Source organism: Thamnophis elegans, chromosome 6 (assembly GCF_009769535.1).
Source record: "Thamnophis elegans isolate rThaEle1 chromosome 6, rThaEle1.pri, whole genome shotgun sequence".
Taxonomy (NCBI): domain Eukaryota; kingdom Metazoa; phylum Chordata; class Lepidosauria; order Squamata; family Colubridae; genus Thamnophis; species Thamnophis elegans.
This window is the reverse complement of record NC_045546.1, coordinates 70,301,956-70,357,798: the sequence shown is the minus strand read 5'-3', so window position 1 is coordinate 70,357,798 and position 55,843 is coordinate 70,301,956. Positions and strand designations below refer to the sequence as shown.

The 55,843-nt window shown below is 39.0% G+C and overlaps 1 protein-coding gene and 1 long non-coding RNA gene across 7 annotated transcripts; one reads left to right on the top strand and one right to left on the bottom strand.

Annotated features, from left to right (window-relative positions):
• Positions 1–31,738: 31,738 nt before the first annotated feature.
• Positions 31,739–32,519, bottom strand: LOC116510080. Its single transcript, XR_004255610.1, has 2 exons — positions 32,435–32,519; positions 31,739–32,017 (listed from the first exon to the last, which is right to left on the bottom strand). It is a non-coding gene; the product is annotated as an uncharacterized LOC116510080 (long non-coding RNA).
• A 172-nt stretch (positions 32,520–32,691) lies between these two features.
• On the top strand, positions 32,692–54,257 carry PURA (purine rich element binding protein A). 6 transcript variants are annotated; one of them, XR_004255606.1, is made up of 4 exons: positions 32,692–33,987; positions 49,647–49,712; positions 50,747–51,420; positions 53,180–54,257. XR_004255606.1 is itself a non-coding variant. In XM_032219463.1 (1 exon), exon 1 carries the CDS (start codon positions 32,716–32,718, stop codon positions 33,667–33,669), a length of 954 nt encoding a protein of 317 aa, XP_032075354.1. In that variant the 5' UTR covers positions 32,692–32,715; the 3' UTR covers positions 33,670–34,650. The 6 variants fall into 6 exon arrangements, 1 of the variants encoding a protein (XP_032075354.1); XR_004255607.1 differs by lacking the exon at positions 50,747–51,420; XR_004255608.1 differs by having other exon boundaries at positions 49,647–50,876.
• Positions 54,258–55,843: the final 1,586 nt, after the last annotated feature.

Here is a 55,843-nt window from a genome sequence, read left to right as displayed (position 1 = left end):
TGGAGAGTTCACTGCATGACATTTCGAAGCAATTTCTATCAGCTTGAGACCTACAGCACATTTTTGTTTGTGACATGAAAAAATTGTACAGGACTCTAAAAGTGAATGACACCTCCCCCCCCCCATCCACATCTGTCTCTTAACTTGGAGTTTTAAGAAGTGAAACAAGATTTAAGCCGCCCATTTTGTCCTTTAACCGCCCTCTAAACTCCAACAAATTAAAAAAGCAACCGGAGGGCTGAGATGGAGATCTGCTTTATACACATACTTTACAGGCTGTGCTAAAGTTTTGGAAGACGAATTTTATCCCAGTGCTTTAGGGACAGGACACATAACCTAGTATATGACATACAAATATATTTAGATACTGTAGGTTAAAGCTGACCACAAAAATAATTCATAGAAGGTAATGTGCAATTTTAAAAGTGCAATTTATTATTCAAGGTGTCTGTAGATTATGTTTTGGGGTTGCAATCAAATATACTAATATTTTAGTACAAATATAATACTAATATTAATATATTAACAAATATAGCAATAGCACTTAGACTTATATACAGTGCTTTATAGCCGTCTCTAAGCAGTTTACAGAGTCAGCATATTGCCCCCAACAATCTGGGTCATCATTTTATCCACCTCGGAAGGATGGAAGGCTGAGTCAACCTTGAGCCAATGAGAATTGAACTGCCAAACTGCTGGCAGCGGCAATCAGCAGAAATAGCCTGCAGTACTGCATTCTAACCACTTTGCCACCACGGTTCATATATTAATATTTATGCTTGCAGTCTAAACTTAATTTTGATTTTGGCTGAAGATTTTGGGAAAGTTGAGAAACACACACTGCAGCCTTTGGTAGTTACTATCTGTGTAGTTTTACTGATCTCATTTTCAAAGACACAAAGAAGATGCATTATAAAAATCAGGAAATTAAATGTAACTAATGCAAATTATAATTCATATATAAATTTGATAATTTACGTAAGTTAACTTTAATATCCTGAATTCTTAAAATGCACCTTTTTCTGTGGGAAACTACCCCATAATTGGCTGGGTGAAATTAGCTGGGATCAATAGGATAGGATAGAATATCTATCTGGATCAATATCTATCTGGATCAAAGGATCCCAGTGAACATTTGCCAAGAGCCATATGGAAAAAACAGTCCTGGGAAAGCTTTTAGATAAGGAAGCCGAATTCATTTCGAGTGTCTATGTGAATAGCAATACACAGATACACACAGAGATGAGAGGCCTCTATTATCTGAGATATAAACACACAGAATTAGCCTTGCATCCTTTTGCCGCCTCATGTAACAAGACTCCATATGCCTAGGCTGAAATGTAGCACTTTATGTGATTTACAATTCCATACCTCCTCATTTCCCCTTATCAAAGAGTACCTTTTGTCCCTCCTCCCTGCCTTTCTGCCAGAATGTGTAATCAAGAAGTGATTTGTAACATACTGTGAGATCCTTTGTTTGTATTAAACTGCTGACTAGCTTTCTTTGAACTTTCCTAATAAAAAGTGTTCTGGTTTAGCCAGAAACCACCATTTTCACCCAGTCTGCAGTGTGTGTGTGTCTCATTGCCAAAGCAGCCTAGGAATTAGAGATTCGTGAAGTGGTCCATCGGATTGTGAGAATGCTTGTATCCTCAATGCAAGCTCACTCTCACAAGTGGTGACCCCGACGTGATTCATTTCACAACGCCAGGAATCAGTTGAGGTGCGACGCAGGGAGGCCCGGACAGGTCGGACGGACTCATCGCGTGCCCAACACCCCCATCTCTTACCCAGGCCAATCCGTAAGTATGGGGACAGATTTATCTAAAGGACAGGTGGTTCGCCTTAAGGAAATTGGACATTTGTCTAAAGAGCAGATCGCTCACCTTAAGGAAATTAGACAAATAGTTGGAGCTCACAAAATTATATTAAAGAATAGAGGTAAACTTCCTACAAAAAAAGGGGTTCAGGAATTATTGAAATATATTTGGCAAAACTGTCCATTATATCCCCCATATGGATTATTGGATATTAAAACATGGACAGGTATAGGTTCTTATTTATATGAGGAGCCTAGAGCACCTCCATCCATATTGATAAATTGGAAGACTGTTTTCACTGCCCTTTGTTTGCATCATGGTGAAGAGGTAGCAACAGAGGTTATAGAAAAATTGCAAAAAGTAATAAATAGGGAAATTAGTAACGCATTAGCCAGAAAAGAACTAATGATATCAGTTGCCTATCAGACGCAACTGGTGGCTGATGCGCTAGTAATTAGCCAAAATAATCAAAAACCTAAAGGCCCTAGAAAGGGAAATTGTTTTAATTGTGGAAAAACTGGACATTTTAAAAATCAATGTAGAGCCCCGGGAGCAAAAACTCCTTGTCCAAAATGTGGGCAACTCCCTTAATCATGTATCCCCACAGGGATCTTATATCTCGTAAGATTTTGGCTTCACCCTTTTTTATTAGAAGACGCTTCTGCCTGCTTTCCAACCTGACTCATAGTCGGGGGGCATTTAGCCAGCCTCACACAAAAGACTGCTTCTTATCTTTCTTTTTATTTCAATCTCTTGGCAAGTGAATCTGCCTGGCTCTTCCTATTTCTTCCGGTGATTCCGGCTACCTCTATTTCATTTCTTGTCTCAAGGAGTTCTTGTTACTCCTTTCTTACTGACTCATCTAATTTTTCTTCTGATTGCTTTAAGCACATTCTTCTGCCTGAGCACCTGAAACTTTTTCACAGATGTTTCATTTCTCAGAAACCTGCACCTTTTGCAGCTCTAATTACAAAAGCCCGTGTCAGATCTGAATTGGAATGGAAAAAAAAATGTTTTTGTGAGTGCATGAATGTGTGCCTAAGTTTTTGTGCACCCTCAAGGTAATTGTAGATAAGATGTCTTCAATCCAAAAGACAGGGATTTTAAAGTGTTCACTTTTATAACAAATTTGCTGACTTTCTGGCCACCATCAGATGAAAATTGTTGCAGCTGTAATAGTTGTCTTTTAAAAGAAAAGTAAGAAATTTAGTAAGTAATGAGGTAAAGCCTGACTGAATGGGAAGACCTAGGTAATTGGACTTGATTACTTTGATGTAATGTCTGTTAAAAAAATTCTTAGGTGTCCATCCCAGGTTCTGTGATTAAGGCACGTATCCGACCGGTTGTTTTAAAATTGCATGTTAATTTGTGGGGGAGAGATTTGTTGTCTCAGTTTGGGGCAACCTTAACTTTGGAATAAGGAATAAGGTAAAGAAAGAGTGATAAAAGAGTGAGAGAGAGAGAGAAAGAAAAGAAAGTGAATAGAGGTAAAGAGAAAGAGGAGAATTGACTAAAACTGATGTTTGAAGTTTGTAAATGGGCTTTGGCTTGAAGCCGTGAGGGTGAGAAGAGTAGTTAGGATTTAAACTGCTCTCTGAAATTCCTCGCTGTTTGAAGAATGCATGACAAAGGATTTTGCATGTGAAGTTAATTTACACAAGCAGTTTGATTGCAGTGTTAATATATGTTAAATGGTAAAAGTTGGTATGCACGTACTTTGATTTCTTTCATATAAAGAAACAGTAAGTTGCAAAGTTGTTTAATGGTATGTGTGTATGCTTGCGTGTTATCATTTCCAAGCTTGTTTAGAGAAGGCAGAGTGAGAACAAAGGAGAGATTGTAAGAGGTTAACACCCAGCCATTCCCCCCCCTTCCTTTCCCCCTGAGTCTTTCCTTGGAAGGAAACAGGAGAAGGGGGGAGAGAAAGAAGTGTGTGTGTAACTGCTTTCAGACCTAGAGGGAGAGAGACAGTAAGAAAATAGAGCTCATTGGCTTACGTATAGCTTTTTGAACTGATGGTAATGAATGTTTTGTATTAAGAATAAATGAAATGGACCCTTTAATGAAGCTAATTCCAAAACTACCTGAAATGGATAAATGTAGTTTGGTGCAGTTACAACAATATTTGGGTTCAATTAACTGGGCACGTCCCTACATGGGATTAACTACGAGTCAATTACAACCCTTATTTGCATTGCTGGCAGGAGGAAAGGAGCCTGCTGCTATACTAACCATAGGGGACAAAGAAAAAGAGTGTATTCAGGTGATTGAAGCAGCCCTAGCAAAGACTTGGGTGGACAGGATGGTTTCACACGTTCCTATCTCAGCTGCTATTTTCAATACCAAAAACTTGCCCACAGGGTGTTTGCTGCAAACACAACAGAACAAAGTGTTAGTGATTGAATGGATACACTTAGCAAACAGCCCGGGGAGAACAGTTTCAACAAAACCTCTATTGTTATCCCAGATAATTATAAAGTTAAGAGAGAGAGCTCGAGCTATACTGGGAACGGATCCAGAAACTTTTTACGTTCCATATCCACTACCTTGGTGGGAAAAATATTTTCAAATATCAGATGCACTTCAATTGGCCTTAAGTGACTATTTAGGGACAATTAAATACCACTATCCCACAGATTATAGGTTTTTGTTACTGAATCTACAACATTTACAATTGACTTCCTTACAAAGTAAACTGCCAATTAAAAATGCAGTCACAGTTTTCGCTGACGGAACTAAGAACAGAGGTGCATGTGTGTATCAAATCTCAGGACAGCGGGTGACTTACCACACACACCCTCAGAGTTCAGCACAGCGTTCTGAGTTGGCTGCATCCATATTAGCATTTGAGAAATTAAAAGACCAAACATTTAATTTAATTGTGGATTCATTGTATGTTTACCAAGTGATTAATAACTTGTTTGATGCCTATCTTTCACCAGCCCTAGATAAGCAATTGTTAGATATGTTTTTACAGTTACAGCAATTAATTGTTGATAGAAAATTTCAATATTTTGTGGCTCATATTAGGAGTCACCAGTCACTTCCTGGTATGCTAACAGAGGGAAATGATTATGCAGACAAAGCCGCTAGGGAAAGTTTTATTGGATTTGCAACTCCATGGGAAAGCCATGAGTATTTTCATCAAAATGCAAAAGCCTTAGTGAAGATGTTTGGAATTTCAAAAACTGAGGCTGTAGCGATTATCCAGCAGTGCTCAACCTGTAGCAGGCAAGGTAACGCAATTCCTATGGGAGTTAACCCCCGAGGAATTAAGCGTTGTGAGATATGGCAAATGGATATCACACAATACCCTTCTTTCGCACCCTGGAAATATATTCATGTCACAGTGGATACCTTTTCAGGTTTTATTTTTGCAAGCCCACAGCGGGGGGAGACAACCAAACAAGTGATCAACCATTGTATGCGCTCTTTTTCAGTTTTAGGAAGCCCCCTGGAGATTAAAACAGATAATGGACCCGCATATAGTAGCGCTGCATTCGCTACCTTTTGTGATCAATGGAAAATTGTCCATAAATTTGGCATCCCATACAATTCCCAAGGACAAGGAATTGTAGAAAGAGCAAATTTAACACTAAAAATGATGCTTGATAAGCAGCAAGGCCCCTTTAAGATAGGGCTGCCTGAAATCCAAAACCGTTTGAGTAAAGCCTTATACACACAGAATTTTTTGAATCTTACAGGCTCACCCATAGCTTCCACAGCTAGGGAAAGACATTTTCAGCATAGCGTAGTTTCTCCCCGCCCTCTTGTTTATTACAGACAATTGCCAGACCCTCAGTGGAAGGGCCCAGTGGAGCTCGTTACCTGGGGACGTGGATACGCTGCCGTGCAACTCCCGGACAGAGTGTTGTGGGTTCCTGGAAGATGCATACGACCGTTTCATGAGAGACCAGTGAAGACAGATGATAAAAAGGATCCCGAAGCAAGCCTATCCCTTTTGTTTCAAACAACAGACGACTAGAATTGCTGCTGCTCCCACTGTTATTCCTGTGAGCTGTGCGTTGACTGCAGGATCCCGTGTGACATTGTGATAATTGAACAGTATCTTCAGAAATATTTTAACTACACCGATCCCTCCCGTATCACACTGAACTCCGTATCACACCAACAGTACAACAAACTATTGACAATCTTTTTTATAACCATTATCACGTAAAATCTCTTGACCCCTCTTTTGATATCTAGTACTCAAGATGAAAATCCGTCCGGAACAGGTCGTTGGCCGGTCATATGTTCCCAGAGTACGTCAGCCCCGATGCCCATTTTTCAGAGGACCTTCGCCTGGACAGGAAATGGGATTTTGGGATTTTTGGGCTCCTCCGATGTCTTGTAAGCATTTTCTGTTGCACCTTTTGCTAATGATGTTGGGGATGGGAATTATGCTTTTAATTGTATGGGGGGCATGTGAATATGAACGCAAAAATAAGAAGGGAATAGTGGAGGATATTCAAGAAATTCCTTTCACACACAACCGCTCAAAAAGAGCGATCATTCCATACTCCAATGGGGAAAACTGCAATTCTCAAGGGATATGCATCTACCCTCACAATACATACGGAGAAGCCAATACACAAGTTACCTTAACTTGTTATTTGAAAAATCCAGCTGCAGCGTGTTTAATTACATGGCAATTTTTGCCTGCAAAATTCAAAAAGGCATTCCAAAATGTGAGAGGTATTTCACACCCGAAAGAGAATGGCTGCTCTTCACATATTAGAATAAGAATCACAGAAAATTCTATAGGTTGGTATCAATGCATACAATACCAAAAAGGGTTACCTAATAAAATGACAAAAGCAGAAGTAACTTCAAGGGCAAGTATAAAGTTTCCCCCGGTTAGTGAGTGGTTTTTAACATTATTGAGTTATCAACAAGAGATGGGAGGAGACAGCTTTCGCCACCTTACAAAAAAGAGAGATAAAAGAGGACATTTGCACAGCCTGTTTACAAAAAAACAAACAAGGCACAAAAATTTCTATGACCTTAATATATTATACTATGAAACCTGAATGCAATGGAACTTTAATACCACCATGCACACATAACAATACACAATACAATCAATGCTATACACCAAATGGGATACAATGTTATGAACCAAAAGCGGTAGGACCTATAACAAGTAGCATCTATGTTTATGGCTATAAAGGAGGATCTAGTTTAAAACATCAATTTCTTACAGCACAAAGATTATCAGGGTACATAGCCCATAATGTTTCAAAGGGAATGGCACCCATTACTGTTTGTTTTGATACATGTTTAGCAATTGCTATAGGGCAAGGAACACAAATGTAACTACTATATGTCAGATTAAACTTCTACAATAACAACTCTCTAATTCTAAGGGACATAGAGACAAAATTGAAATATGTGAATGAGAAAATGATAGAAGCAGATATTAGTGGACAATACGAGTATACAGAAATCCCTTTTTATTATTTCAATTTGCATAAAGTGCAATATATTTACTGAGGAAAAATTGAGGAAAACCTTAAAAAATAAAATTTATCTGAATTTTTACAATCCCAGAGGCAAATTATGGGCATAACTGATAATAGAATGGAAGAGTTTGAAGGGACCTTGGAGGTCTTCTGGTCCAACTCCCTGCTCAAGCAGGAGACCCTATAACATTCCAGACAAATGATTGTCCAATTCCTTCTTAAAAGCCTCCAGTGATGGAGCATCAACAATTTCTAGGGCAAGCCATTCAACTAATTAATTGTTCTCACTGTCAGGAAATTTCTCCTTAGTTCTAGATTGGATCTATTCTTTATAAATTTCTATCCATTACTACTTGTCCTGCCTTTAGTAGCCTTATATAGGTTGACCTCCTCTTAAAATTAAAAAGTAAAACAACAGGGCTAGATGGTCTTGATTCTTTTTATGAATGTTTTGAAGAACAATTTTTACAACCAGAAAATGATGAATTATATTTTACAAGGAGATGTAATGCCAGAATCTTGGAAAGAAGCCAATATTTCTTTGTTACCAAAAGAAGATTTAATTTTTATTAAAAACTATAGGCCACTTTCTTTATTGAATAATAATTTTGAAGTGTTCTCAATTCCGGCAATCTTTCTTTTTTTGTAAAAAAAAAAAAAGTTTTTACAAAAGTTTATACTTGAAGTTCAATGTGGATTTTTACCTAAAATTCAATTAAAAGATCATGTAGCATAATGTGTTGAATGTAATAGAATATTTACAGCAATATAATGAAAAACAAACCACATTAATATTTTTAGATGCTGAGAAAGCTTTTGACAATTTGAACTGGTCCTTTAAGGTCCTGGAAAAGAGAGATGTTGGTGAGAATTTATTTCACAGAATCAAGTCAACATTTACATCCCCAAAGGCATAAATTATAGTTATTAGTGATTTGATTAAACCATGTAAAATCCAGAAGGGACAAGACAAGATTGTCCTCTATCCCCTTTGTTGTTCATTTTGGATTTTGAAGATTTGAATACAGACATTAGACAAAATGAGAAGATAATAGGTCTAAAAATTAAAAACAAGACCTTTAAATTGAGAGCTTTTCTTGACTATTTGGTTTTGATTTCCCCCCCCCCAAAGGAATTGAATCTTGAAAAAAATTGAAATAATTTGGAATGTTAGCAGGTTTTAAGATTAATAACCAAAAAAAACAAAGATGTTGGTTAAAAATATGACTAGGAAAGATCAAAGATGTTTTGATAATGAAGTCTGGTTTTCTAACATGTCCAACTCCTATTTTCATATAATAAGATTGACATAAAATGCTCTTACACATTATTCTTTTTATTTCCTCCAATACAGAATATATTTTAAGCAGCATCCCCTCTTTTGGATTGTGGCTGTAAGATTAGCTAGTAGCTCTAGACATATGTAGCTCTGGACATCACAAGGCCTTATTTGGGGGCCGCAGATGTTAAAGCTATCTCTCTCTCTGTAGCTGCAAATACAGAGTGTCATAAATGGGGTTCATCTAGTCCAGGGGTGTCAAACTGGATTTCATTGGGAGCTGCATGAGGGCTGTGTTTGATCTTGGAGGGTTAGGGGTGGTGGTTGGTGTGGCCAGCGGAGGACGTGGTCGTGGTGGGCGTGGCGAGGGTGGGCATCAGAGGTGGGTTCCGCCTGGTATGGTACGGTATGCCAGAAGAGGTAGTGAAAATCTGCCATACCGGACCGGTAGCCTGGTCAGGTACCGGTGAAAGAAAGAATATCCCGCCATCCAGGAACTGCACCACAGGTAAGGGAAGCAGATCTTGGGAGAGACCTTTCCTCCCCCTTCAGACAGCCCATGTGGGGAGAGAGGAGGAGGCCTGGTTTGAACACCCGCGTGCAGGCGGTTTAGTGGCCAGTGCCTCCTTCATTCGTTCAGGTGGGAAGAGGAAGGAGATGTGCGACAGCCGAGGGCAAAGGCACTCCTCTTCACCCTTGGGGATTGGGGGGGGGGGGCAGGGGACTGCTTTATCGCACGCCTCCTTCCCTCGCTCAGCTGCTATCGCCGGGATGCCACCAGGACAAGTGAAGTCTTGAGAGGAACCTTCCCTCCCCCTCCAGAGAGCCCATGCTGGGAGAGAGGAGGTGGGCTCTTTTGAATGCGGGTGGGTGGTTTAGTGGCCAGTGCCCCCTTCACTCGTTCGGGCAGGCGGAGAAAGAAAGGAGGTGTGCGATAGCCAAGGGAGAAGGCGCTCCCCTTTGCCCTTTATCGCGCGTCTCCTCTCTTTCTCCTCACGCCCCAACGAGGGAAAGGAGGCGCCGGCCCCAAACCGCCCGCCCACGTTCAAACCAGCCCACCTCCTCTCTCCCGGCATGGGCTCTTTGGAGGGGGGGGGAGATCCTTCCCAAGACCGGCTTCTTTCCTTCCCTCCTGCAGTGTCAATCCATAGGAGGAGGGCACGGACCATTCAGGGGCGGCAGGGAAATGGAGGCTTGTTTTCACACACATTTTCACAGCGGTGGCTGAAGCACAATCCCGGGCAGTCGGTTCTAACTCTCCCTTCGCCAAGCATGTCGCGTTGCTGCTGGTGTCGCTTTTGGTGAATCAGGCTCGGCAGCGATGGCAAGAAACGGCTGCCAGCGATGCTCTCAGCGATGGCAAGAGCCCCGCCGAGCCGGATTCACTAAAAGCGATGCCAGCAGCAACGGGACATGCTTGGGGAAGGGAGAGCTAGAACTAACTGCCTGGGATTGTGTTTCAGCCGCCACTGTGAAAATGTCTGTTTTGCCAGCTGGTAGGCTGTCCAAGAAGCCTCCATTTCTGCCGTTGCTGCTGCAGCCACCAGAGACTCCTTCCTCGCCGCTGCTTTGTTTCAGGCCAAGAAACGACACCTCCGAGGGGCTGTGCCCAGACGGCACCCGAGGCCGCTTCGCCTCCTTCTGCCCCGTGGGAAAAAAAGCAGCTCCACTCTCCCCTCTCACTTTTTTCAGCCTACGCGCTATTTGGGGGTGGGGGAAAGTGCCCCTCGGGTGCCCCTCCAGAAGGACCACCGTGCATCCTCCATGGGTGGGAGGTTGAAGGGGCGATGGCAGGTGAAGAGCGGTGAGAGGTTTTGGCAGCATGGGAAAAAGACTTCAAAGTCATTGGAGGTAGTGTGTGGCTGGTGTGCCTTGTTCCGACTTTCCCCAGGTGTAAAATGCTTTAAAAAATAATGTTTTAGTTTTTTTGGGAGGGGGGTTGTAAAGGGTTAGGGGTGCAAAGGTATTGTAAGTTGACAGCTTTAAGACTTGCACACTTCAAATGCCAGAGTTCCTGAGCCAACATTTTGGTTGCTGAGCAAGAGCATTGTTAAGTGAGTTTCACCACATTTCACGTTGGCCATGCCCATCAGGTCACATGACCACCAATCCACAAAATAGGCCACACTCACAGAATGGGTAGTAAAAAAATTTGAAACTCACCCCTGGTGGGCATGGTCATGGGGGGCATTTGGCACCGGCTCAAGATTCATTTTCCCCCTTGTGTTCTTTCCACAATTTTTTACTATAACCATTTTCCTCTCTCTTCTACCAGATATTACTGGCAAACATTTAGCTTATTTTTCGGAGTATAAGACACACTAAGGTTTTGAAGAGGCAAATTAAAAAAGGTAGGTAGGTAGATAGAGGGATAGAGAAGGAGAGAAAGAGAAATACTGTAGGGAGGGAGGGAGGGAGAGTAGGTAGGTAGGTAGGTAGGTAGATAAAGGAATAGAGGGGGAGAGAAATAGAGAGAGATAGAGAAATACAGTAGATAGGTAAGGATAGAGAGAGAAATACAGTAGATAGGTAGGGAGAGAGAAGGAATAGGTAGATAGTGGGAGGGAGGAAGGGAGAGAGAGAGAGAGAGATACGGTAGGTAGGTAGGTAGGTAGGTAGATGTTTCCAGGTGTATTTATCCATGTGCTGGAGAAGGAAATTGCTGATAATCTGCAGCACCTAGGACTTTGTTTCTGCTGGCACAGAACTTGATCAATGTAATTCTCATCAATCAGTTAAAGAGCTTTCCGAAATGAGGGGGGGGGGGAGTTTTTGCACTCTACAAACCTCCCGTTTTTGTGAAAATGGGCAAGTTTTTTTTAAAAGGCATAAATAATCTTGCGGGGGCTTGCAGAGTGCTCCTGGGCGGTGGGGGCCAAAAATGAGCAAAATGGCCCATTTTCCACGATTATGGGCCTGTTTTTGTCAAAAAAAATTGCATGCATAGCCTTATGGAGGCTTATAGAGTACTCCTGGGGGCTGGGGGGGGGGGGAATTGAGCAAAAAATGGCCCGTTTTTTGCTCATTTCTGCCCTCCCCAGCACCCAGGAGCTCTCTGAAAGCCTCCATAAGGCTATGCACTGCCATTTTTGTGAAGGGGGCAGGGCTTCAGGAGGCCAAAAATGCTGTATTCAGTGCATAAGACGCACCCAGATTTTCAGCCTCTTTTTTGAGGAAAAAAAGGTGTGTCTTATACTCTGAAAAATACGGTATTACTTATTCTTCATACTTCACTAAACTTTTTATTTCTTTTCCAGGAAGAAAAGCTATTTATACTATAGTACTTTTATTATCCAACTAATAATAAAAATACAATAGCATAAAAAACATAATAATAAAAGATATAACAGCAGAGATAAATTTCCAGGATAGTAAATAGAAATGGCTGTCAATTATAGATTGTTGATTGTAGATTAAATGAACCTACAGTATGTAAAATCTGACATTTAACTGTAGTATTAACATACGATGTTGTTTGTTTTGTATCCATATCAGGCACTTACTTGAAGTCACATAATTGTAATCCAGTCCAATCCAGTCCTCCTGTAGCCCTCTGCCTACCGCGTGGAGTATAGTAGTAGTTTTTAGCCAGCAGAGTGCTGCAGGAGGATGTGGAGGCCGAAAATGGGCTGCAGGGGGCTGCATGTGGCCCCCAGGGCCCGTTTTGGCCAGCAGAAACACCACGGGCCAGCCAATCCTTTGATACTTCCAGGCCGGCCCCACGGGCCAGATTTAAGCACCCCACAGGCCGGATCCAGTCCAGGGGCCTTGAGTTTGAAACCCCTGATCTAGTCTAAATAGTCATCTTTCAGACTAGGTCCAACCTTACCTGCCACCTCTCACTCTTCTAGCATTGGTAATTTGTGGTATTGCAGCATCTTCTCTTTCATAGTGGAATTAACTTTTCCAAAGAGGTCATCTGTGATGCTGGGTTCATAGTAGGAGGCTTTGAGAGGATCTTCAACCACAGTAGGGTTAGGAACTGATTCCATTTCTCCCAAGAGTTGGCAAGGGGAATGGCTTTTGTGCTGCAGGTCCTTCCAAATTGTCCTCCTTGTCATTCAGCCTGTTCTTTTTTTAATTGATTTTTTTTTAAAAAAAAAACAAGCTTTTACAAATATTTGCTTCCCTCCCCCCACCCTCCCCCCCAACCCCCCCCCCAGACTTCCCAGAACCAATACAAGGTATAAATCTTTAACAAAAACATGCCTAAATAAGGTTAAAAAGAAAAAAAAGTTAATAACATCTTTCACTTGAGCTTTAACTCCTCCTTGGTAGGCTAACTCTAAACAATTTATATCATTCCTAATTTCTTTAATCATAAGCTATCTGAAATTTCTTAGTCCCGTATTTATTTTGAATATAATCAATCCATCTTTTCCAATCCAATTTATATCTCTCGTTTGAGTGATCCTTAAGATATGCAGATATTTTAGCCATCTCAGCTAGTTTTGTTACTTTCAATGTCCATTCTTGAATCGTAGGCAAATCTTCCTTCTTCCAGTATTGCGCCACCAAGAGTCTAGCTGCAGTTATTAAGTCCAAAATCAAGTTAATCTCTACAACTGTACAATCAGTAATTATGCCTAACAAAAATAACTGTGGGGTAAACTTTATCCTTTTTTTTGAGGACATTTTGCATAATCCACCATATTTTTATCCAAAATGCTTTAACCTTTTTGCAAGTCCACCATATGTGAAAGTAAGTCAACTGTTCTTTTGCTGCTGCTGCTGCTACTGCTAGATCAGGATTCCAATGGCCATCACGGACAAGGCTACGATGGTACCTAAGAGGTCTCCAATGATGGCTATGCCAGCCGTATTGGGCTTCTCCCAGACAAGAACAAATTACTGCATCAAAACCTGCCCCGTGCAATTGGTGTTGGCAGCTAAAGGCTTTTCTCATTGGTTATTGACCTTGGACTTCCGTTGACTTTGGGAGCAATCCACTAGATGTGGTCCAGGAGAAATCTAACAGGGTGGGATTTCCCCTCAAGCTGAAGATGAATGTGGCCTCATTGAGGGTCAAATACCAGTTTTTATTGTAGCCCTCTATGGCAACCTCAGGAACTTTCAACATGGAAAGCCAGGGAGAGACTCATGCTGTGGCAGTTCAACAAGGCAGGTGATCTGTTGCTTGTTGGCTTCCTTGATGCGAAGCATGCTGTAGTGGCTGATGACAGGGACAGTGCCATCGGTGTTGTTTGTCTGCTTGGCACTGAAATTATCGCTCAACTCCAACTGCCAGGTGATGCAAGCCAGCAGTTTCTCATTTGTGGATGTGTACACAGCCATAAGCTGCTTTGTGTTGCTAGCCTTCACTTCCTCAGCTCAGAGCTGCCTATGGGCTTAGCAATAGCAATCGCAGTTAGACTTATATACCGCTTCATAGGGCTTTCAGCCCTCTCTAAGCCGTTTACAGAGTCAGCATATTGCCCCCAACAACAATCCGGGTCCTCATTTTACCCACCTCGGAAGGATGGAAGGCTGAGTCAACCCTGGGCCGGTGAGATTTGAACAGCCGAATTGCAGAACTGCAGTCAGCTGAAGTAGCCTGCAGTGCTGCATTAACCACTGCGCCACCTCGGCTTGACCAGGATAAACAGGTTGTTGGTGTCTATTTCATTGCCATTGAGATATGTGGCAAGCTTGCATATGTAGGTGACTTCATCCATCACGAAGAGGTGTTCAATTGCCAGTATGGCATCTGTCAAGCAGTGTGAGAAAACAGATCCACGTCTGCTATTCTTCTCCACTGGATAACTTTCTCCATTGTAGACAACCACATTCTGTCTCTGACCTCCAACTTCCTTAACCCAGGTCAATTGGCTGGCCTTCATTTCAATCTGCATTGCAATTTTGGAAGGCAGCACTGCCTTATAGCAATATCAGTTAGACTTATATACCGCTTCATAGCCCTTTCAGCCTTCTCTAAGCGGTTTACAGAGTCAGTATATTGCCCTCAACAACAATCCGGGTCCTCATTTTACCCACCTTGGAAGGATGGAAGGCTGAGCCAACCCTGAGCCGGTGAGATTTGAACAGCCGAACTGCAGAACTGCAGTCAGCTGAAGTAGCCTGCAGTGCTGCATTTAACCACTGCGCCACCTCGGCTCTTCTTCCCCAAGTAACTGGTGACCCTATTGTGGACTGTCACTTGCTGGACAAATACAACAGAGAGGAGGAGGTTTGCCCAAGCGCAAGGCGATGGAGAGGGCAAGCCGTGGTAGTGGGTCCTCCACTGGCAATGGTGCTCAACGCTTGGCTGCGCCACAAATCTACCTTAGAGCTTCCAGAGTGGCTGCTGCCACCACTACTTCCCTGCTGTGTTGCTGCTCCTGCTCCTGCCTCAGTCCCAATGTGAGCCAACATTAATTCCTTGCAATGCCATATATTACCTATAACGTTTCTAAATATATTTGCACGTCCTTAAATTTGCCCCATGCCCAGAGTTGCTATTTGTGGCTGCACTCAATATGAAGCTAGGTTTATACCTGCAGCCATGGTCCCCCAGGGAGCTCTGTCCTGAATTACATTACTTATTTTGTTCAGGCATTGCAAATGACATGGCAAACAACATTCAGGTGCAGCTCAAGATGCTGGTAGTTTGCAGGACTGCCTCTCCCTGAGGCATCTGCCTGTCCCATCAGGTCAGAGACAGTGGAGGGGCTCAAGTACCTTCACTCAAATACTGCCATCTAGTGGGAACTGGGAAGCATGCCTTCTTCACCTTAGTTATTCCTTCAAAGCCTTCAAAGAACGAGGAGGTCCTCTCTGGAAGATTTTAAAAAGTTTCCTCACCCTGTTGGGTGGGGCTGAGCCTGGAGGCCAGCCAATGGGAGCACTGGGGTGCTGGACAGCATAGCCCTGGGTGCCTGGTTTTTTTTTTAAGCGTACCAGGTTTGTAATTCATAACAGGGATGGCTAAATAAATTATTTATTTATAAAAATTTAGAAAAGGTTGTAAAATTTTTTTTAAAAAACAGTGATAGTTTTTTCACAGATGAAAACTGCCATTTTGGACAAAACTATTAAATAGATGTTAAAATGTTTTTTCTTTAAATATGGTTTAAGTGTGCTGGTTCATTTTTTTTAAAGTCTTGCCTTTTTTGTAGTATTTTGTCTTTTCAAAATGTTTTAGACCTTGGGTGAGAAAAGCCTCTTCATGCAGATGTCTAAAACACTTGGGTTTTCTCCCTGGATTTCTTGTGAACCTGAAAATGCTGCTAAAGCTAAAGTTCATGATAATTGATTGTTATACACTGTCACTGTCAACTCTTAATGATCACATAGATAGATTTTCTGTCGGAAGGTCTCTGCCCAGCCTACTCCTTCAGATTTTATTTTATTTATTTAAAACATTTATAGAGCTGCCCATCTTTCAATAAATCTGGGCAGCTCTGAATAAAAGATCTCCTAAAGGATTGGATTATTGCAACACACTGCATGAGGCTACCCTTGGAAAAATATCTGGAAGCTTCAGCTGATGTAGAATGCAGCCATGCGAGTCATACTAGGTGCCCAAGAAGGGCACATATAACACCTCTGCTCCATGAACTGCCCTTGGTGCCAATTTGCTTCTGGGTCCAATTCAAGGTGTTGGTTATTACCACTAAGGGATCAAGTCCTACATGGCATAGGACCAAACTGCCTATAGAATTGCCTTCGCCCGATCACATCAGCCCATCCCACTTGTTCAGGCAGGGAAGGCATGCTACAGACCCCATCCAGTCAAGGAATTTCCACTGTTGAGAAGAGGTCCTTTTCTGCCGCTGTCCCTGCATTGTGGAAAGTTTTGCCCCCAGGGGTGGGGAAAGCCCCGAATCTTTTGGCCTTCCACTAAGGGATCAAAATTGGGTTGCGTATCCTTCTGTGGGGGACACAAGGCTTATTCAACCATGCGACTGGTTGGCCCCATGAGAACACACTGCCTGTATTAACAACTTATAACTCCACTTCTTAGAATTCTTCATCTTCCAAAATTTTTATATTGTTGTTTATCTAATTTTAAAACTTTTAACCCTAAATTATTCTAATTTTATTGATGATATTGTATACCCTCCAGAGCCCCTTTCCATGGGAGATGGGCAATTAAGAAATTGGATGGATGGATGGATGGATGGATGGATGGATGGATGGATGGATGGATGGGAGGGCGGGAGGGCAGGCAGGCAGGCAGGCAGGCAGGCAGGCAGACGGACAGACAGACAGACAAAATAAAGGTGCATTTACCATCACTGTAGTTGAGTCTTTCCATCTTGCAATTGGTTATCCCCTTCTCTTCCCTTTTACCTTTCTTAACATTAGAGCTTTCTCCAGAGAATTGGGTCTTCAGATAATGTGTCCAGAGTAGATAAGGTTAGCATGCTCATTTGTGCCTCAAGTAAAAACACTCTTTTTATTCAGCCTCTTCAAAATTGATCTCTTATTTTTCCAAAGCACCAGAAGGCAAAACAAGAAGCAATGGTTAGAAACGAACCAAGGACAGAAGAAACCTAGAAAAAAGGAGACATTTCCTAACAGTGAAAGCAATCAACCAATGGAATAGCTTGCCTTCAGAAGTTGTGGATGCTCTGTCACTGGAGGATTTTAAGAAAAGACTGGACAGCTGAAATGGTGTGGACTCTCCTGTTTGAGCAGGGGGTTGGACTAGAAGACCTCCAGGGTCCCTTCCAGCTGTGTTGGAAAAATTGAGAAATACGTAGAGAGCTGTGGTGATTAGAATGCAGTACAGCTAGACCTCGACTTACGACCACAATTGAGCCCAACATTTCTGAGACAACTGTTAAATGAATTTTGCTCCATTTTATTACCTTTCTTGCCACAGTTGTTGAGTGAATCACTGCAGTTGTTGAATTAGACACACGGTTATTGAGTCTGGCTTTCCCCATTGGTTCTATTTGTCAGGTCCCAAAAGGTGATCATGTGATCCTGAGAAACTGCAACCATCATAAATGTGAGTCAGTGTCAAGCATCTGACTTTTAATCACATGAGAATGTGGATGCTGCAACAGTCATAAGTGTGAAAAACATCCATAAGTCACTTTTTCAATGCCATTGTAACTTTAAACGGTCACTAAATAAATGTTTGCAAGTAATGTTCTACCTGTATTGCAGGCTAATTCTGCCAACTGCTAGAAGTTCAATTCTCACTGCCTCAAGGTTGACTTGTTGCAGCAGATTGAGGTTTGTAATCTACTTACGAAAGACCAGGACTCGATACCACGAAGGTGAGAGAAACAGGTTTATTTGATGCATCGAGTTCAGCGTGTTCACACACCAAAATCTGAACAGCCTGGACTCTGCCCAGGATGCTACTTTTATGCCGTGTTCCACACTGTGCATTCTCAAGGCGTTTCCATACACGAGACAAGCATGACATTTCGAAAAGGAGAAGTTCATATAATGTCTTAAAGCTGTCAGCAGTTTTTACCTCTGTTCTATCTCTCACCCACGCCTGGCTTCCTGTGCCCCTCCTTTACAGAGTCTTGCCACACTGTTCAGCCCTATTTTTAATACTTCTGAGGAAGTTGGAGAGAAAGTTCACTCCAGCTAAAAGTCAACTTTGGAACTCCAGGGCACTAGAACGAAAAGCCAAGCTAATATGAATTTATAAGGTCCATTCTAGTAAGACCACCTAACCTGGCCAGCACTGGTGGGTTTACCTGTGCACCCCCTCCTGCATCAGACTCAGTCTTCTATCCTTCCGAGGTTGGTAAAATGGGGAGCCAGATTGTTGGGGGGGGCAATGTGCTGACTCTGTAAACCACTTAGAGAGGGGTGTAAAGCACTATGGAGCGGAATATAAATCTAAGCACTACTGCTATCTAGTAAACCTGCTTCTACTGAAGTACACAACCTCATCTACTGGTTTGGCTGGTTTTGATCAAATAAATGATGCTGTGCAGTTGGTTAGTTTGGATGATGCTAGTTTTTTTCCAGTTATATATAATAAGTTGCAAATGTTCATTTAAAGTTCCCTGTTATACTCATCTTTCTTCAATGTAGTCATTGTCAGTTCCATGTTTTTTATTGCATCACACACTTTGTGCATCATTCATTGCTAAACATTCATGTACTCTCAGCCACTGCACAGCATCACCTACATAACAAAAAACCACATATTCATGTTCACAAAGTCACCACTAGAGTTCATTATACATTTATTGATAAACACATTCAGTAAACATGGGGACATTACACAACTTTGTCTTACATCTGCTCAACGTCGAATCATTCACTAAATGTTTGATGAATTTGTTATTTGCATCATTTTATACAATTGTAAAAAGTAGAAGAAACATGAATGCATATAACAAAGACAAATAAATAATAAAAAACAAATAACGCAAATAAATTTTAAAAAACCTAACTACAGTATAATAGAACAATTACAGGTATGTGAAAATTACTAAGATTCAGTTTTTAAACATCCAATTTAACCTTCAGCAAATGAAATCTGATTGTCCAGTTTTTCCTTCATGCTGATAAAAGGCCAGTTCAAAGTATAAAAGTTAACACATTTTATCAACCACACTTTGTTATCTGTTGCATAAACATAATAAATCTAATGTTTCTTTATTGATAGGTAAATTTAAAATAGTTCGGTAAAAAAATAACATCTTTAAATTGATGGTTCACCATGGTAAGAAGATTTAGCCAACACCAAGCAATCAAAGGGCATGGCCAAAACACCCTTTCTGAATATCTGTTAGGGTTGTAAAGAATCCAGTAAAGTTGAAAAGTTTTTTGATGAATTAATCTTCTTAAGATAATATGTAATTAACATTTTAAAAAACTGAGACTATTAATTTTATAAAATCAGGGATTCCAATTCCCTCTTCTTCTAAATTGTTTGTTTTAGTAGGCAATTTCAATTTTCTCATGAATGACTATTTTAATAAAGTTTTTAAATTGTCAGTACAACTGAATGGTTGGTTAGGCTCCTCAGAACACCTTATATACTATACTAGCTGAATACCCATGCTCCGCTACGACACTATGTGATTGGGCTTGATAAATCAACACTTACAGCTTGAAAATTAATGAGTAGTTACCATCAACCTCTCCTCTCCCCTTCTCTCCCTCAGGCTTGCCCCACAAAAACCTCCATTATCTTATCCCCTTCTGTCCCTCAGGATTACCCCACAGAAAGCTCCCCTATCCTATCCACTTATCTCCCTCAGGTTTGCCTCACATAAGCCCCACCTATCATCACCTTCCCTCCCTCAGGTTTGCCCCACAGAAGCCCCACCTATCCTACCCCTTCTCTCCCTCAGGCTCCTCTCCAAACTCCCAGCCAGCAGGCCGGATGAGTCACGCACTGGCCATGCCCACATCCAATTTTCAGGTTGGGAGGGGAAGTAGAACTTCTAATTCCTTAGCATCAGAGCATGTTAATAATAATACACAAAACACTAATGCTCTGATGGTCATTTTGAAAAATTCTTGGTTACTGAGCACTTAGAAGCCAAGGAGAACATATATGCCAAATTTCAAGTTTGTAGGCTTTACAGTTCTGGCGATTTCATGATTCCTGCTTGAGTGTTTTCATGTTTATATAGACAGTATATATAGATTCAGAACTGCAGAGGTCTTCAGAAACTTCCACAGTACAAAGAACGATGATACAGGTTATGAACATATCAGAATGCATCACCATTCAGCTCTTTTTGGCAAATTCTGTGTGTAACACATTAAAGTTTTAAAAGTGTAATTAATTGTTGATCAACAGTTACAGAGATGATTCAAATCTGAACTTCCATGATGAGTCACACTTTTGTATTGTATCATATACTTTCTCTATATCAATAAAAGTACAATACTTTTTCTCAGACTTATAAATTTCTCAATGATCTGTGAAATAACAAAATATTATCTATACATTGCCCTGCCCTGAGCCCACTGCTTCCACTTCCAGCCCTATTTCTTGGGAAGCTATAAAAATGTGAGATAGATAGTACCATCACCAGATGGGTCTGTAACTGGCTGACAAATTGTATTCAACATGTAGACCTCAATGGAACTATATCTACATGGAGGAAGGTAACTAGTATGTCAAGGTTCTGTTTTGGGCCCAGTACTCTTCAGTATCTTCATAAACAACCCAGATGGGGGAACAGAAGGGCAACTCATCAAATTTGAGTTGCTGGCAGGAATAGCCAACACCCCAGAAGACAAGCTCAAGATCCAGAAAGATCTTAACAGACTTGAACACTGGGCCCTGTCAAACAAAATGAAAATCAAGAGAGATTAAAGTAAGGTTCTACACTTAAGCAAGAAAAGCCAACTATATAGAGGTGAAACTCAAAAAATTAGAATATCATGCAAAAGTTCATTTATTTCAATAATGCAACTTAAAAGGTGAAACTAATATATGAGATAGACTCATTACATGCAAAGCAAGATAGTTCAAGCCGTGATGTGTCATAATTGTGATGATTATGGCTTACAGCTCATGAAAAACCCCAATCCACAATCTCAGAAAATTAGAATATTGTGCAATATTCTAGGCTCAAAGTGTCCCACTCTAATCAGCTAATTAAGCCATAACACCTGCAAAGGGTTCCTGAGCCTTTAAATGGTCTCTCAGTCTGGTTCAGTAGGAATCACAATCATGGGAAAGACTGCCGACCTGACAGTTGTACAGAAAACCACCATTGACACCCTCCATAAGGAGGGAAAGCCTCAGAAGGTAATTGCAAAAGAAGTTGGATGTTCCCAAAGTGCTGTATCAAAGCACATAAATAGAAAGTTATGTGGAAGGGAAAAGTGTGGAAGAAAAAGGTGCACAAGCAGCAGGGATGACCGCAGCCTGGAGAGGATTGTCAGGAAAAGGCCATTCAAAAGTGTTGGGGACTTTCATAAGGAGTGGACTGAGGCTGGAGTCAGTGCATCAAGAGCCACCACACACAGACGGATCCTGGACATGGGCTTCAAATGTCGTATTCCTCTTGTCAAGCCACTCCTGAACAACAAACGTCAGAAGCGTCTTACCTGGGCTAAAGAAAAACAGACCTGGTCTGTTGTTCAGTGGTTCAAAGTTCTCTTTTCTGATGAAAGCAACTTTTGCATCATATTTGGAAACCAAGGACCCAGAGTATGGAGGAAGAATGGAGAGGCACACACTGCAAGATGCTTGAAGTCCAGTGTGAAGTTTCCACAGTCAATGTTGATTTGGGGAGCCATGCCATCTGCTGGTGTTGGTGCACTGTGCTTCATTAAGTCCAGGGTAAACACAGACGTCTACCAGGACATTTTGGAGCACTTCATGCTTCCTTCCACAGATGAGCTTTATGGGGATGCTGACTTCATTTTCCAGCAGGACGTGGCACCTGCCCACATTGCCAAAAGCACCAAAACCTGGTTCAATGACCATGGGATTACTGTGCTTGATTGGCCAGCAAACTCGCCTGACCTGAACCCCATAGAGAATCTATGGGGCATTGTCAAGAAAAAGATAAGAGACATGAGACTGAAAAATGCAGAAGAGCTGAAGGCCGCTATTGAAGCATCCTGGTCTTCCATAACACTTCAGCAGTGCCACAGGCTGATAGCTTCCATGCCATGCTGCATTGAGGCAGTAATTGCTGCAAAAGGGGCCCAAACCAAGTACTGAGTACATATGCATGCTTATACTTTTCAGAGATCTGATATTGTTCTATCTGAAATGGCATAGGGTTTCCTGCTCAATCTGGGGCTTGGACTAGAAGACCTCCAAAGCCCCTTCCAATTCTGTTATTCTATGTCCGTGATGGTGAACCTATGGTAGGTGTGCCAGAGGTGGCATGCAGAACTCTCTCTATGGGCAAATGCGCCGTCACCAGCTCCTTTTCTGGTTTCCAGCGCATCATGTGCGCTGGAGCACCAGAAATCCGAAGACCAGTTGGCAAGTGAACATGCGCGTGCTGGCCACCTTCTCTTCGGGTTTCCAGCACTCCAGTGTGTGCAACCAGCTGGCTAGCGTACATGTGTGTGCTGAAAACCCAAAGACCAGGTGGCCAGTGCTTGCATGCGTACTGGCCAGCTGGTCTTTGGGTTTCCAGTGCTCCAGCATGCACACATGCATTCCAGTTTAGGCATTTGGTGCCAAAAAGGTTTGCCATCACTGTTCTATGTTATTCTGTAAGGTAGGAGGTACAAGACTGGTTACCTGGATGTCAGCAGTGTGGCTGACCCTTGCAGCAAGCATGCCAGGAAGCAGCAGCAGCAGCAGCAGCAGGCTCCTTCTCTTGGCCAGGACATTTGCAGAGACTACTCAGGCATATTACACCTGCTCCAGAGCTTGACAGATGGAGCACACGCCTTGGTAATGGGCTGCTGGAACTCCATGCTCTGGCTCACTTTGTCTGAAGGACTGCTAACTTGAAAAGATTGAAACCTAAAGCAAGACAAAGCCTGCTACAATTCACTTGACCCTCTTGAGTTATCCTGCATTGAATTGTCCCATGGGGAGTTGGCCAGGGCAAGCTGTCCTGTGGTGTTGGCCAGGGTGAGACAGCAAAGTCAGTTGGGGCAAGTTGGTCATGGTGAGTTGTCCTCGACCCTGTTCACATCTATCAGAATAAGCTTGACCCTGTCTTTCTGGTCTATTAGCAATCCTTCCCAGATTTGGGTGTGCAAAGTTTGATGACCATCATTTTCTCTCTTTGTCTAACATATTTAGGAAAATGTTGAAGAACAATGGTCCTACAACAGAACACTATGGCACTCTTTCATATTATTTCCTTCCATGTAAACATAGATCCATTATGAACCACATGTTGACTATGTTTTTCAAACCAATTGTAAATTTATCAGACAGTGGAACTATCCATTGCATAGTTCCATTTTATCAGGAAGAAGGCCTTACTGAATCCATTACATTCATCACATACTCTTCCTCTACCAATTTATCAAATAAACTACAAACAGAAGCATCAGGATTTAAACTATATTTAATATATTCATTCTTTTTTTTTAGTAATCAGTGTGTTCCCTTCTAAGTGTTTGGAAACCCTAAATGCTTGATGATCTTTTCTAGGATTTTCCCAGGCACCGATCTCAAGCTAGTAATGTGCCAGTAATGTCATTTAAAGATAACTATAGAGCTAAAGATAGAATATAAAGAACATGAAGATGATGGAGATAGATAAACGTGATATAACAGCAAAACAAGAAAAAAGTGTTTGCTACCATGTAGTTTGTTTATCATTGCTGGCCTTTATCATTGCATTTTTAATTTTAAATATCTCCTTTTTAGGGACTGTAATTGTAATACCTACTCAAGTACAGTATATATGTACTCATGTTTAAGTTTATATTATAGATGTGATGCCAGATTGCTCCAAAATACATTAGCTTGTGAGATATAGACTTTTTTTTTCAATAAGTGAATATTATTCCCTTTTGTTTGCATGTATTTTTAATTAATTTAACAGGTAAACAAAGCATTTTTTCCATGCAGTATCATCTATATATAGTTCAAATAAAATCTAACAAGCCCTGGAGAATAGAAAGGATGGATCCAGAAAAGGAAGAATGAACAATTGATATCTCTACCCTCTGAACCCTCACAGGTCAATTATGCAAACATACAAATAGCCATCAAATTGTATATATTAATATATTACATGTTAACTGACCCAAAATATTATCAATGATGTTGCATGATCTGGGTTTTTGTATCACAGTATTGGAATGACCTTGATCCCTTTTTTCTGCTTTCCAAGGGAATTTTCATCAGAATTGCTGAGGAAAACTGAGGAAATGTTAACATTATTCTAGCACTGATGGGGAACATAACATCAAACATAGGCAATCTGTGCTTGTGGCTACTTGCAGCATCAGAAATTTAGCAAAAAAAAACCTGTTGCAAAACAGTGACAAGATTCAGCTTTCTTCTTTGCAAGGTAAACGTTCATCTCCTTGTCCCAATAAAATATTATGCCTCATCTGTCCCCACCATAGGCAAGAATAAAGTGCCAAAAATGCAGTTCCCACTTGCTAATAAATTGTCCACTGCTGCATTACATGGTCAAAGTCTCCAAGATACAAAGGAGAGGAAGAATATATTTTTGACAGAAATTTCATGCAGAAAGCTAAGAAGAATTGAAAAGAATAATGATCACTGAATCATTAAAGCCAAACAGATTGTATTTTAGGTTATTATCACTGAATTATGTAGAAAGCAAAAGGAAATGCTGACAAGATAGAATGACTTCAAAATGTGTCTTTGGTCTTGTCTCAAATCACATCAAGTCAAATTGGTTGTGGTTTATTTTACTTGACCTAACAGTCATGCCAATTGTAGTTTATCAGTCTGTCAATGTTACACAAACCACAAATATCAAATATTTTCTTTCAAATATCATTTTTTAAAAGTTAGATGCTGCAAATGTTAATGTGCTAAGAGTTTATATGTAAATATTTCCTGCTAATAATCATTATCACCTGCTAACAAGAGTACAATAAATTTCTCTGCATCTTCCATGAGTCTGCAATACTCCCCCCCCCTCCCTTGAAATTATCAGACTGAAACCTAATAGAATAGCCTTGCATTTGGGCAAGTTGTTGTATCTTCTCAAAGAAAGGATACACATCCCAAATGTGTCCTTTATATCAAAAAGGATTCATAAAAGTACCAGAACATAAACCCATTTTCCTACTATGAACTTAATGTAAAGTAATAATAATTAGGCCAAGTATCACTTCAAGAATGATTGGTATTAAGTACTCAGTTATCATCCATGGCCATGTTCTCCCCCCCCCCCTTGTCACAGTTAAGCAAACCCTACTGTCATTAAGCATGTCATGTGACATTTGCAACCTCCTGCCGGTTTCCACATTGACTTTGCTTGTCAAAAGCCAGCTATACCAGTGAAAGTCACAATGGCCAATATAGGATGCTGCTAACTCCAATCTGGTTGCCAAAAATCTGGGAATTGCGACCATATGAGCACGGATCTGCCGCCACTGTCCTAAGTATGAGAATTGATCATAAATAGCACTCATTCAGCCCTGTTCTTCTGGGTGCTGAATGAGTGGTTGTTATACTTGGATTACCTGTAGTGTAATCTCCCGGAATGTTGTACAATAAAGGGCCACTAAAACAGATAGAGCTTGGGCCCTCCAGAAACTGATTACCTAAAACCTCCATTATCCTACTATTCTGGTTAAGGTTCAGGAGAGTTGCAACCCAACCAGGGCTTGAAAGCTACACATTCCTAGTTCCTTTTGTAGACATTAAATACTGTAAATGCTTAAGCAGAGTGAGGGTGTTATATGCAGCTTCCTTCTCTGCAATCTAAAGACGCCTGCAATACTAAAATAACTCCATTTTTTTTTTGCTCCAAAACCGAAGTTCTCTTCAAAGCTGCGTTTCCACGATTGTTGAGGCTTCCTCTCACCAGAACTGTACAGAACAAGCCCGAATGTAGACTCTGCGTCTACATTCGGTTCTTGTCGCAAGAAAATCCACCAATGTCTCGAGTTCTCTTATCGATTTCGTGCGGCGCGGCGGGCGCATGTATTGCACGAAAAGAGCCGCAAGGGCGAAGCTTCGCCTTTGTTTCCCTACACCGAACGCAGCAACCCTTATACTGCACACAGCTACCGATCTCCTTTACCGCTAAGCGTAGAGAGGCCCTAGACACGCTCCTCGGCTCAGCCCAAGCGACCCTTCTCCTATACAGGCCCGCTTCGCTCAGCTGAGACGGGAGCGGAACGGAAGGAGGCGCTCTGACAACAATGTCTAATACGAGGCGCCGGTTACGTGCCCAATGACGCTACTCGCCTGCCACGACTCGTTCTGAAGGCCGAGAGGAGAAGCGAGCCCAGCGGGCTGGAAAACCAGGGCTACCGAGGCCTGCTCTCCTCCGGCTCCTCCTACAGTCGCCACCACAGCAGGGCAGGTGGTAAGCGCTGCACGACTCCCTCGGAGAGCTGACAAGCGGACCTAGAGCGGGAGGGGCCGGGATCTGCGGAGGAGCCTCCCTTCCCCCTCCTCTCCTTCGGAAGGATCGCGTCCGCCGCTGCTTCAGCTTGACGTTTTCCGCGCGGCATTAGCCGGGCTTGGCTTGGGGCGGATGGATCGCTGTCTCGCATTCTAAAAGGAAAACTTCACTCCGGAATTAATTTTCCTGATATTATATGCGACTGGCATATTCAACGCCTGCCTTAAATGCAGTAATTAAATACGTTACAAAACTGATCTGTAGTTTTAACATTTTGTACAGTTTTTCTAGGACTAAACCTATAGCATGTCAAGCAATTTACTTCCGAGTAAATATGTAGCGGAGCGGTCTGAAAGCTGACAGGTAGAGTCATCTTCTTGGCAAGATCGAATATTATTGGTGAAATCCACTGATAATTCATAAGGCATTAATAACTACCACACAAGCAGAAATAATTGCAAAAATTTAGTACCCATCCCAATTTTCACATATTAATATGAAGTTGATTGGATCTGGACAGGTGTGTATTGTATGTGTATGTGCCCTCTTCATTTAACAAGTCAGATAATATGGCTGGAAAGTATATTTTCAGGGTGATCTTTTAGATATATGTTTAGAAATGAGACACATTGTGTCAACAAGATTTAGCTCAGGGACTTTATCTTAAACGATTGAAAGGAAGACATGTACAGATTTTTTTAAAGTCAAGAGAGTATTGAGAAGCAAATTTCAATTATTTTAATATATCTCTTTCTAGAGGTGCATAGTATAAATAAAATAAAAGTTTTAGATGTTGTATACGTATTTTATCACTTTGGAAACAGGTCTTTAGCAGCTTTCTGAATGAACCATTTAAAATAAACATTGGAGACATGCAAAATATGCATATGCAAAATATCACTTAGCAGGGGCAAAATTAATATTTTTCCAATTATTGAAGTATTTTTTCTAAGTGATAATATGATTGGGTTATTTTCTCTATAATTAAATTTTACTTGTGATAAATGGTGCCAGCTAAATGAATTAAAAATTTCAAATTACTGGCATTTTAAAGGTTAGGGAAATGCATTCTTGCCAATTTGTGATATTTTGGGGTAGCTTCTATTCATATATAAAATAATACAATCATATCTCTAAAATACTATTTTATAAGTAATTGAACTTTTTCAGAAGCAGCATGATAAAAAGGGAAATCACCAGGGGTAAAAATACCATTTCATAAATGGCATATCCCAAACTTGATTATTGGTTTCTGCCCATTAAGTGCAGGAAAACCTTTTGCTTTTTCTAAACTTGTTCTGAATATTATATGTTCCTATTAAAAATATAGGTGCAAAGGAGAGGGTTTTTTTAATTTTCATTTCACTATAAACATGCTTCTCTTTGTTGCAAATATTTTAGTCAATAATAAATGAGCAATATGATCAGATGTATTACCTCCATTAATAACTATATCAAAAGATTAATAGAAATGTTAATAGCCAACAAGAAACATATTGAGGGTTTGACAAAAATACACCTTTAAAATTGTTTTTACAAAGAAATTAAAAAAGAGTTTAATTTGAAAAAAATAAAATGCTTTATATTATAATAATTCAGAAATTTTAATCCTCTCCAATGGCTTCAAATTTCTATTTTTATTAACTCTTTTAACTTATGGGGTTGGAAATATCCATTTAAAAATCTTTAGAATCTAACTACATTGGAAATAATTATACACTTCATATTTTTACAATATATGGTATTAATTCCAGGGCTTTCTAAAATTTTAAAAGCCATGCATATTACATACATACATTTTAAGGCTTTAGCAATTTAATGTGCAACTTTCTACAGCATTTTAGGAAAGGTTAAATATAGTCTTCCTGTTTTTAAAACAACACTTTGATTGTTAGTTTATTAGTGGTAAAAGTTATCTATAGAACTAACTTATAATTATATATTAAAGTTGATTTTCATTTTCACTTTGGGTATGGGTTTTTTATGAATGCTTTATTTTGATTTTTGCAGAGCCACATGACTTAGAGCAAACTTCCTTTAAGAAATTTCAATTTTATTGAAGCTTCAAAAATGTCTGTAAAATCATGTTCTAAGATAGTAAGCAATCTCCAAATAATTGAGTTAGGTTATTATAAACTTATGCCTTTATAGTAATGCTTTGTTTATATTAATTTAAAAATGGTCTTGTAATTAAAGTCTTACTTAGATACCAATGGTGACAAAATATTGTGATTAAGATTATAATGAAGTTATATTCCCCTACATTTTGTTTTATTTGTTAAATATATCACATCCCTTGTATATATGTGACTTATTATTTACATTCTCTTTTTAAAGAATAAAGCTAGAACTTTTGCAATTAAATTAATAATTATTTTTAATGCTTATTTAACAAACAAAAAAAAGAAACTTCCTGTGGTTGAAATGTTTTTCATTAATTTTCACAGAAGAGATAGGAGTTAGGAAATGTATATCAGAATAAATAGTTGTTTCTGGTCATATTAAATTCTTATTGGTTTTTTAAAATAAATCATTATAGCAAATTATAGGATAATAACTGTCAGTTTTGTTCTCAAATACAGAGGTTAGGATTAGACAAGATTGAACATCATAATAAAACAGTAATTTTGGCATTTTGTTGAACAAATTGAAGAAGCTAAACAATTTATACAATCAAATACTTTTTAAACAAATATGTTTGTATTGTATTTTAAAAGTATTTGAAGTAGCTTTAACTATTTTATTTTATGAAGCACATACAGATCTTAAATCTGAAAAGTCTTTATGCTTTTAGTAATGGAAATAATTGAAGTAGTTCTGTGTTCAGTTTATTTATAAAAGTATCGGTTCTCATGTTCATAATCTGGGATTCAATCTCTTATGAAAAATAAACTTTTTTAGCAAGGCTGTTAAAATGGAATTCCATTTCTGGAAAAAAATAAAACTTAATCTAAGCTGGTATTTATTAGAATCAAAATACCTATCAAAGTGCCATTATATATATTGGGTATCCATTGAAATATATATTTTAGAAGAGGTGTAATATGAAGCATAAAGAAACTAAATTTCATCCATCCTAGATGGTTAGTTATATTTGCCAAATTGGCAGAATCTTTCTTAATTTTTTATTGTATAATTATTGGGAACTTTAATACTGTAGATTTTAAAAATGAGCTGCATGCATGTCTTCTTAGTTCAGCAATGATTCTCTCCCAGCCCAGTGGGATTTTACAGTATGTTGACTCCTTGGTTATCAAAGGGGAGAAATTTGGTGCTTATACAGGTAATCTCAGTGGTTACAATCTAGTATCTTAATATATCTAATCTTAACCGGACCTGTTTTTAAATGCCTTTCCACATTGCCTTACAGAAAATGGCAGTGCAACTTGGTTCGCTAGTTAACCGATTATTATAATTGGGGAATATATCCTGATATCTAAAAAATAAAAGAAGCGCTAGGTATCCAGCATATTTTAGCAGATAAAGTTTCGGTGATAAAGAGAGCCAGTCAAACCTTCCCAACCCTTAGCTGACGTGGCTGGAGGTACTAAGATGACGTTCCGGGTTTTCCTTGCGGGGAATGTGTAGCAATATAGGAGGAAGCGGCGGCCACTCTTAAAGTTCTAAGCGGACTCCGGAGTGGATCTCAACTTCTCCCCGGCTTGCTGGTAAGACAGGTCTCCACCCTCAGCATAATTCTCTCGGATAAGGAAAAAGCCCTTCCGCTCAGGCGGGGTCCCGGTTACGCCGCCCAGCGCCAAGAGGGAACGGGCGAGTAGACCGCTGCCCGCGACTTTCACTGGGTTCCTGGATGTCAGTTTGTAGCGAAAGCTCCAGAAATCATTCTGAACTCGGGAGCGAACGGCAGGGAGGGAAAACATTGTGCATCGTCGGAGCTCCAAGGACAGCCTGAGTCCGAACTATTGAGGCACTAAAGAGTTAGCGCTTTCCTCTAGCTTTGGACCTAGCAGATGCGGCCTTCCAACCGCTGAATGCCCTAAGTAGCCCGTTGGTTACTGTTACTTAAAACCCTCGGCCATTCGTTTGCTTTGTTTTCAAGTAGTGCAGGTTCCAAATATTTAAGAGTTGTCCTTGATGGAAATGGGTGCTCTCCAGCATGGACGGTTTAGAATATGCAGTTTGTAGATACTAAACCAAAGATTGACTTGGCTGAGGTTGCCTCTCAAATTTTCTCATAGCAGAGAAAGAACCTGGAAGAAGGAAAGCAAGGCCTGGAAAGCTGCTGTGTGGTTCCAATGACACTGCTTTTGTTTCAATGAATCGGTCAGGTGTCTAGTCAGAGGAAAAGGAACTTGTCTTTTGAAATGCATTCAGAACTGTGGATATGAGCACAGAACTATTATGTGGCATACATTCTCAATATATTCTATTGTAAAATGCAAAGTAGCAAAGATTGTGGCCTCTTTCTGCCTCAAGTTAATAGGAATTGTAATTTCCCCTGATAAAGATCCTTTGATGCATATAATACATTCCACTTTTAGGGCAGACATTCTGGTTTCAGGTCTTTAATGTTTCTTTATTCCTTCACCTTGTTTTATAAAGAGGCTGTGTTTACTTTAGCCCTGAACTTGGGTAAAATTCCCTATTTAAAAAAAAGCTAAATAAGTTCCAGGATTTAGCTTGAAGAGAAGAAAATTTAATTTAGAAATTGTAACATTATTGGGTGTTTTCACGGCAGTAAACATCTTAAGAAAAAATTAGGCTGGACTCAACTGTCATCTAACTCTAGGCCCTTTACTGTTCAAATTTGACAAGGAGAGCACTGCAGACCACATTGGGAAACAGTAGCAGGAGAGAATGGATCTTTGATTTAATCCGGAAAAGCTATTCTGTTTTGGACCCTCTGCTGGGAGGATAGCATGATTTGCACACAAAATGACCTTCCTCATAAAGAGGAATGGACATAGTTTGGCAGAAACATTGTATAAATCTCAAGACAGCCTCTTTCCGCATTTTGCAAAATAAGGTACCTTAGAATTTGACGGGTCTATCAAAACACTTAGGAGGGGGATGTTTTCTAAATTCTTTGTATAACAATGTAATCCTGAAAGTAAATGTTGCTCTATTATGAAGCCCTGGAAAGCATCTTAGGAGCGGGCAAGTAAAAGCCCTTGAAGTCATGCAGAGTTTTCAATTAGGGAGCTTTAGACAGGCGGGAAATGGTGCGAATTTCAAAACGAACGTGCTATCATATCCTAGCAATGACCCCGACACGTCGGAGGAGGGTGGCATTGGTTTATGCTTTCAAAGGATTAAGTTGGCGTCGAAGAAGCGGTAGTGGTATCGCAGGTTGCCTCTTGAGGGGTGCGGACTCCTGCCGGCTCTCTCTTCGCTCGAACACTTCGTCTCCCGCAGACGGACGGCAATTCCTCTTTGGGGACGGCGGGCGACGGAAGGGTCTGCTTAATGGGCCAAGAAGCGGGATGAGGAGGGCGCAGTGGGAGCTTCCTTCTCCGTCCGGTTTATGTCCGCAGACAGACCTGAGACATACGGCGGCTTCTGAAAGGGGGGGAGAGGAAAGAGAGTTACTCTGACGATGCGGCCGCGTATTCGCGTTTGATCGCCCCCATCGGATCCATCTCCCCCGAGGGAGAGGCGGCGGCGGCGGAGGCGGCGGCCTCAGTCCGGGGTGCGCGTGAGGAGGGAGGGGGGATGGAAGCGCGCGCGAGCTGGGGCCGGGCGGAGTCTGTGTCCCTGGCGAGGCTGGCCTGGCGCAGCGCGAAGGCGGGTGCGGGGCCTGGCCGACTGCTAACGGGCGGCGGCGGCGGTGGCAGCGGCAGCGGAGCCCGAAGAGAAGAAGGCGCGATAGCCGGGCGGAGGACGGGTGGGTGGGGCCTGAGTGCCAAGAAGCGAGCGCCTCCCTGCCCTCGCCCAGTCTAACCCGGCGAGGCGCTGCCGTTCCCGATCCCCGGGCACCTCTCCTGGTCCTCGCGCTCTCGCGCTCTCCTCCTCTCCCCGTTCCTCTGCCCAGTCGCGCGCTTCCCCCTCTGCCATGTTAGCCGCTCTCTCTCTTTCTGTCTCCTCCACAGATCTCGCGAGAGCGGCCGGCTGCTGCTGGTGGCTGCGGAGGGGGTTGGAGCGGCGGCGGCGGCAGGAGCAGTAGCGGCGACGGGCGGCGGCGGAGGAGGAGGAGGAGGAGGCGGCGGCGGCCGGGGGGCGCAGGCAGGCAGGCGGGCGTCGGGTAGCCCGAAGGCATCATGGCGGATAGAGACAGCGGCAGCGAGCAGGGCGGCAGCGGCGGCGGGGCGCCGGGCTCGGGCCCTGGCGGCGGCGGGCCCGGCAGTAGTGGCGGCGGCGGGGTGGGCCTCCAGCACGAGACGCAGGAGCTGGCCTCCAAGCGGGTGGACATCCAGAACAAGCGCTTCTACTTGGACGTCAAGCAGAACGCCAAGGGCCGCTTCCTGAAGATCGCGGAGGTGGGTGCGGGAGGCAGCAAGAGCCGGCTGACGCTCTCAATGTCAGTGGCGGTGGAGTTCCGCGATTATCTGGGCGATTTCATCGAGCACTACGCGCAGCTGGGGCCCAGCCAACCGCCGGAGCTGGCGCAGGCCGCGGACGAGCCCCGGCGGGCCCTGAAAAGCGAATTCCTGGTGCGCGAGAACCGCAAGTATTACATGGATTTGAAGGAAAACCAGCGCGGGCGGTTCCTGCGCATCCGCCAGACAGTCAACCGCGGCCCAGGCCTCGGCTCCACACAGGGCCAGACCATCGCCTTGCCAGCGCAAGGGTTGATCGAGTTCCGCGACGCCTTGGCCAAGCTCATCGACGACTACGGCGTGGAGGAGGAGCCGGCCGAGCTGCCCGAGGGCACCTCCTTGACGGTGGATAACAAGCGGTTCTTTTTCGACGTGGGCTCCAACAAGTACGGCGTTTTCATGCGGGTGAGCGAGGTGAAGCCCACCTACCGCAACTCCATCACCGTCCCTTACAAGGTGTGGGCCAAATTCGGACACACTTTCTGCAAGTACTCGGACGAGATGAAGAAGATTCAGGAGAAGCAGAGAGACAAGCGGGCCGCCGCCGCCGCATCCTCCTCCTCCTCCGGCGGAACAGAGCAGCAACCAGAGACCGAAATCAGCAGCAGCAGCACCGCTATCCCCACTGGCCCGCCCGGAGCCTTGCTGCAGGCGGAGGAGCCAGAGGAGGATTGATCTCCATCTATCTTTCCTCCCTCCTCTCCACATCCCTCCTCCCTGTTTGGCTGCCTCCTCCCTGCCCTGCGACACAGAGACACTGGTAATAATGACAACAACACACAGAGAAAGACATTATACTGTAAGGGAGAGAAAGAGAGAGAAAACCAACATCCACAAGCCGAAAATAATGCATACCGTTAAATATACCTGTTATAACTCCAAGGGGAGCACCATCTACCTATCCACCACCAAAACTGACAGCCGAGCAAGCAACTTCTTTCTCTCACCCCATCGCTGGATTGTTCCTTCCACTCTTGCTCATCGTATAAAACAGTAAGCAGCTGCTAAAAACAAACAAACAAAAAAAAATTACAAAAAAAGTAATAACATTATATAAGATGAACTGTGTTTCCTACTTGATTAAAAAAATATAAAGAACTGAGTGTTTATTTCCCTAATTAACCAAGAACTTTTGTACACGTTTAAGCTATTATTAAAAAAAAGTGTTTGCAAAAATGGTCAAGATTAAAATATTGCTGAATTATATTAAAAAAGAGAAAATGTCCTTTTCATGTTGAGCTAACATTTGACTTTAGCACAAAAAAGAGATATTTTAGAACACGTAAAATAATATTTTTAGTTTTTCTTCTCATTTTGTTACCAAATTTCAAAACCTTTCATGGAGGTTATTATAGTATATTTGACACCCTATATACCTGTGATTAGAGATGTGTATATATATACGAGGGCTAGGCATGCTGTGTGTCTGAGCTTTGTCTAAATGTTATGCAGAAGTCTGTAGAGTTTAAAGGTACGTAGGTTTAATTCATGCAAGGTAAACAATAAGTGCTCTCTTTTATACAATATGCATTGCATCTGGACCTTAAGCATATAAAATGGTCAGTGAAACTTCTGTGAACATAAAGAAAAATATTAAAAAGGCATTTAAATGAAATTTGCTAACTTGTGATTTTTATGGTTTGAACCAAAGTTATTCAAATAGTAAAAAGAGAGAGAGAAGTGATCTCCCATATTTTTCTGCACCTGTTTGGTTTACAACTAAGTAGGTATCTTGTCATTGTTGTGTATATGAGATGTAATTGTATTGTTCATAATATATATATTTTTATGAAGTGTACTTAAAGTACTTTAACAAGCAGCGATTTTCAGTATGCCTTTTTTTTTTCAACAACAGGTGGTAAGGATTTTTGTGTGGCCACTAGCACTATTCTTTTAATTTGTTCAGAGTCTCAGTCAAAACTTCAGCTTATGCTAGTGCTAACTAACCTGTGTAGGCCTGTGGTAGACATCAGTTCAACATGATTATGGTATAATTCTACTGAGCCATGGATTTGAATTTCCTTTAAAAGTAAAAGCCAAGTTGGTGTGTTGTAAAGAAATTTTCATGTAGCTGTGGTGCTAGTTGTTACTGGCTACATACTTTATTCATGTAGTAGTGACTCCTCCCCAAGTGTGCAAACCTTCAGTTATAATTATGTACTTTGTGTGATATATATTAAAGCTGTAAAGTATAAAAACAGTCTGTGAGAATACTAACCTTTCTGGAAGTGTTCTCCAATTTGCAATTATTTGTAGTAATATACTTTTACAGATTTTTATTTAAAATGTTTGTGCTTTTAATTGACTAACTACTTGCTGCTGTATAGTAAAATATTAATATATTTTTATCATTAAACTGCTGCATGACTATCATCATTGCAAGTGAAAAACAATAAATGATGCCTTAAAACATAGAAAAAAATAGTTGGAATTCTGTAGGAAGAATGGACAAAACAAGAATCTTATTGATTCTTGAGTTTCTGAGTGTATTCATTTTCTAAGCTACTTTGACAAATTTATCAGTGTGGATTTAACTATACTGTATGTAGGAGATTCTACCTGTGGGAACAGAACTGTGTTTTGGTTCTCATTGATTGTAAGAGATTGGGTCTAGGTACGACAATGATCGTCAAAAGAAATGTATTTTTGGTTAAAAATAACCCCCTTCTTTACAGATGTATTATAAGTTATTAAGGCAAGTCTGTTTCAGTTGTATCCTTTATTTTTAGTTAAATATATTTGCTAATGGTGTCTATATAGCACCAAATGTGCAATAATATTATAGTGGTTAGGAGTTTTTTTTTAGAATCACTGGAATTTATTACAATTGTTTTCTAAGATGCACTTTTCCATAAGGAAAAAGTAAACTTCCATGGTGCACAATGTTTTCGGCCGCATGTAAAACATTGAGTGTCAGATTTGCTTTGTTTTAATTGGAGCATTTGTAGGCGGTTTCATACTGTATTTGAACTTTGATGTAGAAAGGACTGCATTTTCCATGCTGTAGGTAGTTGAAAAGCTTAAATGTTTTAATTTTTGCTATTTTGTTTGTAAGTTCCACTATTCCCTACAGTGTCTAAAGTTTTAATTCTAGAGATTGGCAGAAGCGTTGTTTTTAGCAATAACTTATTTTGTATGGGGAGAGGGACAGTCTTGTTCCATTTGAATTAAATCAAACTTGTGTAACAGCAAAATACTCAACTTGGTTTTAGAGTGGACATAGACTGTAGACCTGTAAAGAGAATTTAAGTGAGTACTTTGCTTCTCAGGGTGTGATCGTACATTATACTTGTCCCATTGTTGCCTGTGACCAGATTTGTATAACATAAATGTATGTTTATCAAAGGCAAAACTAGAATGAAGGTACATAGTGTAGGCAGTTAGTCCTTACCTACCTTTGACCTTCTAAATCTGTTGTCTGATCCCAAGCAATGTTGAAGCTATTTTAGTCAACAAATACACACACATACACACACACACGCACACCTTTACGACTTGTGGACTTCAACTCCCAAAATTCCTCAGCCAGCACATGCACTGGCTGAGGAATTCTGGGAGTCCACAAGTCGTAAAGCTGCCAAGGTTGGAGAGCCCTGCCTTATATGATGGAACAAGATGACATGTGAATTTTATAATTCTCCTTTTATTATTAGTCCAATTCCAGCAGAATTTGGTGTCCCAAGTTGAAGAATCTCCCCCCTCACCTCCGTAGGCACACTAGATACTTTAGGACCTGTTCAATATGCTGTTATTTGAACCATAAATTAGCTTGATTTGAATTCATGTTTTTCCAGTTGAGGTGCTCAGTACTTGATAAAGGTACAATAACTCACAATTAAAATAAGCAATAGTGAGAAAATCTTGTTTAAAGGCCAGATGAATAAAAGTAATGGTATATTTGATCATATTTGGTATTTTTTTAAAAAGTATGTTCAAATGTGCCAAGCATCCAGCTTTTGGAAAACATGCCTTATTTTTCCTGAATATGTTTTCAGTGTCTTGTAGGAAAGATCCACAGTTATGATATTTTATATGAAATGCAAGAAAACTTGAAATCCACTGCAATATAAACATAAGTCTGTTTTTGTTTTATTTTTAAATGAAAGGGGCACTGTCAAGTAACTTTTAAAATATGATCTCCCTTTCAGACTATCACAGCATGGCAATTGTGTTCATTTTAATTCCACTTGTTTTTTTTAAGTTGCTCTGTCTGAGAAATTAAATAAATGAGTTAAAATTAGCCACTGTTGATTCATGCCTCTTTATTATTGTATGCTGTAAAATGCCATTTTCAGCCAGAGGGGGAGCTAAAGTAATTAAGAAAAAATATTTACTGTAGAGCAGAAATTATCTGAGTGCTAGAAAAAATTAGCAGAGAAGGGCAAAAATGGGGAATGCAACATTTATTAATCTATCAAGAATAAAAGGTGTAAGCAACTTTTGCATGCAGATAATGGAAAACTTATAAAAATGTAAACATAAAAATACTTGACAGTGTCACTTTTTAAAGTATCATTTCAGGGACTGCATCTGATTCTATGTAGCTTTCTTTGAGAAGTACTACTGGTATGAAACAGAAACACCCAATCAGTATTTTGTAAAATGTTGTAGATCTGTCTATTGAAGAAGCAGAAGAAGGATAGTAGGCCAGAAATAACATTTCAAAAGAACAACATTTTTTACTTTTAAAACATTGTAACACTGCTTTTAATAGCCAAAGCTGTGCAAATTATTGTATATATTGTAGTTACCTAATTAGATGGGATTTTTGCACTAATAAGTACATACAAGTTACCGGTGTATGACTTCATGCTGACCAATAGTAACAAATCAACTTTGAATTGTAAATAACACTTTTGGAAAAAAAATAATCTTCCTGCAAAGGATTAGGATGCTTGAGTCGGATAGTTATGTTAGCAAGATTAAGGATAAAGATTAACTTCATAAATTAGATATTTTTATATGTCCAGTTTACTTTCACTAATAGGAATGTGTTTCGGTCATCTAAATATGGCTTTAAGAATTTTGAAATTACAACATGTGTCTCATCCTCATCCCTGACAAACCTGTTTTTTCATCTCGTTCAGGATTTCATTTAACCAACAGTTCCTATATGTTTGGAATGAGTGATGGTTATGTTTTAGTGCCATATTATGTCTCAGAAATCAAAATTAAATTGATTTGGTGTCTTGGTCAGCTATCTATCAGTAAACTAAAAATGGAGTAGTAGTAATATTATATAAGAATAACTGATGATCCCATAATGCACTGTTAATTGTCAAAAAGTTAGTTACAGTGAATTAGAATAATTGTATTGACATTTTAAATGTCTATGGAGATTCTAAATCATCCAGGTCATGGTTGTTCCAAAAGTGCTTTTTCAAAAAGCAACTGGACTTTTTTTTTGGGGGGGTGGTGGTTCATTGAAAATACTGATGCAGATAAACCCCCAAGTTGCTTTACCAACTTTCAGAGAACTAACAACAGACCCTCAGAATGTTAACAACCAGATGACTGCAGAGTACAAATCCTTCCATTCCCCACTAGTCAGTTAGAACTGAAGAATCTTCTTGGATGAGAAGTGAAACACCAAGGAAAAAAAAAATCAAGAAAATCTACTTGCCCTTGGGACATTCACATTTCATGTTTAAAATAAAATCTCAGGTATGTTTGATTTCTGACGTATTTTTTTGTTTTATAAATTTACAATAGAATCCTACTTCTCCTGCCCATCTTCCTTCTGGGCATTGTACTTTCTAGTACCAGTGCTTATACTCTGTATAATAACCTTCTCCAATTTGATACCCTCTAGGCACAAATATACGTTAGATGTATAGATTTATAAAATCAAGAATTCCCAGAAATTGTAGCTGCAACACATCTGGAGACCGTTAAGTTTAAGAAAGCTGCACATATATTGATAACATGTATACTTACATGTCGACTTACAAGAGTTCATTTAGTGACCAAAGTTACAACATCACTGAAAAAAATGACATGACCATTTTTCATACAACTGTTGCAGCATCCCCATGATCAGAGTTCAGACAGTTGGCAACTGACTCATGATGGTTGCAGTGTCCCAAGGTCATGTGTTCACTGTTTTTGACCTTCTGACAAGCAAAGTCAATGGAAAACTCAGATTCATTTAATAACTCTTACTAACTTAACTGCAGTGATCACTTAACAACTGTGTCAAGAAAGATCGTAAAATGGGGTAAAACTCACTTAAAAAATGTCTTGCTTAGCAATATAAATTTTGGGCTCAGTTGTGATCATAAGCCGAGGGCTACCTGTATAACATAAGCTTTCTATAAAGATGAATCTTCTAGCTACAGTTCCCTCATGCTTTCCTGGCAATAAGAATCAGGCTTTTCCTTAATCGAGTGGGCAACTCTAAACTAATCAGAAGCATAATTTCTTAATACTGGGAGATGGAAATTTCAAAAAGAAAAGTAAAGTGAAGGTTAATATAGGCTTCAAAGAAAATTAATACCCATGAAAGGCGAATCAAGAAATGCCAAAATATTTGGCCCTGTCCACAAGTTTAATAGTTGCTTTGTTCTGTCCTCTGCCGTTCTTGGCCCCCCTTTCCAAGTATGGTAAGTATGATCCCAAGTAATAAAAAGGCTGCTCAGCATATTCTAGGTTAATATGCATAATACTGCAATGTTTTGTGAAGTTCTTGGTGCTCTCTGAAGTTGGTTGTTTGCTTGCAGACATCATGTTACCTAGTTGGGTCATCACACATCTGCAAGCAAGCAAACAACCTCAGAAAGCACCAAAAACTCCATAATTCTACCCTGAGCTTCATATATTCTATTTCATTATTCATCTATTAAAACATAGAAAATTTTACAATTTTGGGGGTAGATAAATATAGCTAATTGTTTGTGATCTTAGGAAGGACTATATTTACTAAATATTTCTTCCTCTGTTACTTAGTATTGTATATTTAACAGTAAAAAATGTTTGATTTATTAAGTCATTGAACAGTATATTTTTGCACAATATTTTATTATGGGCATTCTTAATTGAAATAATAGTGTTTGAGTTGTTTCTGGTTAGAGACTGCTAATCTTACCAGATCTTCCACCTTGTTCTCATGTCTCTGTTTTACAAATGCGCATCTTCAATATATTGTTATCAGATATATAATTGCTTAGCATGATATAAGAATTAGATCATAGTCTGAATTGTTTAAGAAAAATGAACATGGAAATTCTGGCACTCATGCACTTAAATGCTAGCATAATCTCTTTTTTTAAGTTCATGCACTCTTACATCTCAAAAAAATCTTCTCGAAATTAAAAAAAAAGATACGTTCAATTAGATCACTACCTTTTCCTTCCTTTCAGTGCTAGCCTCTGAATTAAATGCCAAATTAAGTTTATTTATGAAACTTTATTCAGTTTGAAAAGAAGCATACTATGCAGGATAGAAAGCTCCTGTTTGAGCAGTGAAAGACTTGTGCTCTTAATGGTCATGAAAATCTGAGTCCACACAACTTGTTAAAAGTGCAGATTGTTTTTAATCATGATGCATTGAGGATAGCATAAGGATGGAAGTCCAATACAATAAGCAGAAATCAAATAAATCACACTGTAACATAGCATGCATGAATCATGTACTTGGATCCACGTATTTCCATATTACAAGATTTTTTAAAAGTGCTGCAACAACATATTTTTTGCCTCTAAAACAACTTTTCCTATTTTAAAAAAAGGTAGAGAAGTTTTTCAAATAAAAGCTAGAGAAGTATCATATTTTTTGGAGTATAAGATGTTACAGAGTATAAGACGCACCTTAGTTTTTGGGGAAGAAAAAAAGAAAAAAAAATCTGTCTCTGCCTACCAGCATCCATGGTATTCAGGTGACACATGGTAACAAGATCAGCCAATGAATAAGCATAGCAATTAAGTCAGCCAATGAGGGTTATTTGGACTCTGAAATTTGCTGTGTGAGCAAGGAGGAGACAGGAAAGAGCCTGGCTTAGCCGAGAACTGAAAGTGAAACTACTTGTGTTTTGCTTGTGTTTGCTGCTACCTTGGAAAACCTGCTTTTGGTAATGTATTGTATATTATTATTATTTTGAATCCTGCTGAATCAGTTACTGTGTTTTCTGAATGTGATTGCTGCTGCAAACTCTGACCAGCCAGGTCAGCTTCAACACATTGCAGCCTGATTCAGCACAGCTGATTGGCAGGTGGCGCAGACTGCCAGAATACCCCTAATCAGCTGTTCCAGCTTGCAGGGATTGCCACTGACCATCGCTGCCTCCATGCCTTGTGTTTTTGGCCTTGGGTGGGGGTGGGTGGGGCTACATTCAATGTATAAGATACACCTAAATTTTCACCCTCTTTTGTGGGGGGGGGGGGGAAAGGTGCATATTATACTCCCAAAAATACAGTATTTCAAAATCTGTAAAGACTGGGAATTTTCCTGTCATATCTGTTCATGTATTTTAAATTATAAATAAGCTTAATCCTCTGCATATATTTTGAGAAATTGAATGAAACTCGCCTAATTGTACATAGTCTTGGAGGAAGAATTAAAATCATGTTACCTCTAATTATCTACAGTAAATAGTGAAAAGGCAAAACAAAATTGACACCTATTTTTTCCCAAGGAAGAAAGAATATTGGCAATGCAGGTGATAGCATGAAGCCCCTCGAGGGATTTTAAAAAATTAAATTCTAAGCTTTTAAAACTTAGAAAAAGTACCCTTCTAGAACTTTCGTTATATAAGGCATTTATTTTACCTTGTGTGGTAAAAAATTCAGGGCACATTTCTGGAATTCCTATCTTAAAATTCTACTTTGTTCTGATAAAAACCATGAATTTACTGAGTATATTTTATTTTTTATATGGCCTTATAAAAATGAGGTAATGGGATTGAGTTCTGAGTATAGCTACATTTTCCTTTTTCTGGCATCTTAACCGGGGTGAACTGCTACAGGTTCGCTCAGGTTCAGGAGAACCCATAGCTAACATTATGGCTGCTTTGGAAAAACCTTCAAATCCCACCCCTTGCTGACCCCGCCCATTCCTCCCCTCCTAGGAGTCTCCACACAGCCCATTTTGAATGTGAGGTAAGTGCAGGGCCCGTGTGGAGGCTTGGGGAGGGGAAAAACGGACCTCCTGAAAGTTCTGAAAGGTTGGAAACGGGCATGTTTCTGGTCTCCAGAGGGCCTGTTTCCGGCTTCCGGAGGGCCACCAGAGCCTGGGGGAGGAAGTTTTCGCCCTCCCAGAGGCTTGAGGAAAGCCTCCAGAGCCTGGGGAAGGTAAAAATATGCCCCCTGCCGCCGCCATGGTGCAGGAGACTGACTAGGCCTCGCTCACCATGGCCATGCCCACCCAGCAACTTGCCAGAGAACCCGTTGCTGAAATTTTTGAAGACCACCCCTGATCACAACCCTGATTTTTGCAGAAGATTTCTATCTAACACTGCTAGTTTCTATTTGATTGGTCATTTTATACAGTCATTTGACTACTCTAGTAGTTTACTAGAGTGATCATTTGACATCTCTAGTGGTTTTACCATTGACCATAACTCATATATGAAATCTGCCCTTAGATTGAATGGAAGCTGCATGCTGTATTAAAAATGATTTTAAGGTCTTATTGAATGTTTGGAAAATGAATGCATGTTATTCCCATTCTGAAACAAGTGAATCCTCTGAGATTATTTTAGTTCCATGCTCCACTAAAAATTATACTGCTTATATTTTAAAGTCATGGTTTTTTTTCTAATCCCATGCTTAATAGAAGGATTAATGGGTTTAATGTTCTCCAGTTATCTTTTGATCAGTAGGATCACTGGCCATTTTAACTGACAGTTATAGAATTTTTGTCCAATATAAACCAAATTGTCTACTGCCTGTCAAAAAGAACTTTGTAAATGTCTATATAATTTCATTAAATAAAGCTTGTTTCTATGAAATTAACTTTTTAAGTTAAAGGTACCGTATTGGCTGTCAAAAGTAGAATATTTTGCTTCAAAGTGTTCTTTATTTTCTGGAGAAATTGGTGCTTTGTTAATTTGTTGCTTAGGAAAGGAAATTCTGGCTCAGTGGTTTTATTTGGTAGACTCAAAACAACAATTATATAAAATCAGATTATATATGCAATATTTAGTAGTAATGAATGAAGAAAGATGATAAAAAGCCTCACAGGTATCTGAATATTAGGAATGATGTGATTGAAACTTTTATTAAATATCACATGTCCTGTTCCATTTTTGTGGTTCCCAGAACAATCAATATTATTTTGGTATGTGGCATGCAATTTTTTATAATCTTCTCTTTCTTGTTTTTACAATAAAAACGCAACACATCCATTTATCCCTAAAATTGGCACATTCAATAACAAGGTGTAGGATTGTATAACCATATTATGCAGAATAACAAAGGTTGTTTCTTACCACTTAAAGGTCTATCTCACAAATATCTCACATTTCTTTCAAAACGTCTAACTTGAATTTGCATAATTTTCTAATTTGACACTTTTTTCTCTCACCCTGTTTTGAAGCCATTGTTTTTTTTTAATCCAGTCTGCCATGTTTTTAGCGATCAAGGACTGGTGCACTGTACTTTAATGTGGTTGCTATTTTATATTGTTTGTCATTCCTTCATTCCTATTGATTTATCTGCTATAGTAAAGAAAGACAGGACACATCTCAGTACTATCCATTGTGAGATATCAAAAAGTCATGGCAACATGATCAAAGCCCCAGCTGTTTTATATAGTACTTTCATAACATCATCTTCACTTTTTAACCTGCTTCCCATAGGTGCCAATGGTAGTTCCCTATGACTTCTCAACAACTATGATATTTCTATATAGCATTAATATCTTTGTCTTAGATTTTTGCCTGCATGTTTTTATAGGAAAATGATATATAATAGTTTGTATTCTTAACCAGCGCCCCCTGGTATTATAATGGGAAGGATTGTTGTTTTGAGAGACTACTTACCTACAGTGTAACCATCAAATATATTTCTAAGTATATAAAAATCACAGTTTGGTATAAAAGGGTACACAAAAGAGTTACGGTACTATTCTTGGGAAGTAGATAAGAACAAAAGTTTATAAATGTTTATTAATTTGCAGATACTATTTTATCTATGACATTGTAATTTATTGAATTTTCACTGCATTAAGTAAGAATTTTTAGACATGATTTTTTTTTTGAACAAGCTGTGGTGATCTGATCTGCATATATTTGCAAGATCACCACATATGATAAAATGAACCTGGATTTTGATAACCTTTCTAACATTTATTAGAAATCCCTTTATACATTTTGGCTAGTCTATCTGGGGTCAAGTACCAACAATACATTATTTTATAAAAGTTTTCTTTCAAACTATAATTTTGTCCATACATTCATCCATTTATCTAGCGTTATACCCAATTTTTTCTTGCACATTTTACACTCTTTTACCATACACTCTTGAATACATTCAGCTTCCAGATTCATCCTGAGTAGCATTTTATATACTTTAGGAATCAAATCTCTAGAACATAAATTAATGTCCAATTCAGATTTAGTTCCTGTGAAAACAAAACTTTTTTTAATCAAATTTAAATCTTTCAAAAATTCTATAATAATTAAACCAATCATAAACAAATCCTTCATTTACTGGTTGCTCTCTTGTTTTTTCTCTTAAATCCCTCTTTTTCAAATATCGATTAGTCTCGATATGCCATCCATTTACATTCCGAAATCATCTCTGTTCTATATGATGATAGCCAAAGTGACACTTTATCAGTTAATCTTCTTTTATGCTTCCACCATACACGTGCAATCGATTGCCTACGAAAATGAATTGTAAAGCCAGGGTTAACTTTTATTTTGTCATATCACAGATAGGCATGCCATCCAGATGTCAAATCAAATGCTTTGAGATCTAACAGCCTTGATTTTTTTTTAAATTATCCAATCTTTTAACCATACCAGACAACAAGCATCACAATATAATCTAAAATCCAGCAAACCCAGACCTCCTCTGTTTTGGAATCTTGTAGCACAGGGATGGGTTCCGGCAGTCACTACTGCCGGTTTCCTCGGGGGCCTGCTGTGGGTGCTTCTCACATGCATACGTGCTTAATGAGGGCTGTTTGCTTATGCACAATGTAATAAAAATGGCTTTGCACATGGGCAGAAGTAAAAAACAAGTTGATGGTGCCTATGGTGCCACCCAGAGAACCAGTTTGGGGGTGTGGCAGGCCTGGGTCACTGCTGGTTCCAGTGACCCAGGCTGCCAAACCACTACCGGTTCGGCTGAACTGTGCTGAACCGGTAGGAACCCACCACTGTTGTAGCAGCTTAGATTTAATTATTGTTATTTTATTTTTCCAAATAAATGTAGATATATCTTTCTGTCACTGTATGATGGTGGAATCTGTAATCAATATCAGAATAGTCTGAAATAGAAGTTACATTTTAGATAGTATATTCATTTTAATTACTGAGATTCTGCTCATTAATGACAAATCTAATTTTTGCCACCTATTTAAATTCAATTATTTCTCCTTCCATATTTTACCATAATTATTTTTGTAAAGCTTAGAATTTTCCTCAATAAGAGTCAGCCCCAAGTATTGTACCTTTTTCACAACTTAAAAACCAGTTTTAAATTCCAATCTCTTCTGATCTTCCACATTTATGTTCTTAGTATTGTCATCTTTGATTTATTTATTCTTAAACCTGCCATTTCTCCAAACATTTTAATCTTTCTCATAACACATTCAATGTTTTCTAATGGGTCTTGCACAATCAATACCAAATCGTTGGCAAATGTACATAATTGGTAATTATGTGTGTTAATTTGTAGTCCTTTGTTATCCTGTCTAATATCTTTATTTAATAGTTCCAACACTAGAAAAAATAATAAAGGGGATGAAGGACACCCCATCTTGTTCCTTTCTGGATTTCAACTGGTTTTATAAAGTCTCCATTCACCACACTTCTAGCTTTCTGGAGCGTACAACAGAGGTGGGTTGCTCCCGGTTTTACTACCGGTTCGCTTCGCGCATGCACAGAACAATTTACAGTGAACTGAGCATGTGTGCATACTACTGAACATCATGCCCGCAACAGCAGCGATGATCAGGGAACCGGTTTGGGGGCGTGGCCAGCATGGGTCACTGCCAGTTCTGTGACCTAGGCCTAAATACCACTACCGGTTCGGCCAAACCAGGCCAACCCTGGAGTAACCCACCTCTGGTGTATAGATGGACTTAAGATCCTGTAAAAAGCCCAATCCAAAATCCATCTTTTCCACTATTTTAAACATAAAGGCCCAGTTTAAATTGTCAAAAGCTTTTTTCTGTATTCCGAAATATTAATGCAACCTTTTTGTCACTACATTGTTGTACTTATTCAATTATATTCAAAATTACTCTTACATTATCCTTTAGTTGTGTTTTAGGTAAGAAGTCACACTGATCTTTATGTATATAATCCTAGATATAAAAAATTCATAGTCATTATTAAGGAGAGAGATTGGCCTATAGTTGTTCACAGAAGTTAAATCCAATCCTTCTTTGGGTATTAAAGAAATGTAGGCATCCTTCCAAAAGTCTGATATAGGGTTCCCTTTTAAAATAGAATTCATTAAGTCCTTCATTGGAAGAAATAATTGATCTTCAAAAATTTTATAAAATCTGCTCTATAGGCCTTCTGGTCCTGAAACTTTGTCTTTTTTAGCTCTTTTAATTGCTTCTGTTATTTTGAAAGTTGTTATTGAACTTTTCAAAATTTGCTTGTAGTTTTCCTGTAGTTTAGGAAGATTTTTAGTTGTATTTCAGTTGTATTAGTTTAGAGTATCCTCCATTGTATCTAAAGAGCTATATCGTTCTTTATATAGATTAGAATAATTCAAAAAAAGTATTTGAATTTTTGGTTATCCATTTAAGTCTTGTTCCCCTCTTAAAGCTTGGTTATCATCTTTTTTTCTGTCTGTTTCTTACTTTGTATGCCAAACCATCTCCCTAATTTATTTGCACGTTCAAAAAAGTACTGCTTCATACTTTAAAGTTTATTTTCAATATCTGAAAACAGTCAACGAAGACATTTGTTGTTCCAATATTTTTAGTTAATTAAGTATGTTGGAATCTTCTGGTGAGTTCTCGCCTTCAATTTAATTTCTTGTAACACATTTTGGATTTTTTTCATCCATCTCCCTCTTAATTGGTGTATTGTATTGTATAAAATATCCTTGTATCACAGTCGTACAAGCAACCCATACTGTTATAGGAAGGTGCATTGGATAACTAATTAACTAAATAACTAAATTTACACAGGCTACTTCTCCAGTTTGCTTTGAGCTACATGTCCCTTCTTTTGTACCCATTGTCTTTTTCCCTGCATTCTTAGACAGAAAGGTAAACAATTAATTTATTCTCCCTCTCCCTCTCTCTTTCTCCCCCCCCCCCTCTCCCTCCCTCTCTCCACTCTGTGTATGTGTGTATATGTGGTGTCCATGACAAATAGAACTGATGAGGTCTTTTAACTGTAATCTCCAGAAAACGTGAACTGGCAAACTCTATTAAAAATTAAAAAATGATTGCATGGTGATGGGAAAAGCATCATCTGAATAATACTGCAAAAATGAATGAAGGATGTCACATTCTTAAGAAAAGTCATGGGTTGCCATTTACTAATTGCATTTAGCAAAGCTATCATGTTGGCAAATGAAAACTGAAAAGAAATTGCATGGAGATTTTGAAAATTTTACCATGTGGTTCCTGTTGTGATCCCTTTCCTTTCCCCCTAAGTAACTGTTTAAATTGTTTAAACTTTTAATATGTTTCTGTTCTGATCCAGTGTTTCTCATTTTCACATTCACTTTGTACTTCATGATCTTCAAGAAACAGAAGATTATATGAAGAAATCACACATTAAAAATATTTATTTCTTGGTTGAATGGGTATATTCCAAACCTCCTTTTTCAGTTGATGCAGAAAATGGAAGAATCCAAGACAAGTAAAAAGCAAGAGGAATTAGTATATATGCTGTGCAGGAGTATAGTGCAAGTTCTTGTGGTACAAGTTTGCAGATTGTATTCCTGTGCCATTCATGGATATAGTCTATATTTTGCAATATTTCAAAGTGCTTTTCAGAAATTATGTGCTATGTATTGATTGCATAGCCATATACAATTGAAATGCTAATAGGAGCAACACATTATCTTGAATTCAGATTTTAAAATATGTGCTGCAGTATGATTTGGGTACAATAATATTGTCTAATTTTCTTTTCTGATGAATATCTTTTTTACAAATGTTTTCCATATTTTATTTTACCTTGTGGAGATGCAAAAATACTTTTAAGGCAAAACCTCCAAGCTTTTCATTTGTAAGCTTAGAGTTTACAGATCCATTATAGGGTCAGATCTGCCCCATTTTTGTCTGTATTTTTTTCATTTGCACCTCGTTGCATGGATTGTTTTTTGAATATGATATGCTGCTTTTCATTATTTTGACAAATAGGTTATTGAATAGAAGATAAGTATATATAATTTTAACATAATTGAATTTGAAGATGGGCTTTAAAGAGGGATGAATGATTCCAATCTTGTCTCCTTCCTATTTTTTCCAATTATTTACCAAAGCTGGATCCACCTCTGGCTTATTCCATGTCCTGGACAATTGTGGAAATGTGTCACACCCTTTTTCTACCATAGCTGAATCCCCAAGCAACAACGTGTCAATAATCAATATACTACATTGTTGTCGCCCCTTCCTCACATCATTACACAATAAGGGGCCTCATTGGTCCCATCATAGTATTATAGCTAAAGACATTGTACTGTACATTTTTTCTTAAGAATAATTAAATGAATAATAATTACCTGATGTCCCCAGATCTACCAGGAGTACATATACCTAGAATGAAGAAGAAAATTAAAGGTATGCTTAAAGTAAAAATGAGGATTCCATTTTCTGAACAGATAAATATCTTTGCCCAATCTCAATTAAATCTCTGAATTTATATTCTTCAAAAAAAATCATTAAGAAGCAACTCAACCTCACGGTTTGTAAGTCTTTATCATTCTTTAGTATTTTGCTACAAAGGAAAAATTAAAGGTGTATGACATTGGAAATGGAATATCTCCAAAAGCTGGCTATTAATAATAAAAAATTCTCCCTAAGTGGGCCATGTATCATGATTGACTTACTTTCTACATTAAGGGAAAATCACTCTTCATATAAGCTCTAATACATGGACTGTTTTTCCTTCACATAAAATGTATTTTCATAATTCTAATATGATCTTTGAATTTTGCGTAGAAAGAAAAGCTTATTTTAAATGTTGCTCAGCATAAGCAGGAAATACGTGAAAATATTTTGAAAAGGAAAGTGTTTATACTATTGAATAAAGTTTGTTTGTTTGCTTTTTAGTAGCACGAGGCTTCTGGTTTGGGACAGTAAAAGAAACCCAGGCACTATACTTTGTTGAAATTCCCCATATACCATATTCTGTCTGACTCACACACACACATTCTCTCTCAGTTTTAAAAATAATAATACACAAAATAGTTAAAATGCAGTAGTCTGTAGAAACTGGGGAATACACTGACAATTTTTCCATATAAACCAATATTTACCAGTAATCTTGTGTTTCTATTTTTGTTTTTTGGCAGACTTTTACCAGTAAATATCGGTTTATTCCTGAAACCAGAAGCCCTAAACATATCTTTGTTTATAAGGTCAGTCTTCATTTCCTGTTTCTGTCCTTCCCCACTTATTTACCAACTCTGTTGTTTTTCAGGTTATGGAAAGTGTGGAGTATTCTTTTTGTTTTCCTGCTTGCCGTCATTTTTTAAAAAATTGAACTTTCTAAGACGTGCAGACTGGCATTTTGGGCATTCTTTTCATCTTAGAAAATTTTACATAAAGCTAATAATTATACTGAAGTCTAGAGGAACATTCAACTTAAATGTTCTTTATTTTAATATATAAAATTGCAGAGTGAATTAGTCATCCATTTAACAAAATTCTTAGATGGGCATTGACTATTTATATGTTAAACATTATATCATTCCAAAAAGTGTTAACATGTAGTAATGAAGCACTGAGTTTAAAATCGGATTGTGCTTTAAGTGAATTTTGATTTCTACAGAATTATTTAAATAAAAATGGAATTGGACGCCAATAAAATTGTTGCCAATCTACAGTGAGAGTAGCCAATACGGAATGACTTTGAATTTATTGAATTCAATATATTGAATATATTTTCTGAACATTTGAAATGTTGGTGATGCATTATTATAGTATACTTAAGTGAAATTACCTGCCAGCATCCTTCTTTCCATTAACTCTTGCTTTGTACATGTACATGTATCACTATCAAGCCATACTTTTTAATTTACAAATCAAGTAGTGTCTATCAGTGGAGCACTGGTAACTCCAACAATACCCTCATGTGCTTCTTGTCATCTGCTTCTGATATCGGAATGCCTGCGGTCCCATGGATGTATTGGGAATCTCACATATTGGCGATTGGGTTTATGATTTCATGTTCCTCTGCATAAGGCTTTTTATGATTTCAACTATCACACTAAATGGGTGGAACTATGTTGGCTGTCATGCTATGGGAATGTTGGAATGGCCTGTAGAGTTGTATAGCATTTATTATATTTGTTTATATCACAATTCTTCCTTTTAAACAAAATCCCTTTCATTCTTGAATTTTCACAGTTTCTTGTCCCAATTGAAAACTAACTTTCCTCCCCTTTTGCAGCTTTCTTTTTGTGATTATGATTGTGCAATATTATTGGCCACAACTTTAACCTGAGCAATTGACACTGATCCATCTTCAAATCATTCAGAAGACTTGAAGAGAACTCCTCTTTCTTCTTTGGAATTCAAATGTATATGTTTCATCTTAAAATATTATTTAAAAGTCAAACATCTTCAGTACCTATACATTATGTGTAATTCAAAAAGTTCCTAAAATACTATATTATGAGCCTTACCTATATAGATAATTCCTTTCATGATTTCAAATTGAAAGAAGACGTCATTAATTAGGCATATCAGTCATGTTTTTTTAGTGTCAATATTGTAATTTTGTAATATTGTCAATATTTAATCAAATTGTTGCACAGATGCCAATTAAATTTTGTTCAAATATGCTTTACTTTTCCATATTATATTTCTGTCAGTATTCGGGTTTCTTAATTAGAAAGATACAGATAATTCTGTGCGCAAACTTTTCCACAATACTAAATATCTCTATAGAGATAAAGAGATATATAGATACATACAACTGGAATTCTAAGCCGGATATTGTTAAATCTTTGTGGATTTATATCTTTACTGAGTGCCTGTTAACAAGGTACCGTATTTTTCAGAGTATAAGATGCACCAGAGTATAAGACGCACCAAGGTTTTGAAGAGGCAAATAAAAAAAAGGTAGGTAGATAGAGGGATAGGGAGGGAGAGAAAGAGAGAGAAATACAGTAGGTAGGTAGGGAGAGAGAGAGAGTACTTAGGTAGGTAGATAAATGGATAGAGAGAGAGGAAAAAATAGAGAGAGATAGAGAAATACAGTAGGTAGGGGGAGAGAAAGAGGGTAGGTAGGTAGGTAGGTAGGTAGGTAGGTAGAGGGAAACAGAGAAATAGAAAGAGATAGGGAAATACAGTAGATAGGTAGGGAGAGAGAGAGAGTAGGTAGGTTGGTAGATAGAGGGATAGAGAGAGAAAAAGAGAGAAATACAGTAGGTAGGTAGGGAGAGAAATAGAAATAGAGAGAGAAATACAGTAGGTAGAAAGAGAGAGAGTAGGTAGGTTGGTAGGTAGAGGGAGAGAGAGAGAGAGAGAAATACAGTAGATAGGTAGGGAGAGAGAAAGGTAGGTAGGTAGATAGAGGGGGAGAGAGAGAGAAATACAGTAGGTAGGGAGAGAGAGAGAGTAGGTAGGTAGGTAGGTAGATGTTTTCAGGTGTATTTATCCATGTGCTGGAGAAGGAAATAGCTGACAATCTGAAGCACCTAAGGGTTTCTTTCTGCTGGCACAGCACTTGATCAATGTAATTCTCATCAACCAGTTAAAGAGCTTTCCAAAAGGAAAAAAAAAACTTTTTGCACTCTGCAAACTTCCCCAAAACGGCCTGTTTTTTTCGCGAAAAATAAAAAGCATAAATAGCCTGGGGGGAGGCAAAAACGAGCAAAAAACGGCCCATTTTCCACGAAAATGGGCCCAATTTTTGTCAAAAAATTGCATGCATAGCCTTATGGAGGCTTATAGAGTGCTGCTGGGGGCTGGGGGGGGCATAAAACGGCCCATTATTTGCTCATTTCTGCCCTCCCCAGCTCCCAGGAGCTCTCTGAAAGCCTTCATAAGGGTATGCACAGCCATTTTGGTGAAGGGAGCCAAAAAAATCCTGTATTCTATGTATAAGACACACCCAGATTTTCAGCCTCTTTTTTGAGGAAAAAAGGTGTATCTTATACTCCGAAAAATACAGTAATCTGAAATTTTGAATTACACAATGATCAGGCTCACAATGCCAGACTAAAGTTTCAAATACTGATTTGATAGGCTACGACAATATATGGCAGCACTCAAACAAGACCTTTTCTAGCTAATTTGCTCTTGTTACTTTCAAATGTTGAAACAAGCCAGGATTTACCAATTTTTCACTGCAGGCAAAGCAGAAACTAAGCCTTCAAATGAATCAATATTCATAAATTCAACCTTAGCCCCTTAAAGATGGCATCTAATCCTTAGTTGTTAGAAATATTTAATTATAGTCATAAAAATCTATTAATAAATTCCTGTTCCTATTTTTTTTCTCATTATCCCAATCAGGAGGAGGAAGCAAAAGTGATTTTGCTACGTGTACCCAATAAAACGCTAAGTTAACAGGGTTTATTTTGCCATATGAAGGTTTTTTACTCCTTTATGTGCAAATGTGGCCAATGACACAGCAGGGTTTGTAAATATTTTTGAATAGATGCCATCAGAAAGATAGTAAAAACTGAAAGACACTTCCAAATTTAACAGAATAAAAACGGAATAGTTTAAAAGTAAATCATTTTGATTTTGGGCCTCAGATCTTCTCAATTTTCTGCCCTCTTGAATTCTTAACTTAGAATGAACTTGGCTCAAATATAGGACCAAGGTTTTAGCACCTTGTACACAGTTTAAACATTTCCAAACTGTTTTCTAGGTAAGAAGAATAATGGGAACTACTCTGGAAATCAGTGCTTGTTCTGAAAATCTTTTCTTCTCAAGATGAGGTACCTGCACAAATAATCCAGGAAGTTCAGAATGTTATTGTCTCTTGAGAAATAATGACTGCTGGATGACTTTTTATTATCTGACCATAGGGGTACTGTTAAAATTTATAACCACTTTTAAAATAAAGGGATTTCCCTTTTCTCACAATCGTGCACATCATTGTATTTGAATGGAAAGATTTGACAGGGCAAAGTAATCCTAAATACCTTTCCTTTCTTAATATAGAATGTTTTGCACATGTCAATTTTCTGTAAAGATCAGAATAATGTTTCTCTTGTCTGCATATTTTTGCTAGTTAATATTTATTAGATGTGCCAAGCTCCATTGGATATATTTTTCTGTAACTTCTGAAATTATTAAATAACCATATATTGTATGAGTGCACACATTAGAACACTGGAATGTTGACCTAAGCATTTTTATGTAAATAATTACTATTCTTCAGTTGCAGAATAAAGCCTAGATATCATCTCATAACTGTTGTATTTTTCCCTAATGGGAAATGTTCAGACATTCTGTGATGTATGTACTTGTGCCACTGTTTATGTGTAACTACTAATTATAAATTGTAAACATGCTTGTTTCGTTGTTCAGAATAGTATTTCTCTTGTTGAAAATATTTTCAGTTAAATGTGAAAAGGAATTTATTTATTTTTTAAAGATTGTCTTGCAAGGTCTGTTTTCTCTACTTTTTCCCTTAAAAATAGTAGGGTAAAGATTGGAATTTTGTCTAGTTTTTCACTTGATAGACCAAAGTTACTATTGACACTGTCTTGCAATGCTGATCAAATGTATATCTTTTTGCACTTTAAATGAATAAGAAATGAGGAAAATCAAAGCGTCAATTGTACATACATTCACTGTACAGTGAATGTATACCATTAGTTAATCTGTTTTAAACAGAATATTTTCCTTTGTGGGAAGGGGAATACTCAAGCAATGTATTTGCTAGTCGATATAAAGTGTTTACATGTAATTACTTAATAAATTATTTGATTTAAGATGGATCTTTCTGGTGATTTTTAAATGATAATGATAATATCTGGTTTTTGTCAGGGTATAAGTGTTTAAAAATTGTATGAAATAATCCATTTCAATATATTCATTTGAGTAAAATTCTGAGGAAGGCAAAAGTCCTGCACTTGGGGCTGCGCACAGAGAGCTTTGCTTCACTGTGTATTAGAGACCATACAGCCTCAAAAATTACTCTGCTTCTTGTCGGCTTTTCCTCTGCCGGAATATGCATATTTTACACTGTTGTGGCAGTTGTTCAATATAGCCAACTAACTGGCTCAGTGACCTATACTGCAGTAAATGTGTGGGCAGTTTTGTGGGTGAACCTGCTTAAACAACTTATGATATTTTATTATGATACTATGCTATACCAGAGACAAGATCCCAAATGTTAAAATAGAACGCAAAAGTAAAGCTGTTGTTCACTCCCTTGGTTCTATAAGATTGGGCTTTTTACATTTCCTTAAAAGGATTAACAAATATATCTTTGAATGTAGTTAATCTGTGTTCTTTTCATTCTTGCATAAATAAATTATAGTCAGCAATAAAATGTAGACAAAATTAGAAATAATCTGTAGCATAACTTTCCACCACATTTAGTTTAGTTTAGTTTAGTTTAAAGTTTATTTATAGGCCGCCCTTTTCCCTGGGGGGACTCAGGGCGGCTTACAACTCATAGGGAAGGGGGTACAAACAGTAACACATAAGAACAATACATAATTAAAATAGAACACAACATTCATACCATTCGGGTGGGGGTGAGTTACAACTTTAACCCCAGGCCTGACGGGATAGCCAGGTTTTAAGGGCTGCGCGGAAGGTCTGGAGGGTGGTGAGGGTACGAATCTCCACGGGGAGATCGTTCCAAAGGGTCGGAGCTACTACCGAGAAGGCTCTCCTCCGCGTAGTTGCCAGTCTACACTGACTGGCAGATGGAACTCGGAGGAGGCCTAATCTATGTGATCTAATTGGTCGCGAGGAGGTAATTGGCAGGAGGCGGTCTCTCAAGTATCCAGATCCACTACCATGGAGGGCTTTATGGGTGGTAAGTAGCACCTTGAAGCGCACCCGGAGATCGACAGGTAGCCAGCGCAGCTCGCGGATTTATTAACTTTGCTTGGAAGAGCAGCCCTAAGTAGGCAGAAGTAGAAACACTGCATCTCTATACGTAATTTCCAAGTTATGATAATTATGCCTAAATTCAGTATGTAGATCCAGTTAGCAGCGGGGGGGGGGGATATCTCATTCAGTGATTAACTGAAAATTATAGATTAATAGATTTTATGAAACTAAAACCAAATCTTATGCAACCATCTCTATATGAGCCATCATGATGCAGTAGTTAAAACACAGTATTGCAAGTTAACCCTGCTTACACTGCCAGGAGTTTGATTCCTTCAACCCTGACCAGTTCAAGGTTGACTCAGTCTTCCATCCTTCCGAGGTTGGTGAATGAGGGCCCAGATTGTTGGGGGAATAGGTTGACTCTGTACACCACTTAGAGAGGGCTGTAAAGCACTGTGAAACGGTATATACGTCTAAGTGCTATTGCTATTGGTATCTTGAGTGAACATATGCA

Bases quoted from the DNA above. Each gene is read 5' to 3' on its own strand.
- PURA (XM_032219463.1), top strand. From the start codon at position 32,716: ATGGCGGATAGAGACAGCGGCAGCGAGCAGGGCGGCAGCGGCGGCGGG.